This window comes from Plectropomus leopardus, chromosome 1 (genome assembly GCF_026936395.1).
Source record: "Plectropomus leopardus strain MGB_pleo_1.0 chromosome 1, ASM2693639v1, whole genome shotgun sequence".
NCBI lineage: Eukaryota > Metazoa > Chordata > Actinopteri > Perciformes > Serranidae > Plectropomus > Plectropomus leopardus.
Window position 1 is genome coordinate 29082215 of NC_142176.1, and position 72089 is coordinate 29154303.

General features: G+C 38.7%; 6 protein-coding genes across 10 annotated transcripts in view; 4 read left to right on the forward strand and 2 right to left on the reverse strand.

The window, feature by feature from the left end:
- Positions 1-29996: 29996 nt before the first annotated feature.
- On the forward strand, positions 29997-36575 carry styx (serine/threonine/tyrosine interacting protein). Its single transcript, XM_042509427.2, has 11 exons — positions 29997-30252; positions 31099-31131; positions 32188-32241; positions 32354-32451; positions 32560-32620; positions 32723-32759; positions 32844-32883; positions 33115-33165; positions 33520-33592; positions 34599-34692; positions 36006-36575. Exons 1-11 carry the CDS (start codon positions 30193-30195, stop codon positions 36077-36079), a joined length of 675 nt encoding a protein of 224 aa, XP_042365361.2. The 5' UTR covers positions 29997-30192; the 3' UTR covers positions 36080-36575.
- A 1356-nt stretch (positions 36576-37931) lies between these two features.
- On the reverse strand, positions 37932-42418 carry gnpnat1 (glucosamine-phosphate N-acetyltransferase 1). The gene is made up of 6 exons (XM_042509547.2): positions 42258-42418; positions 41061-41224; positions 40797-40859; positions 40444-40571; positions 40110-40171; positions 37932-39135 (listed from the first exon to the last, which is right to left on the reverse strand). Exons 2-6 carry the CDS (start codon positions 41212-41214, stop codon positions 38988-38990), a joined length of 555 nt encoding a protein of 184 aa, XP_042365481.1. The 5' UTR covers positions 41215-41224; positions 42258-42418; the 3' UTR covers positions 37932-38987.
- Positions 42419-43562: 1144 nt separating this feature from the next.
- On the reverse strand, positions 43563-55841 carry LOC121960035 (E3 ubiquitin-protein ligase AMFR-like). The gene is made up of 14 exons (XM_042509663.2): positions 55647-55841; positions 54749-55083; positions 54567-54659; positions 54270-54434; positions 51237-51389; positions 50662-50702; positions 49201-49333; positions 48958-49091; positions 48699-48809; positions 48184-48380; positions 47793-47896; positions 47243-47377; positions 46855-47045; positions 43563-45638 (listed from the first exon to the last, which is right to left on the reverse strand). Exons 2-14 carry the CDS (start codon positions 55001-55003, stop codon positions 45482-45484), a joined length of 1869 nt encoding a protein of 622 aa, XP_042365597.1. The 5' UTR covers positions 55004-55083; positions 55647-55841; the 3' UTR covers positions 43563-45481.
- A 5109-nt stretch (positions 55842-60950) lies between these two features.
- LOC121944160 (leukotriene B4 receptor 1-like) lies at positions 60951-62415 on the forward strand. The gene has a single exon (XM_042487866.2). The coding sequence runs from the start codon at positions 60951-60953 to the stop codon at positions 61986-61988; it is 1038 nt and encodes a 345-aa protein (XP_042343800.2). The 3' UTR covers positions 61989-62415.
- A 352-nt stretch (positions 62416-62767) lies between these two features.
- Positions 62768-65762, forward strand: LOC121945206 (leukotriene B4 receptor 1). Its single transcript, XM_042489273.2, has one exon. The coding sequence runs from the start codon at positions 62829-62831 to the stop codon at positions 63903-63905; it is 1077 nt and encodes a 358-aa protein (XP_042345207.1). The 5' UTR covers positions 62768-62828; the 3' UTR covers positions 63906-65762.
- A 2586-nt stretch (positions 65763-68348) lies between these two features.
- Positions 68349-72089, forward strand: part of esrp2 (epithelial splicing regulatory protein 2) — a 26191-nt gene continuing 22450 nt past the window's right edge. For 4 of the 5 annotated variants that reach the window (XR_015776909.1, XM_088079437.1, XM_088079441.1 and 1 more), the window contains exons 1-2: positions 68513-68827; positions 69288-69416. Coding sequence is in view for 4 of the 5 variants with exons in the window: in XM_088079437.1 (XP_087935563.1) it covers positions 68696-68827; positions 69288-69416 (261 nt within the window). In the remaining variant the exon portion in view is untranslated. The other variant, XM_088079438.1, reaches the window with a different exon arrangement.

Sequence of the window (72089 nt, forward strand, 5' to 3'; positions counted from 1 at the left end):
ACAGCATTATTTTTGTTTTTTGCTAGATTTGGGTACAAAATGGATCCAATGCAAGTATCATTTCACTGGAGAGGTTCTGATACTACGTGATACTGGGATATTTTGATTAATACCCTAAAGGTATCAATGCCAATATTCAGCCCAACTATATTTATATGTAAATTGTATTCCTATCCCATCATATTAAGACAGTGGTGTTTTACGAGCCATATTCTTCAATTATTCAAGCTGTCTTTGATCACACATGGGGGAAGTATCCTTCAGGGCTTTCTGCCAGGAAGTCAGGTGAAAAGTCAGGTTATGTAGTATAAAGAGCAACAAAGTCCACACATATAGACACTGTAGGACATTGTAGTGGATGAAAGGGTCAAGCACAGAACCTTCACCCAGGAGACTGGAGTTTGAGTTTCATATGACACAGTCTTTGTTAACTGTTTGTGTTAACATCGTATCGCAGCACCCAGGAAGAACGTCCAGCTGACAGCAAGTGACATCCCCATGACGGCACAATCTTCATTTTGGAACAAACCATAATGATGACATCTATGTTATCATTCAGACATTCAAACAACAGTCATTCAACGTGGAATCGCAGTGTTTGCTGGGTAATTGTCACCTGATTGTGGGGTATTGTAGCACCTTTCAACTCACTGCTTTTTGTTTTACAGTCTGTAACTTTACTGTTTTAGTTCACTCTCATAGCTGTCATCAGAGGTTTTTTTTTGTTAGACACAGCAGGTAGTTGTTTTAGATGTTAGTGACTAGTAGGTGAATATACTTTAGTAAAGCGTTAAGCAGCTAAAGGCGTATTTCCCTCAGGAGTTGATACAGACAACAAACATAGTTTAAGTTGAAGTGGAGGAGTGAATTGGACTACAGAGGTAGGTAGACAGACGCATGCCTTCAAATGGCTGCTAATGTTGCTCCATGTCTGCTCCATGTTTTTTCTCTAGCGTGTCCCTAATTTTGCAGGAACCCAGAGACACGCAACAAGTAGATATTCAATTATGACATAAATGTAATGCCATATTCATGTGTACAGTGGATGTGTACAGTGGAAACTATTTGCTAACACATTCACCATAAAAACTCCATTAAATGATAAAAAATGTCAGTGTTGCTATTACAGCTTCGTCTGGTGCCCTCCAGAAATGCAACGCAAATGGTAAAATGCAAACATTCACACACTTATACAAATCCAAGTCTCGGCCCAAGGTGATGGATGAGTCCAGGCATCTCAAAGCGAGTCGAGGCGTTCCACAACATTGACAGAGAGAGACAGAGATGGGCACTTTGTGTGTGAGAGAGGGGGCGAGTGACTGCAAGAGAAAGAGAAGAATGATTTTTGGGCGTGCGTGCGAATAAGAGAAAGACAGTGTGCATGCTTGTGTGTGTGTGTGTGTGCGTGTCCGTGCGTGCGTGTGCGTGTGTGTGGTGTTGATGACTGTTGTCCAGCGAAGTAGAGCGGCGGGTGACAGTGATGGAGAGGTTCAAGGGAGGAGGGGAGATGGAGATGAGTGGGGAGAGGAGAGTGGTGAGGAGGACAACTTAGTGCAGTCAGTGGTTGATGACTTGAGGAAAAAAGAGAAGAGGAGAGAGACGTCATCAGACAACAGGGAAAGAGAGCGAGAGAGAGGTCATGACTGGCGATAGAGGGAGAAAGATTCCATTACGAGAGAGAGGGAGTCGGTTGTCTTCTGCGTCCTCGAGGAACGCTTCAGAGCAGAAGCGGAGTCACAAGCTCACAGCCTGGAAAATTTGAGACCGGCTGGAAATAAATTAGATTTCAAAAAGAGAGCGCAGCCCAATGTGTCAACAGACATGGACAACACGTGGGGACACAACAGAAAGGCTATTTTGATCAACTATAATGTCACACTTGTCATTATGTCCATCTATGTCATCGATGCCCAGCTGGCCTAGCAGAGAAATCAAATTTTAGAGTTACACCAAAGTTAAATGAGCAAAGTTATTGTTACAAGGACGAAAAAAATATCTTTTAATGCACTTTTTGAGATAGAACAGGATAAAATTACACAGTCAGTTGGGAGTCCTTGATTACACAAAATATTTTCAGACTGTTACATAGATTTTGAAACGCTTTTTCCAGACAGAGCATTGAGTTTGGAGACTTTTGCAAAAGTCTGGATTCTTCATTTTCAACATTTAGTGCCAGTGGATTCTTTTTTATTTATTCACACATCACTGGGCTGAGCTTTTAACCCTCTCACTTATACTGACAGTGAAATTTGTTCTCACTGAAAGAGGAACAAGGACAGAATAAATAGGGTGCAGTATAATATGCTGCACAGTACAAAGGGCTTTTTTTTTTCTTTTTACGCCACTAACTTGTGCCAGTTAGCAGAAAAGAACCAGGAAATTTGAGAGACAATATTTCAAGCCAAGCAAAGAAAGACAATCCATGACTTGTGTATAATTCATTCTACTACCAGGACGGCGCCCCCAGCTGTAATCGACAATTTTTTCCCTCTATAATTTTGACCACATCATGTTTCAGAGGCCTAAGTAGAGATGGAGTTGTTTTGTTAATGAGATTTCACTTTCTAACACAAATCACTGACCACATAACACTTTGACTCTGTATCTGTGATTAGATCTATTTTTCCTTTACAATATTCCAATTAATGCTTGGGTGCAAATTAGGTTGGGAGCTGTAGTAAGCTTAATTATTTTCAGTTTGCCTGCAGCAGGCTTACATTAGAGGGCATAACTAAGAGCTTTATGTTGGTTTGTCTCTTGTTCCTAACAAGAGGTGAGTGCATCTTATGGATTTTTTTCTCTAGCGTGTCCCTAATTTTGCAGGAACCCAGAGACACGCAACGAGTAGATATTCAATTATGACATAAATGTAACGCCATATTCAGTGTCTGTGAGATCCAGAGATAGCAGAAAGATCTGAATGTTTACATGAACAGTAGTTTTCTGAAGCCCTTTTTTCACTAATACCTACTTACAAGGCTTGGGCAGTATGTAATTTTTCATACCTTCCTAAAGTGTCAACCGGATATATGGGATATGACGGTAAAAGTGTGCGGCGCTAACCACAAACACATGACACACCAGAAAAAAAAGGGGGGGGGATGCGTATTCGTCTACTGGCAAAATCCCACACATACGCGCTTATTTTGGTGGTAAAGGGGTATAACAATATCCAGATTGTGGCCAATTTTAGGTCCTCCTGTTTTGAGATCAAATCTCACCCACTGCCAAAATCACACCACTGTGACTTCACAATGACAGGTGTAATAGCTGTAAACACACAAAACCCTCCATTTATATTCAACAGGGGCACTTCAACCTCACCAACAGTGGCCTCTAAAGTGATCTGAATAAACACCTCACTGACACATTATTGCAGGGGTCTATTGCATTGGATTGAAACGGACTCTACACTTGATAAACTGATAACTCGGTTTACTCTGTACTACAGAACAAACTCCTGTCCCTGACAGTCCAGGTAAGCACTTTGTTATCAGCACAAAAAGTATCCCCTCCCCTGATGTCAGAACTTCACTGTAATGCAGAAAGATGAACACTTAGCAACCCTCAGCTTTCCTCGGTCTCTCATAAGTTGAGCAATTAACAATGCATTACATGTGTTAGGGTTTTATTTATGACTAACAAGCAGTTAACAAATCATGATTTCCTTCATGACTGAGTATAATGTCGGGTCTCAGTGGAAATTCCACTGAGTTACAGCAACTTGACAGCTGTATTTCATAACGACCCGGCCACGCAAGGCACAATAACACTGATTTAAGTCCCTGTCTGAACCAGCCAACGCACACGCTGCAGCGCCATATCACTTTATCACACCCTGTTTCCATCTCCCACAACAAAACAAGCTGCAGAATAAGCACAATACGAGTTAAGTGGTGCTAAAGTTAAAGAGATGTTGATTTGTTGCCCGGCAGGCACTTTGTGTCAAGGGAAGTAATAATGAATGAAAACAATAGGAATGAGAAGTTTAGGGGAGAGATAGGGAGAGAAACAGAGAGAGACAGTGGATAAATAGGGTTTTTTTAAGTACAGAGAGAGACATGAAACAAATAAAGTTTTTACAGAAGCAACAAGGAAGGAATAAAGTTTTTCTTGAAAGTACAGTGGAGTGCAAACACAAAATAACAATGAAAAAGTACAAAAGCAAAAACACAGACAGCAGAGGAGGAAAGCAGCAAACAGAGAATGCAAATGAGAGGGGAGAGTATCACGGAAATGATTGCCGCTATTACAATTATCATTAGCATGTGTTGTTGGCAATAAGTCGTCTCATTATGGTGGATCCTATCATCATGCTAATTGTGGAGGATGCCGTGTTTTAGCATGCAGGGGGGCTCTCTGTGAAGAGGGGGAGCGTTCACTACAAGAACACTCATGGTGAGCTCGACTAAATGGCTGACAGACACAAACAGACACTCTCCTGCTCATCGTTACAAATCACTTATTTGCAGGTATCTAAAGACTTCACCTGTAGGTCTCTGCAAATAAAGCTCTAAAGCTGCCAGTATGCTCCTTCAGAACTGCCTGCGCGATGGGCGAAAAGCTTCAGAAACTGCCGTACACCCACAGCTTTCCAATGTCAGATTTATGAAAACGACGATCCAACCTTCATAACCACTAGTTTTGTGTCAACTGCCTTTTTTGTTACTGTATTTTTCTCGTATGCCTCTGCCTCGAATCTCCTATTTAATTCTGCCTTAACTCTTGTCTGGCCTTTGTTCCGCGCTATTGACTAACTTCAATTGTTTTATTACCTTATTATTATCATAAAGTGGAGTTGAGGAAGGAGCCAGGGTTTGATTTTTTCTGTATGTTCTGCATTTCAACTGTCACAAGTTTGTTTGGAGCTAGAAGCGACCACATCTGGGCGAGAGTCTGGAGCTGTGGAGGAGCGAGGAGTAGAGCTTACGAAGAAGTCGAGGTCACTATTTGCAGACAGCTTGTCTCTCAAAGTAGGCTGCACTCAATTGATCATGTTTAAGAGTCCAATGACACATCATTTTTGACCTGTTTCATGGGCTGTGCGCAGAGCCTTAAAAAAAAAGCCTGGGTTAACAGAACAAATTGATAACCATCTTCAGTGCCTGTTATCTCTGACTACGGCTTTAGGGTTTGTCAAGCCAGCTAAGGTAAAGAAAGCCTGGCTCTGTTGAACTTGCTTCACATTACACCCCCCTGGTCAGGTCTGCGTGCTGTTAAAGTGAGGATGCATCTTTCTGATGCACAGCTACCGAACATCAGTTGTGATGATGCCGTCACTCTGTCTGTATGGCTTAAAACTGATAGTGTAAAGTGGGAAAGGATCCCTTAAAGTTTGTGAGTTAGCTTATAATAAAGTCAACATGTTTGGATAGGTCATACCTTCAACATTAACTACTCCCAGAATCCAGATGTCCTCTCGTTAGTTTATCCATTATGCTGCACTTTTGCAGTTGTTTAAAAGTTCAGTATCAGGTGTAAATTCTTCCAGGGTCCACAGGACATAAGAAGACAGAAGAATAAATTTCTTCAAAGTTTACTGTAGCTTGTATTCCTTTTAAAGTGCCATTAAGGAGCAGGTGAACTAACTAGCTTAGTGGTAAACTCAAACTGTAGGCTGCTGATAAAATGTTAGTCAAATATTTCTTTTAAATAGTGTTAGAAGTGCAGAGTTTCCCAATTCATCCACACATTTTGGTCACATCCCCCCCTGACTCTTGAATATTGATTCAAAACCTGCACACACATTGATGCCTACAAAAGGCAAATAAAAGTGAAAAGGTAAATTGTATATTTTCCTCTGTTATAAAAGCATAATAGGTTAACACTCTTGACCTGTAAAGTATCTAAAAGTTTTTGCTAAGTGTGGTGATTTTTTTTTTTTCCCCAAAAACGCCCTATGCCTGAATCTCAGTCATTTCCTTCTCTTCACACCTGAAAGGCAGCAGGGTTCAGTGAGAGGAAAGGAACTGGCCTAAAGCCTACATCTTACACACATACACACACATCCACATTTAGGCACGATTTATTTGCTGTCCTCTAAGGCAGTATGTAAAAACTGTTTGGAAACTTACTAATTTCAGCATTCTTGTTGGAGGCCTGAAAGTTCAGGAAGTAATTTGCCCGTACTATCTCCCCAAGGGAGTAACAGAGCGTACCTTAAGTGTTGAATTTTCCAGTAGAAGATACAGTAAATGCAAGCAACTCTCACCAAGGGAGCTCTGGATTTTACATCTTGATGAGTCTCAGCTCCTTAGCCTCTGGCTTCGGCTCAAAGTTGTTCGCGGTCATTAATATTAATTGGACAAATGTAGACCAAAGGAATAACACATACAATTTCTTAAATGCAGTGGTATTGAACATAAATTACTGCAACTTAGTAGTAGAATTTTTATCCTCTACATTTTCACTCTTTGCCAAAACCTCAAGAGCAAAAAAATGCAGCAAGTGCGAGACTGGAGACATCTGGAAAGGAGAAGCTCGTCTGAACAAACTACCTGATGTTGCGAGAGGCTCATTCAACTAAACTCATTGAGATCTCTGACATATCTTTTCACTGACTGCTTAGACTGTCTATTTTTACCTGACTAATCATGATGCAATATGTTTAAAGGGATGGTTTGACATTTTGGGGCACCTATTCACTTACTGCTGAGTTAGATGAGATGATTGATACCACTCTTATGCCTGTACGATAAAAATGTTGCTGGCGCCAGCAGCCGGTTAGCTTAGCTTAACACAAGTACTAGAAACAGAATAAGTAGCCTAGCTCTGTCCAAAGGCAAAAAATCTGCTCACCAGCTCTTCTGATCACTACAGTAATAATAAAAAGCTTCTTCTCAAAAACAGCTGCTAATCAACATGTTATACTTTGTTTTTTTAATCCGTACAAAAAGTGAGCTGTAATAATGACACTGTGGGTTTTTAAGTGCCTGAAAGATGACTCAAAATGGCCAGAAAAGCTGGCACAAGCCACTTTCCATTATATTATAGGGCTGGCACTCAATGAGTTAAATATGCTTAACTTTGGGCCTTCATAAAACCCCCCGTATAGTTGTTATGAATGCTGAAAGGCTGTCAGCATGTTTATTTGTTCTGTAAAGGTGCGATATTTTCTGTTTTGGAGCCAGCCTCAAGTGGCCACTCAAGGAACTGCAGTTTTTGGGCACTTCTGCACTGGCTTCATTTTTCAGCCTCAGAGGTGGCCGCTTAAATATAAGACATTTTGTGACATTTTTCTTCATTTAAAGACCTTAAAATTTTTGCTTACTCATGATTCTGATCACATGTTCAGATATAAAACTATGGTATCGACATTAATACTGCTCAGGACTTTATCGAACATCCAACTGAATAAAGTTAAAGCAAAACACTTCAAATTGGTAAAATATTCACAGTTAAAATGGGAGCTTGGAATACATCAACACCAACAGAGCCTGCAGAGATGAACATATTCAGTGTAGCAACTTTCCATCCAAACTTTGTTCAAATCTCAGCGACTATAATGGCCTCAAAGTTCAAGAATTGACTGTCTGAGCATTGTGGAGAGCTCTTCGTCGAACGACAAGACTGACAGTATGGGGGACAGCTACAGAGCTGCAGCGCCTCTTTGCCTCTGTAGCATTTTTACCTCCTTCACCAGGCCTATCAATCTTCTCTGCCTAAAGTTTTGACTCTCGAACAGCCTGTCTGGTGAGAGCGATCAATCAAGCTAACGACGCCTTGAATTGTTGTTCAAGAAGGGACATCTAAATCTCAGTTCCAGACAGGAAAAGTTAAGACTTAAGAATTCTCACTAAAATTTGCATCAGTACTAATTTAAGACCTTCAATTCATGCCATGTGACATATAAGTGACATTCTTTATGCTGCCCTGTCATACACAAAAAGAGTTTTTATGTGTTCTGCACAAATTTTTGATTGAAATGATTCTTGAGATAAGTTAAAATGTTAAACAACAGATGTTTAAATATATTGGGAGCACACTCGCATGATTAATCACAATATCAAACTGTTTCAGGGAATAAATTATTGCTTGTAAATGTATTATCGTCATATAACATCAGTAAAACTATGCAATCACAGTGACCCAGAGGGATAATAAATAAACAGCCTGCTCATTTCCTATAAGATATGCTGACATAACGCTTGACGATTGTTGCAGATACTCTGAAGAGGTCAATCAGTAAGATCACAGTAGTAAGCCAGATGCCACTATGGGGCCTCATTACAGAAACTTCCTACGTCTGAAATCCTATCTTATCTCAGTTTATGATGACATTTAGGAGTTTTGGTATAATAGGAACACGTTCCCTGACTGCATTGAGGAAAAAAAAATTCCATCTTACCATAGGAAAGAACTTTAGATGTTAAAGAACCATCTGAAATTACGGATTTCCCATGTCAGAGATCCTAAATAAGGTTAGAATAAACCCTGTCTTCAAATGTTTTTTTAAAAATGCCAAATTGGCAGCAGTACTGTTCTGTATTTCAATGACTCTAACGATGGGGAGCAACATGAGCACTGAAACACGCTGACTGAAAGACGACTGAATCTGTATGATGACGTTTTTAATGTCTCCTCCATGTATTAACTGGTATCGACTGTCAAGAGAATGAATTTTGAGTCAGTCGTGTGCATTCTTATCAAAAACATAGGCATTACAGTACAACTGAAGAATCAAATTTACAGTCATAGTCAGTATTATAAAAGGAATATAAAATAATAAGTCAGAGATGGGATAGGACACAACCATGAGTTTAGGAATTGTTTCAGGCAGGTTTTTTTTCTATATTCCTAGGACAAGCCCTTAGGAATTTGAAGTTTCTCTGTAATGAGACCCCTGTGTTTTTTATTGTAATATACTGGATGCACCCGTGGCTTGTTAACTCCTACTGTAAAGACAAACTGTATTCCTTTGACCACCTCATGTTTTGGAACCACTGGTGTGGACAGTGGTCTTGAACCATGTGATTTGAAGGTTTACACCAGTTGACCGCACTGATTGGCTCACTTTCAAGCAGAGAGAAGAAAATATGTATTGGAATTAGATGTCTCAATTACCTTAATCTTCACACTCTTCCAATCTTGACTTACTGACCCTAAATGTTGGCAGCTTCCTGCTGTTTTGTTTAGCAGCAATTTTACACCATCAAGAAAAATTTCACGGTTACAGGAAAGTGTCTTTGGCAACGGCTGTGACCATGTACCACCTGTTACATGAATCTAATATTGAAAAACTTCACAGTTTGGGTTCAGATGTTATCAGTAGGGGAGAGAAGTTGGAACGTATTAGTATATGCGCCAGGTGTTAGAAATGTACAGAAATGTGGGCAGGTGCTACATTACAGAGATACGAGTGCTTGTGTGTTTGTATGCATGTTGTATGGTTACATATTCATGTACAGTTTGTGTGTGAGTGGGCAGTTGGCATGTCTCCCTCCATTAGAGTTAAAACAACAATAAACAAAAACTCAGCAACATGCCTCCATGCCCCACGTTAGACAAGAGTCCTGTAGTGCAATTATACCTCTGATTACAACCACCAAGGTCATGCTGATGAGAGCACCGTCTCTGTAATCTGACGCACTGTGTAGCACATTCAGAAATTAACACAGACACATAGGCACGCAAAACCCAATGATAAACATGCAGAGATGCTTTGTGTGCTCTGAGAGTGCACTAGTGAATGCATATGCATAAATGGAAAAAAAAACACACACACACACAACAGAGATCACTGGCCTGTGGGGGGGGGTGAAATTATCTACAGCGAGCGGTGGCCAGCGGCTGATGTTGCAGTAATTAGTACACACACACACATAATAACTTGAGACAAATGGGAGTGTGTGTTTGTTTGTGTGTGCAGTACGTGTGTGTGAATGTATTTCTATTGTGTACACGCATATGATTATGCCTGTGTGTTTGTGTGTCCAGAGACCCCTCATCACTTTACAAACTCAAAATTACATCTCCCTGAAGTCCGTCAAAGGCCTTCACACTTTTCACTTTGTGTATGCATATATGTATGTGTGTAGCTGGTGGAGAAATACTTGCTGTGTGTGACAAAAATTACATTTCAAAGGCCCAGGGGTGAGGCGCATGCTACCAAGATGCCCTCATATCACAACACTAGCCTAATGAAAGCCAGGCAGTAATTGTGGGACTAAAGCCCCCTGCCCCCCTCCCTCTATACCTCATTTTCTTCTCCAGTCTCACTGTAATCAAGCAAATCTCAGGTGGCAGTAGACGGGTGGGCGCCTGTAAATATGGCACCTCTTCTAATTAAGTCTTCAGGTTCCCTGACTTTATTGTGCTGCTCGGACTGCGCAGTGCCAGCAGTAATCATTAAAGCCAAGCCCTCTTCTATGGATGTGTTTCATTCCCTGATTTAATTACCTTTATTAATGAGAGGAAAGATGTGGAAAAACTCTGAGAGTGGTGCCGCTTACTTATTTGTTTTTAGTTCACAGCTCTAGCGATATTGCATTCTGCTTTTGGTAGCATATTAGTGGATATGATAATAATGAATTATGAGATATTTCCAAAAGATAAACCATTATGCAGACACTTATTTAGAACTGGGGACCTTCTACAACACAATAAGAGCAGGGGAATAGACCATTAGCTGCTGGTGTTGGGAGGGAAGTGCTGGTGTTGCTGTAGTGAGGTCTTTCACGATCAATTACTTTTATTCCCTTTGAGAAAGAAAAAGCACAACAATGACAACAAACAAGACAACAATACCTGCAGAAGAACAGATAAGCTGAAACTGTGGACGATGTTTGAACAGGGTGCATGAAAGGAGCAGAGAGTCTTGCTGGGACACGCAGAGTGTGGGTTTGTGTTTGAAGGAGCCTCGCAGCTTGGAATTTCTTCGTTGCCTTCCTCCTCGCAAAACAAACAGGACCACACAGCTCACATCCAAGAAGGTATCAAACTCTTTTAGGGTTTAGACCTCTGTGGGTCATCTTTTTTTAATGCCACTCCAACTCCTAACAATTTCCAGGAAGAAGAACAGTGAAGCCAGTAACAGAGAAAAGACAGAGGCAACACGTGTGACCCTCGCACTCTGCTCTTCAATCAAACATCGGGAGCAAACGCTTGGAGGAAGCAGCCTGTCAAATCCTGTTAATTATTCCCCTCATCTCTACTTCTCCTTTTCTGCTGGCAGACTGACAACAGGCCAGACCAGGAGGAAACATATGTTCTGAAAAACCATAAGAGCGTGCAGCAGGGCTGGGCGATGAATCGGATTATAATTCGATTACGATTTTGGCTTCCCTGGATTCTCAAAACAAGGTTAATCAAGATAAAATGATTATGTGCAGCATGATGAGTCTAACAATGTTGCTCCCATTTTGTCTTTTTTTTATTTTGTAAATCAAGCGCACCCTTTCCTCGTGCTCCAAAGTCCAAACAGAAGTTTCAGCACGGGTTTAAAACAGAGCCACAGCACACTGCCTCTCTGGCTGTTTTGAAACGTCTCATTTCGGTTCCAGACAGCGAGAGAGAGAGCGCGAGTGACAGCGAGCATGAGCAGGGAGAGCAGACGTGTATGTGCCGGTGATGGTGGCAGTGATGCTGCAGCAGGACGAGCAGAGAGTATGATGTGAAACGCGGCTGTTAGACGTGTCAACAGTTGAGGCTGTTTGTCAGAGAATAAATGCTACAACTCTGAAAGACTCGAGACACGTTCCCATGTCTAGCTCGTTAGCTGCGGATTTAAGTGACAGAAGTTAGCCCCGAAGTTAGCAAGCTAAGTTAGGTTCCCACTTCAAACTGACCAGGCTCCCTTAAGGTGGACCCGCTTGTCTCATTGTGGTGACACTCACAGCTGTTTCTAAACAGATAATGTAATTTTAATGGGATTTATACTGCTGATAAGTTCAAAGAGCGCGCACATCCAAAAGTAGTGAAGACTAGGTGCTGGACAAAGCGAAAACAGATGCAATAGCCCTTTTTCAGACATGAAGTAGGGCCCGAAACGTCACACATGTGGAGGTAATTTAATAAACGTTCATTGGGGCACTCTCTTGTGTGTGGACGTTATTTGTTTTTTGGAATTTATACTGCTGATACCACTACGACTCAAAACCAAAGCAGAACTGTAACGCATTCACTGTGAGACTCACGCAACTGACACTTTTCACACGCTCTCACACCATACATCCATTTTCTTATGCCATGTATTAAACTGATACCCTCACGGGCAAAAAAAGGGATGTAAGGGAAATTCATTTATGTAAAAATGTTCCTATGACCATATACAATTTGAATTCACTGTATATAACTGTGGAGGGAAAGTCAGCTCAACTTATATTGTGAAACACTGAAAATGTCCTAATTTTTAAACTCTCATTAATTAAACTAATAAGTGTCTTGCTCTAAAGAATTGTTGAAATTTTCATTGTAGTCTTGTTAAGGATGACCCCAACTATAGTAATGTAATATTTAATTCTACTTTGCCGTGCAGTTGTTAAGGAAATTAAAAGGGAAAGTCAGCCCTAAATTATTAATAATTTCCTCATATTTGAATTCTCATTTAAAAAAATCCAAATGATTTCCTGAAAATCCTCGTCATGAAAAATCTTAATAGGTCTGCTGAAATTTTCAAGTGTCCTCTTCAGAATGACCCAAATATCGCCATGTCGATTTTCTGATGTTATTCTACTCTACAGGTTGTTTTTTTGTTTGTTTGTTTGTTTTTAAAGAAAATTAGAGGGAAATCACCATAAAATGTTTTCCTTCAGAGGTTTTCTTTTCAGTTCAGTCTTGCTCTGTATGATTCTGACTATGACCATGTAAAATCTGAAGTCATCCTTCTGTTTCACTCCAAACTGAACTGAAAAGTCAACAGCCCAGGATTTTGGATTTGATACATTATTTTGGTTGACAGTTCAGTGTGGTCTTGTCCAAACAGCTCTCGCTGATTAAACTGTGATTGTAATTCCTCCCAAATTCCTGAGAGCAGGAGTATACGAGTGATTGATAAAGCAATGTAAACTTTTAGGAAGACAGACACATATTGTTTTCTGTTGAGTTGTAGGACCAAACAAACACTAATATGCTGAATGTTTCACTTGTGATTTGACCCCTGGCAAGAATGGGATACTTTTGTACTGCCAACACGTTCCATCACACCTTGGACATTCATGAAACACAGATGGCACTAAACTCAGGTTAAAGGAATAGTTCAACATTTTTGGGATTACACTGATTTTTTTTCTTGCCAAGTAAGATGAGGTTCACGAGTCGTGATGTGTTAACATTTTCAGAAATGGCAGGGACCACAAAGGTTCATTTTTTGGCAAATGTTAAGTTAATATATTACAATTTTAGTCATACAGAGCATTTCTTCTGAATTATATAATATGTCAAAGCAAAATGCTGATATTCTCAACAGCCTCATCTTTTTCCTCTGTTTTTATGCCGTCGCATTTCCCGCAATCCATTACCCGCTCACTCACACACTGCTTAATTTGTTAGCCTCAGTGGCTTCTAGGTGGCAACAATCAGCATTGTCCAGCAGCTGTTTATTCGAATTAACCATTTGAACCCCAAGCATACGGTGTACAAGATTTCCTACAAGCTCAAAAGTTCCATTTGAAGGCAGCAATAAACAATCTGGCAAAAGCATGTGTCTGCACTTTATACACTGAGAGGCTGATTAGTAAATGAGGGGCAGCTGTGCTGGAAAGTGGCTGATAACAAGGGCATTAAAACAGGATCAACAAGGGTGACAAGACTGAGAACATAAAGTGCGCACACACACAATCCAGATGTGTAGTGGTCTCACTATTTTACACTTTCAGTGACGGTGGGACATTTGTCTGTCCCCCTGCATTCTATGTGGAATTTCGAACTTTCTCTATCAGTGAAAAGACTGGGAGCTTTCACTGTGATGTGGTACTGGGATACAAACTGCGACATATCTCTTTTTTGGATTGCTGCTGCCTGACAGCAGGTTGAATTAGCATGATAACTGATAAATGTTTGCTGTTGTCTGCTGATACCGGCTGCAGCATAACTGCACATTTAAGAATTTTTCAGCATTTTTTACTTCATGACTGGTTTGGATGTCTAATACTTCAATTCTGATGATTGAAAAAGCATGTTAAAGTAATTTTTAAATAAAAGCAGCCAGAAAACCTGATTTTGTTGGATGCCTGTACTGCTGAACATGTAAAATGTTGCTGTGAGCTTTGACCGAGAAAAAAATGATTTTGGTATTGTTTGGTATAAGTTTTTATGTTTTTCTTAAATCACGATTAATTGATTAATTGATTGTTCATGTAAAGAATAATCAATTAGCTACATACAAAGTATAATAAATGTAAATAAATATAAGAAATGCCCACTTTTTTAACCATTCTCTATTTTACTGGAATAGAGAAAAATAAATATAAAAATATAGCTGCCTGTATCAGCCAGAGTACAATATAATCACCATCTGTGTTGCGGTATCAGTACAATGTTCTGCAGTAGATAAAAAAGTAATGGGTTGAGGCCACCTGATGGATGACCTTCCTTTAAAGTGAACAATAATTGCACTTGTTTCATGCATGTATGACCTAAAATCAAAACCTATGGGGACTGAAGAGGAGCAAAGAGGCAAAGGAGGAAGAAGACAGCCAACTGCATTTTCTTAAGCCAGCGGTCTCTTGTCATTATATGTCGCCCTGAGGGACTGGAAAGACGTGTGACAGAGACTAAAAGAGTATGGCTGTTTTCCCCAGAGAGCTGAAAGACAGACTCAGCATGAAATACATCATGTAAGACATCTGTGCAAACACATAAGACACACCAGCCTGAAAAAATCAGACAGTGTGTCTTTTTACTTCTGTTTCTGTTCTGCACACAGCTGTGCATATTTTTGCGCATTTGCATATGTGTAAATGAGCACATGTGAGTGTATGCTTGTGCGTGCATGTCAGTATGTTTGCATGTATATGCAGCCGTTACATGTGTGAATATGATAACTATTTGAAACCACAGCACACTTTACAAGCAGAAACCACCGTATTCCCATGTCAGATCTGTACAGAGACCAGAATCAGGCCAAACCCGAGATAAACTGATGGCTTATTAATGCACAGGGACCTGGTATGTACCCGACACACTCAGATTGTGCATTTAGCTTTTTGCCCCATTACGGGCAATATTAAGCCGTAGGGTGCAGGGCCCATTTCCAAAGAGCCGGCCTGTAATGAGAGATCAGAGGCAAAGTTTTATCATAGGCAATAAAACATGAGAACTGCGTGTCTGTTAATAAGCCCCCGAGAGGATTGGAGAGGGGGGTGAAAGGCGTGGGATCCTCGCATCAAAGACATGTCGGAGAGGAGAGGAGAGGAGAGGAGAGGAGAGGAGAGGAGAGGAGCAACGGACAAAAGGACGTGGAATGAACTGAAGCCGGATACAAGGAGAAAAATCACAAAAAATATATTATTAAAAAGAATCTATTTCCACTCGCTCCTCCGTTACTGTGTTTTATTCTTTTAATAAGCTTCTCTTTTCTCTTCTAGCCGTATAGTGGTCAGCTTAATACTGTATATGTGCTGCCTCTATTTCCATTTTTGCCTTATTGTTATTCTTGTCTTCTATAGTATAAAACAATACAAACACTTAAGATGCAATTCAACAACACCACTATGCCCACATAAATTACCAGACTACACCTTTTAACACAACGTGAACAAAAGCTATTATTATTGTGTGTATCGTGTATTGTGTTTGACGGACTGTAAAATGTTGTAACGGTGAAATGATATTTTTATAATTTCACAATATTTAATATATATTTTACCAAAGCAAAAACTGCGACTCATATCAGGACAAACTGTGGGTCGCGTAACTCTTAATTGCCTCCCTCCATTGGTTGCCAGTTACCTTTAAGAACTATTTTAAGTTTCTTTTAATGGCATTTAAGGCTCAACATGGTTTGGCCTCCAAAGCTTTTGACTATGTGCTCCAGGACCTGAGATCCTTAAGCCTGCTGTTGCTGGTCGCCCTAGGCTAGTAACCAAAGTTGACCAGGCTTCTGCCATCAGCGCCCCTATGATCTGGATTTTTTATTTATAGGAAACCTTTTCCTTTTAACGCCTCATTTTTAACTTTGTCCTTCCACACACTGTTTTTCTCAGCACTTAAAATTGTTTTTAATTATTGTAACTGTATTTGTGTGTTTTCAAGCACTTTGTGAAACACTAACTTTTTTAGATAAGTTATTATAATTACTATTATTATTATTATTATCATTATTATTATTATTGTTGTTGTTGTTGTTGTTGTTTTTGTTGTTGTTGTTGTTGTTGTTATTGTAAAAAGTAAAGTAGCAACATGACAATGTAAAATACCCCAAATTAAAGTCTTCATTCAAATTGCTAATTCATATAGAGTCAATAAGTATAAGCTGTAAAATGTAGGCCCATTATGGTATCAAAAGTAAAAGTACTCATCGTGCATAAAAATGACTCTTGTTAGGATTATTATCTACATATTAGCTATATTATTAGTAGAGATGTATTAACATTATGTAAGCAGCTTTTTTTGTTGCAGCTGGTTTAAGGAGACTTCATTTAATTTGACATTTGGTTGATAAACTATAACATAAATAGCACTGTGTGTAATTAACTCAAAGATTTTGCATACTTGATCTGCTAAGTAACAAGGCTACCCCCCATGTAGACAGTGACTCATCTGTTATTTCAAACACATCCGTGGCTGTATTTTCCCCGTATCAAATACTACATGTACAACATAGGTCCACAAATAGATGCAGTGCCAATTATGTGAGTGGAAGTCCAGTATAAAGTCCTTTTTCATGTCTCTACAGGGAGGTCAGAAATGTAAACATGACTGTGGAGCAGCTGCACTTGATGTGACAGGAGCCTTTCCAATTTATTTTGATTGGCCGTGCTTTATGCAAGCTTCGGGTATATTTCCCATGGGCAACTATGCATTCTCCCTAAGACTGGGAAATTCCGAAATGTGTGACACCCACAAGCAGAAACTAGAGATGAATACGAAAGTATCATAAAAGCGAACATGTCTATTATGTTTCAGTCACTGTGTGTTTTTGAGGGCCAAGACTGATATCTTTGTTTCTGGCTGCTGATGTCAATTTAATCATCGGATTTTAAGAACAATGAGGCTTCAAAGCAATCAAAACTTACTAAGTAATCAATAGGCCATGTAAACCATTTAATAAAGTTGACTCCATGAATGCAGTATATATAATGACGTGAAGGAATCTCCACAGCAGCCAGATAAATCTAGCCGACTCTAACCAGAGTGAAAATGATTCCTTTTGCAACAGCTGTTAGATTTTCAGTGCTTGTTTTAAAATGGAGAGCAATTAGCCTGGTGAGCACTTAATGCAAGATCTTACAAATTCTCCAGCTAAAGCTCATTCAGACATTTACGTGGGGTAATGACTCAGACTGCTTTGATAATTGACTTAAGCCCTCGCGATATACGTTGCGTGGCGGTGTGGACCTCAGTGTGATCCTCATCTGCTGTCTCAACGCTACCTCGCCGTGTTGGGCATTACTGGTTTTATTGGATGGCATCGACACAAAAAAGGAAAAACCTTCTCATCAGTACAGACCATACATAGACGTGAACATATAATTAACTGCCAGTAAAATCTGGTTTCCATGACAACCCTGATCATCTTTAAGTTTAACACATTTCCATGGTTTATGATTTCTTACCAGCGACTTTAATCAAATACCAGACTGAAGATATAGAGTAGATATTAGATGTATAAATAGTTCTGTGCATTCCCGGTCAAATATTAAGTATTCACTTTCCAAAAGGGAGCTTGCAGATTCAGAACAAAAAAAATCCTCATAATAATCTTATGAGAGAAGACTTGACACTGAAGGTCCAGGATAGCCACATGATTTAAGAAAGCACTCTGCTACCAGAAGACGACATAAATCCAAACTAATGCCCTGACATTTTCACTGAAATGGACATGAGAGTACTAAATGCATGCTTTCTAGAATAAACATAACTGCAGCTATGTTATGTAGGATTTTCTTGAAAACAATATATAGACTCACTCAGAAGTAAGGGAAACGAAATCCTGGCATTGAAAGAAAGGTGTGTTGAATTTAATGTCACGTAGAGGAGCTGGTCAGTGCAAATGTTTACTTTTTAAAAAAATTAATGAGACGTGCAGAATGAAGTCATTTTTAAGTCAGAAGCTTTTGACTCACATAATATGTTCAAGGACAGTGGGAAATTTGAAAATCTAACAGTAAATTCTTTTTTTACAGTTTCTGGCCATGATATATTATGTGATTTTGGTGATTTTTTAAGGAAAAAATGTCTTTCAAACCCACCAACACAATTTGGAGTTGAGACAGTATTTAAAATAAATATAAAATACAACTATCTGAAGCTGTATGTGCCTCCTCAAAGTCAAAATAGCAAACATAAGTCGCACCTGAGTGCTCAAAAAATTATTTGAAATGCAATTTGCCCTTTATAAAAACAAAAAACAAACAATAACTTTTTTTTTCTTATTATTATCTTTACTCGACACATTTGTGGGTGTGTAGCCCCACAGGGCTCAGGTAAGGTCAGGTCTTTATAAAAAGGTTGCATCAGGTGCCGATCCATAAGCAGCAGGCATCCAAGAGACACAGTGCCGAAATAAATACTCAAACTCCAAACCAGAGTGGATCTGTGGTGGGCTTTTACTTTCACATTCATTAAGAAGCGTGTTTGGTAACCGTAACAGACAATCCTGCATATTACAGCTTTAAAAAAAGCAACCACACTTATACTGATGGATTATACATAATCCATGCTATGGGTGTCAATAGCACATACAAAGTCATGGACTTCTTTGGTAACAAGTTTTTTTAACTAAATTGTACTTAATAAACATAGTTGCGTTTCAGGAGGTTTGAATACTGTGATGGGACAAGCATCCATCCTGGATTAGCTACATTTTTAATACTTTATTTTGCAATAGTTGACAGTGTTGGTATCTATTATGGGAGGGTCGATGTCACAAGTAGTCTCCACTAGCCTCCATACTGATAACAGAATAGCAGTGGAGGAGGATGGCTCCCAAAAGAAACCTGGATATTTAGTCCATTTTAGATACCAGAATGTGCGCTGTTAACAAAAAAAAGGCAATGAATCAGCCAAGAAGTTATGATCTCTTGCTTTTCTACTTGCACTTCGAGTCAGTGGGAATTTGAAATTCATTAACAGGACTGACTTCTCTGCCCACGTCGAGCTGGAAGGCAAACTCTGTGTTCTTCTCACTCCCTATCCTGTGTGTCCTTAATGAAGCAGGATTGATAGCACGCCAGCGGAAACACGGCTCACCTCATCAGCGACCAGCCAGGGGAGGGTCGCTCTCCAATAAATAGTGCAGTAAACACACAATTAAGGGCCCACATATCACCGTTCCGTTATTACATCCTTCCAATTAAGCATCAGGGGCAACCTCCTCATTTATATCGCTTTACATCTGTAATCAGTAATTTAGTAATGATGTGCTGAGTCTCCACCACAGACTCAATAACCAGTGAGAGGGTGAAAGTGGGCGGAGGCGATGGCGGAGTGTCTGTCTACATGTGCTGTAAAATTTGTAGGGTGAAGAGTTTAGGCCGTTGCTATGATGAGCCAGGTTTCTAGAAAAAAAACTGTGTTAATGGAAAAATTGCATAAGATAACATGCATTTTTTTGTTCTAATTATGTAAAGCCTTTCTATTAAACAGCCATGAGTTAACAATACATTTAACTGATGTTCTGCTATATAGGCCAACAAAAGCCAGCAGAGACAGTCTGCTAATCTGCTTTAATATTGATAATGTTTCAAGCTCTAGGCCAATTTTCATCAAGCCAAACTCAAGAGCCCTTGGGCTGACGGCAGTGTCAAAATGAAAGGTGCGCAAGAGCGAGCGCATTCATGAACTGTTTTTAGCACCATGTGTCGAACAAAGAGATGTGCATAATCACTAAAAACAAACCTTTATTGACACCTGAAGTTTCCATCCATGGACATGCCAAACACCGGCTGCTCTCAGTGCTCCTTGTGGCTTTGGAATGCTAATGTTTGACTGCCATCTAGTGTAAGAGATCTGCAAGGGCTAATGCTCAAACAGAGAATCAAACATGCCGTTTTCTTAGAGTAACACCAACGCTTTGAGATGAAGACATAAAATTGGTTCTTTGAGCACATCAGTCATTATAGTACCTTTTGAGTGATTTTTACAATAGCCTTCATTTTAGTAAAGTGAGTCATCCTTGTAAAGGACAGCTCTGATGGACCAGAATTGATATTCCATTCTGATACTGATACATATCCTTACTGTCTCGATCCATTCATGGCCATCATGTATTCCCAAGGGCATGATGGGAAATTCTAGGTAACTAATGTCAGAGGTGGGAGCAAGTCGTTGTTTTGCAAGTACCGAGTCAGATCCTAAGTCAAGACTAACAAGTCCAAAGTCAAGTTCCAAGTGTCAAACTTTGAGTTTCATGTCCTTTACAAGTCATAATGCACTCTTCAACAAATGTATTCCCAATGTGAAGTGTGCAAAAATCATGAACGCTTCTTAAAATTTGCATTTATTGCAGGGATGCACGATAATATCAACATGTCATCTATATCTGTGAATTTAAAATGAAATATTGGAATCAGCCAACATGCTGATTTCTGCCAGTACCGCAAACCAACTTTTTTTTAATTATTATTACTAACAATGTGAAAATGTACAAAACATCAACCCAAAGCTGAACTATTTTTCTTATTTTGCAAAATAAATGAATATAACATTATTATAACATTATAACAATATAACAATATAACAGTATGCATAATATGATGTTAATTCCACTACAGAAGAGACTTGATGATCGTTGAAATTAGGTGGGGGGGAAAGTGGATGTATCGATATCGATTTCAGTCATCATCATCAGCCAAATAAGTTGTTTTTATATCAGCATATCATATATCGGCAAAAGATTCAATATCATGCATCACTGATTTATTCGTTACAAGTTTTTTTAAAAGTTCCTTAGCTGCTGAGCTAACATTAGCTAAGCATTAGATCACTAACCATGTTAATATTAGCTTTGACTTACTGTTTTTTTCTGAAAGTTCAAATGTTGAACAAAGCTGAAACTTGTTGCATCTTCATGTGTAATTTTAGACAAGCACATTTTGCATACTGCAGTTCATCTTTTGTTGACCGCTGCATATTTTGTGTACGTAAACCAAATTATCTTTGGTATCATTATTTCCAACTGCGCTAAGTAAAACCATGTTAGTTCCTTATGTTTCTCTCCTGCAGCTTGACTGGATGCGGTTGGGTTGGTTCAAACAACGTGAATCTGGGAAATTAGGTGTCGACTTGCTGGGAATAAATAGCATTAATATTTCTTATTCAGGAAATGGAGGAAAAAACATACTCATTCATCTTTGGGCTTAGGGGAAGGTAAAAAGTATTCTCAAGTCTGAAGGCTGAAGACCAAGTGAAGACATGAGTTACTGGTGTTTCAGTCCAAGTTAAGTTGCAAGTCTTTGTTAATTTAATCAAGTTGAGTCTTAGGTCATTAAATTTGGAGTCCTTACCTATGACTAATGCACCCTATCATAGTGCTAGAATCATCCAAGAGGGACCTGAAAAACTTTTAGATAACAGTATGCTCTGCCACTGCAATCCCCGGACCCCAACCCTCTTGAGTACCTTTGGGATCAACTACACAGCAGCATTCAAAGAATCACCCACCCATACACCTTAAGCAACTGCACTAATGAATGCATGATCAGCTTCAACACCGGGACAGTACAATTTCCCCAAGTTTTCACTAACGCTGACGGCATTTAATAGTTGGAGGTTTCAAAGTTTTTGTAAGAAGGCAGGAGGAGTTTATTATTCTCCATAGAGATTTGAATTTTCCTCCCTAAGTGATATCATGGGCCATGAATATGACTTATGGAAAATAATGCCACTCCATACTGGCCCCTTTGGGCGCAATGTGCAAAGTTTGAGACGGATATTTAGTTTGTCCTCTACCTTACTCTCACCAAATTGCTGTAATGTTTTTACTGCCTCTGTTAGCTCCATTCATCATGTACAGTAGCTGCTGTATCGCTGTCAGTATTATTGACTGTAAAATCATGATTCAGTGGATCTACCTTTGTAGATATGGGCAAATAATAAAGGTACCATTGTTTCCCTGTTTGTACTAAAAGTATTTTACCATTTTCATTAGTTTTTCATCTTATAGTTACGAAAAAACAATCAACTTTTGATCGATTGCTTTGTAATGCTGTCAGCTCGTCTTTGGTTTTGTTTATCAATTGTTATTCTTTAGTTCCTGGAAGATAAAATAAATAAACATCAGCTAAAAAGTTCCTCAAAGAGGCTTAATATACTCTGTATTTCTGTTCCGTATTTCACTTTCACCTCCCTACCTTCATTTAAATCATAAAAACATCTGCTCCTATTAAGTTACAATGCTTTCATTTTTAAGCACTCCTTAAATGTTGACAAAATTTGAAAAAAAGTGGATCTCTTCATTTCACAAAGCAACATGCATTTGTAATCTGTAATATGATTATATTTTTTTAAATAAGGGAGATCAGTGGCCATCTGTTTCTTTTTGCTGGAGTACATGAGTTAAGATCTCCTTTTTCAAAGAAGACCCTGGGGGCATTTTCACAGTATGCCTGCTGAGAAATACAAGTGTTTTACCACAACAAAACATAATTTAATAGGCTAATTTTGTCATCACACATCCACTGTGTAGCAGACAGGGCTCAGGGGAATACAACCGCACATAATGTCTGACTGTCATCAGGTACATGGATGAATAATTTGAAAAATGAAGAACATCAGTAAAGTGCCAGAATGAGAGCCCCAGTTAACAATTAACTAAGAAGATGAAAATCACTGAGATGTATATGAAATCATGAATAACACATGAAGGCCATCCCTGTCAGATTACATGTCTCCAATCTTGTTAATTATGAGTCCATGATAAAGAAAAGAAGCTACCTTGTTAATATTGTAAAACCAAGTAGTTCTTTTTGCTTTGGTGAATGTGTCAGATGTAATTGGCCTGATTTGTTATTTATTTTGCCCTATATTTAAATCATCCCTACGCAGCTTAGCAGCATTATTGAGGGACCTCGATGGGATAGAAGTGACCCTTCAGGTGCTGCTTGACACAGATGAAGGTTTGTAGATAAACAACATCTGGTAGACGTACAGCAGATTGGGTAGAAGAGGACTGAGTATGTAAGTTGTGAGTTGTTGTTATTCTGAATGGGTTGCTCATTTTACAGCCATCATCCCAAGAAAGTTGTTTTTTAAAAAATGATGTATGATTTACTTCTCTGAAGTGGAGGAGTGGGATGTTGTGTTGTCATGAATGCCAATCTCTTTGAGGTGAGAGCGCTGGTCATCTGTGAGAATGAAAAGTTTTTCTGTTTGTGATGTTTGTGCAAAGGGATAGTTTCTTCAGAGTTCTCACAGATCAAAGACTTATCACCAAATATAATCGTAATTCACCATAATTAATTGTAAACACCTTACAAACATTAATGGGTCAATGGATTTGAATCAGTATCATCAAAATGTATCAATTTACTTCCATAGACATCTGCTCTGATATTTGATTAAAGTAGAAAGTCAAAAATAACCATAATGCAACGTGAAAGACTTTCCTCAATAATTCATCCAGACTAAAGAGATGAGGATACTGCTGAGAATAAGGAGCCTAACTTCAGTCCACTGTGATTTCTACAGTGGTCGACAACCGCTAACGTGCCTCAACTGCCTAAAACATTTCCATCAGAGACAATGCCAATTCGTAAAACACATAAGAAATATCCGAAACAAATACATAAACGATAACATGCCATGAATGAAAAACCAACTCGCAGAAATTCGAAAACAAATACATCAACAGCAAACATGCTGCAAATACAAAAATGATGCACAGTGAATAACACACAAATCCAAAAACACTAATGCACCAGAAAAACACTAGGAGGAGCACAAAGTGAGCAGCTTGATTTTCAACCCAAAAGAGAGACCAGAAAAGGTGTTTTTTTTTTTTATAATATTGCAATATTTCCTAAAGGGCATGTTTTGGTTCACTGCAGTGTGTTTTCCCTTGTTAGACAAAGTAATTTTCCCATGTCAGAAACAAATTAAACTTAATGGAAACCAGAGTTAATGATTCAGTTGTGTTGCATTTGTTAATACATTGGATGCACAGTATTGTGCGTATACATACACACTTTGTTGTGTTGCCCAGAACCTGTCAGAAGATAGACCCTAACACGTGTCTAAAATCAAGAGCAAGACAAGAAAACTGTAGATGCACACCAGTGAGAAACATTACTGTGGTAATGTACTGAGAAAACCACATGTAATGCACATAAGATGCTCTCCTAAGCTTTTATGTGCATTTGTTGTTTGAGATTTAACCTTCAAGTGACCGGTTGGGTTCCAATGTGGCAGCTGTAATTTACTGTGCCTGTCGTTACTTGAGATTTAAGGAAATTTATGCGATATTCTCAACTCCCTCTTAATTGATTGGTAAATCCTGTCATATTTTACCCTAATTTCGTCTTCAGATGATGATGATGGGACATCTTTTTAAATGACTGAGGTCGAAAGCGACGAATTCTCCATGAACAGTTTGACCTGATTAAAAATAATACTGTTAAGAGTCTCACTTTCTGTGAGACTTATTAGTTGCACGCATACAGTATATTTTAGTTTAAATAACTCACCAGCACATGCTGTCTAACGTCAACTGATCCTCCACCCTAAAAACTCAATACCTGCAGAGGTTTTGAATTTTCTTTTTGTCATACACCCCATAACACGCTCTGGTGATTAAAATGCAGTCTATGCATCTCAGTGTTTCAGCCATTAAAAGGGACACTGAGTTTTGTTTAACACAGGTCAACTTCTCTTCTCTCTGCTGCAGGTTTTATGACCCATAGACCGTGTGGATTCTCAGATGACCCCAGGTTGAGTATATCTTGTGGTTTTCATTTGTGAAATAAGATGACACTTTAACAGGCTCAAAAGAGATATACTCATACAATAAAGAAATGATGGTATTCTGTTGTTAATGAAATCCCATTAACTTGTATTGTCACCACTAGGATGTGCAACAACATAGGCAGATGTTTGTTGACGATTCCCTCTGAAATGTCAAACATTAAAAATAGACAGGGAAGTTTTATTCCACAGGGCTATGAGCTGAGTTTTAAAAGTTCAACCCCATCAACCTCACCGCAGATATATTGTTGTCATTCAACTCTACAGGACATTACTTTTACTACTAGTGTTTTATTTTTATTACTTAGTGTTTTGCTTGTTCATTGTACTGATTTTCCTTAAAACTGTGTTAACCCTAAGTGCTATCAAATGTTTTGAAATCTTTTAACACACAGTCACTATCAACAGATGTTATTTCAGATATTTCAGATGAGACAGGTGAGATGGCTGTCAAATTTAAGACCACTGCAGGCCGCTGTTCAGCAATTCCAGGGCTGATTATGGCACCAAAACCAGGTATTTTATGCCAAAACATGATATTTTCCTAAGCATAACCAAGGCATTTTGTGCCTATCTGCACACTGACCTCAGTGGATATGTCGAAACAAAAAGTTTAATGTATCAAGTTTCAATATATCTGCCGCATAATAACATGCATATGTTACATATCTGTGGTTTGCAGAAATGTATAATGCCAACATTTACTATGGAAATTGGATTAAAGTGGGAATAACAGCATCTTAACGTTTTAGCTTTACTTTGACTTGTCTCTGATACAGACAGACAAATGAATTATGTTAACCTATCTTTTAACCATAAAAGGACGAAGGGTTGGTATCATGGGTTTTTATTTTTTTATATGTGTGTTGATGTACTGCAGCAGTAAGGGATTTTAATGCCTTTTGTGCATGGTTTACAGCGATATTAATGGATTTTTAATGTGAAAAGACCCTTTTAATTTATCCAAAGCCCATTAAATGACCCTTTACTGATTACCTTAAGGCACCCAGTTTAATTTTGTATATTAAATAAATTAATCTAATTAAAGGTAATCAATTTTTTTTAAAAATCCCAAGTAGCAAATGCCACAAGGCATTAAAGGGAATTCAGCTGCAGATCCCTTTCCCACTACCAACAAATCCCATGAACAGACCAAGTCCAACAATGACATGTCCTACTATCAAGTATCGTCTTAGCTAAAGCCTGATTTACAGTATTTCACTCCATCATGTCACAGAGCTCTGTTGTTGTCCAAATACAATCAAAAAGAGCCTCACGGCTGCACTGTGTCACATGTATCTTCATTACAATGAATACTAGCGCTGTTTATTTTGAGTGAGCTTCACATTCACCATCCTTTTACCTTCAAATACTCTTTAGCCAAACAAATCTGCAGCTGAAAATAGACCCAGGCATATGCACAACTGTTGACTAAACATTTGCTAAAATCTACAGTGCCCAGGTGTTACTTGGAGTTAAGATGCTGATCACATAATTGTTGTGTTCAAGTCTAGCGAGGGATCTTTGTTACTTGTCATTCCACATTCCCTTTCAACTGTCTGCTGCCCTCCATATCATGAAGGCAAAACATGGATAAAGACAAATGCACTTGGTGTTTTAAAAAGATGAAATATCAGTGACTCTTTGTCAAAAATGTATAGTACTCAATATTATTTGTTGTTATGACATATGTTCTCAGTCAAATGGCCTTTCTGTTCCTCGTGTGCCTTCCCACTGTAATATATTCAGCAGAAAACTACAAACAACTAATTTGCCCTATAACATACTAAAGAAAAGAAAATCACAATATTTTTCTGAGAAGCTAAGTGAACTGCTTTGTGTGACTGCAGAATATTATGCGACACCTGCTACTGTAATGGCAATCTAGTATTTTAAGTGCAGTAGACACATACAAACACACATAGTCATGGTTGTCTGTGTTTTTGCTTATCCTCTCCCTCCATCATTTTTATTTACTCACTCATGCTCTGCTTTCCCCCCTCATCTCTTGCCATGACATTTCTGCCAAAGAAATCTGGCATGGATGCTAATTTCTGATTCGTGCTGGAACAACACAATATCAAAAAGCATTCACTACAGGGAAACCATCTCACAGGGAGAAAATAATTCAGGGATTTATTTTAAGCAGCAAGATAACGATTTGTATGGAGGATATAAAGTTGAAAGAAGATACACTTGCAATCTTAGAAACTGTTTCAAATTAAAGTGCATGTATTGACATTCTTCAAAACCTTATTTTCAAGGTGTGTGTGATTTTGGAAGAGCAGCAGTAGAGGATGTATCTGCCCCTGCGACTGATAAGAAATGATTTTAGTGACTCGTCGCATGCTGACCAGTAGAGCTGCAAAGCTATGAGATGTTACTCACAAACATATGCACTCACAAGAAAACACACATGCAAGCTTTAGCCGACTGGAGCAGTTCTGCTGTGAGATAACATCTCCCTCTGATCTGCGGAAAAAGTGCCATCCCCTCCCACGGGCCAGACGGTAAACAAAAATCAGAAAATGCTACACTGCCACACAACAACAAACAGACAACGTGTCTGAGGGACCAAACAAGCATCTAGAAATTATTCATGCGCTCTGTTTTAGATCAGGGATTTTTCTTCTCTTGTAATCAGTCATTGTTGAAGTGATTATTGAGCAGGGATGGATGCAAGAGAGGGGTGAGAGCATAAAAAATAAAAGACTGGAAGACTGGACAGAGATTAGAAGAAAGAGATAGAGATGATGATAAGAGGAAAAAAGAGGAGAAAAAAGAGAGTTCAGTGAGAGTGTGTAGGCTGATAATGAATGTAATCTGCATTTAGATGATATCAGGCTGTGTGGTCATCCCTGCTGTGAATTTACTAGCTCTGATTACAGACAATAGTGACATTTACACTAGGGGTGTGTGCGTGAGGAGGGTCTATACAGCATAGTATTGTGCATTTGAAAAAAGGGTAATATGATGCAATTTGTTGGCAAATAACTTAGCATGTCACAAAACATCTAAAAATGCCAATAATATTGTATCATGACCTAAGCATCATGATAATATAATTTTGTGTGTGCCTGTGTATTAGGCTTGCAACATTATACTAGTTTCAAGGTATACAGTGGAATGAAAATTGACTGTTATCCTGTAGATTATCATGTACATTTGCTTTTGTACCATGCTGAAAAAAATGTGTATTAATAATTCTGTAATAACTTGATACCGTGACAAAGCAATATTTTCTGAGATGGTTATCCCAAGTGTGTGTGTGTGTGTGTGTGTGTGTGTGTGTGTAGATAGATAAATAGATAACCAAGATACATCGGTACTATGATTGTGCTTAACAACCCACGCGTTGATGGCACAAATTTGCTGACCACTCCAACCTGAACAGAAAAAACTCTGAACCATGCGCATCACAGCGCAGCACCAACATTTCCCAAAGCAAACTTACTCAGCAAAAGAAAGAATGTTTCTGAAGCGTAGTCTGATTAATCACACCAAAATGACACAGAATGACTCACAAGACTGCGCTTATAACCGCAACTGCCAACTCTGATGCTTTTGAGCAGCGAACATCAACACTGGACTCACCGAAAGCTGCGGGCGACGCGTCCCGGTGCGGACCCTCCTGAGGCCGCTGTACCTCCATTCAGTCAGGCAGTCCGCGTGTAGGTCCGTACGTATATGGTGCGTCGACGTTGGTTCAAGATGACACTCCTCAATATAGAGAGAGATACTTTGTTCTCACTTCAAGGATCATCTGGAGGCTGAAGCTGCGGTAACAAACGATCCCTCAGCTGCGGAGCTCCAGCCGCAAGGCTAATGTTAGCTTGTTAGCTTAGCATTGTTATCGGGATTTCGTGCCGTCCTCCTCTCCTCAATGTCTCTTTCTTCAAATTCCAAGCTAGACGTGTCCTATTTTTGCTGGTTGAATTTCCATTTACCATGTTTTTCTACCCATTACTATGTGCTAATGCTAGCCACGGGTGTGATGCTAGCTCCCGAAGTGCTTCTGGTGCTTTCGGTGCGTTTAACCCTTGACCTCGTGTGTCATTCTCGCAGCTATGTGCGAGATTTGATTTTTTAATTAAAAAAAAACAAATGAAAACAGTACGTTAAAATGTATAAATGAAAATAATGAGATAATTAGGTAAAAAAATAAATAATAAAATAAAAATTAAAAAAATAAAATAAAATAAAATAGACACAAGTATGAACACACACACTATACAATAAAGTTGTAATGTTTGCATAAATTAATAGTTTTGGTAAGTTTAGTTTTATTGCATATTGATTTTGATGTTGTTTTAAGATATGTAGGCCTATCTAGATCAGATTTTTTGAAAAACAAAATAATTATTTAATTGTAAAATTTGGTTAAAATAATGAGCAAATTAATTATATAGCCTACCGTTCATTCATGGAGAAATTTAGATTTTTGTATATTATTAATATATATATTTTCTGTAACAAATAGGGACACTGCAAACAAAACATAAGAAAAACTAACAAACAAAACAAAGTCAAAACCATGCTAGACAAACTATATACCACTATTTACATATGCATACATAGGGATATCGACCAAAGTTTCAATCAAAAATGTTTAATGAATTAAAAAGCCCACTGTTCTCTCAGCTTTGCCGTCTTTCAGTCCGTGTAATGTTGGGTTGTAATGTTCTATTTCTATTTTTTTCTTGTATTTTGGGTTTCTTTTGATACCATCTACATTTATGAATGTAATATTTCCAATAAAAAAATGAATAATTTCAAAATATGTTAAATTATTATATTTTTCAATTCAATTTTTATCCTACAAAAATATTATATATCTTTTTTTTTTTCTTTTTTTTAATTGAACCCTTCAACTAGTCAGCGTTTTTAAGAAATGGCATCGGCTATGTGCTCTCCCTAAATCAACCGCGGGACGTCGCCGTTGCCCCCCTTCTGTCCAGGAGCCCTGTTTGCCATCTGCCGAGCGGTCACGTGACACATCTGTCAGGGGACAGCATGGCGGACATGCATGTGGAGCCTCAAAACAAATTGCATCGATTGTCCAGCTAACCACGCCGCAAGAAACATCGATATCGGGCGTGAAGCCGGGCCGGCGGTGCCCGAACGGACAGCAGGATGGACGAGGACAACAAACTTCAGTTTCCGTCTCTGCCCGCGACCAAGGAGGAGCTTCTGGTGAGAGCAGTAACCGTCTGCGTTAGCCGAGCTGCTCACTGTGTCTGTGAGGCTAACCTCAGCTAACCTCCACTCCTGCATCATAGTCTGACAGCTAAAACATACGCAGGGAAATATGTGTGTTTTTGAGTCCAACGCATTGTCGTGGGTCTGTGAAACGTACTCGGGTCTTTCTTTGAACATGTCTGTGTCGGTATCTCCTCTGAGCTCACTAACGTTACTGTTCACTGTGGAAACACTGTCTCCAAACATTAGCCACGTATGTACACAAAGTAAACCGGTGTTGTATTAAAGACCGTTTCTCCGTCGATGTGAGCTAACTCTACATGAACCTGATGCAAATCCTCGAAGGGACTGTACTTTATTCATCAGAGGCTGGGGTGTGACTGTATTGTTTTTTTCATGAGCCTCTCTATAAATCATTATCCAAATCAGTCACCCTCCTTTCACCACATTTCACTAAGTAGCACACAGTGAGGGCGTTAGACCAAAACAAGCATCTAATTTCTTAACCTTAACAAAGAAAATATGCCTTTTGAATCCGCAGTTCAGAGGTTTGTGAAAATAAATACATTATAGTACCTTATAAAGTTGTATGTCCCTCATCTACCCCCAACTGCTATTTTTTAACCCATACCTTCTCATAAATAACAAACAGTCCCTAACCCTAACCCTAACCAGAGAGGGAGGGGCGTGCATTAACAGGTGGGAAACATTATTCTGTGGGGGAACATGCTTCAGTGCAACACCGGTACTATTTTCTCTCTCTGTGCGGGGGCTGAAACACCTTCAGAAACTGTCACATCATCATCTTCTAACCTTGCTTTTAAATTCCCCTTTTTATAGGACTGGGCTTATCCAATGAGACGAGACATGCAGGTATGTAAAATGAGTCTGTGTAGGGAAGAATAATGCTTGGCAGCGGTTCACTATGCACCAAATCTGTGGATTCCCAGGGTTTTTTCCACACATTTGATGGCGATCTCTGAAAGAAAACTGGTGAAAGTATCTGTGATATCACAATCTCTGCCAGCAATAATGTCATTCAGTTTCAGACAAATATATAAAAACGTGTGTTAGAATAAAAAATATCACATTTCTATTTGAGGTTGTGGCCACAGTTTAATAATGAACGTTTAATACCAACCTATTGATATTAGGGCTGGGAAATATATCAACATTGTGATATTTGACTAGATATCGTCTTAGAGTCTGGATATTGAAATAACATAAGTGTTGTGTTTTCCTGGTTTTATACAGCAACATCATGTACTTTTCTGATCTTACCAGACTGTTGTAGCTGTTTTATTTGCCTTTACACATGTAGTCGATATATCCACATTGCTGGTGATTATTTATCAAAAATCGAATCTTTTGATAAAGTGCCAATAGTCAACCCTACAATATCATTGCAATGCCGATTTTAAAAAACTGCTATTAGATTTTCTCCATATTGCCAAGCGCTAGTTTGTACGGTGATGTGATCAGGGTGTGCCATTTATTTCACAAAATTCTGTTATCCAAAGTATGTTTTGAGTTATTGATGTTGGTGTGTGACATAAAGAAGAGTTTTGTTTGATTGAAAGCGTGACAGTCGAGTACAGCTGACGGTTGTTTACTGGTTAGAGACATTTTTGAAAAATAAAAAATTCCAAATGTCTCTTACACACAATTTTTTTTAGATAGTGTTTAACCTCATTGATTAAATTGTTGTCAGTTTTAACTATTTTAGTGTTATCTTACTTATAGTCTAGTCAACTACAGTTTGAACATCAGGGAAATTAGTGAGGAACATCTCTAATATTAAGAGGCTCCAATTATACTGAATGTCATTGTCTTTAAAATAGATATACTAGCTGTGTGCTTGTACTGTAGGTTTGGGTAATTCTCACTGCCGGTGTTGTTAGTGATGTCTGGCTCTGTCTTTATTTACAGGAGATATTACCGGGACTGTTTTTAGGTCCCTACTCTGCTGCAATGAAAAGCAAGGTAATTTTTTTTTGACAGAATTCAACCACAGACACTCAGAGGCGATGACGCAGAGAAAATAATCTATTATTTGCTCATCTTCATATTACTTCTTTCTTTTCTCTTTGTCTAGCTGCCAATCCTCGAGAGACAGGGCATAACACATGTTGTTTGTGTCCGCCAAGACATTGAAGCCAATTTTATCAAACCTAATTTCCCTCATACATTTAGGTAAGTGAGAACTCACACTGCATTTTTGTGTGCAATGTTGGGGGAAACAAAGTGTTGTTTGATCAGGTGCTTTCTTGCAATTAACTAAATGTTGTTGTATCTTTGCAGATACCTTGTGTTAGATATTGCTGACAATCCAGTGGAAAACATAATACGATTTTTCCCCTCAGTGAGTTGCAAAGTGGGCTTTATGCATGCTTCTTATCAAGCTTTTCATTTAAAGTGGCATTTACATTATTGCTGATACACTGTTTCATTTTCCTCCTGACAGACTAAAGAATTTATTGACGGCTGCTTAGCAACAGGAGGTAAGGATGCATGCAGTTTCCATTTTTCTTATTCAGAGTGTCGAGTAGAAAAAAGGCTTTTATCAACAATCTTTTGTCTTTTAGGAAAGGTACTTGTTCATGGTAATGCAGGGATATCAAGAAGGTGAGGTTTGTTTTGTGTTTAGATATCACGGATTTTCACAATATAGTTTCACAGACATTTTACCTCATTATGCACTGAATTTCTGCATTATATATAACTGCTCAAGTTTTCTAAATATCCTTGGATATTGTATTCATAATTTTCCTTGACTACACTATGAGGCTAGAGCAGCAGAGCCCAAATTACATCTGCCAATGTAAAACTGTGTCTGTCCTTTGTGTACTCTTTCAGTGCTGCCTTAGTGATTGCATACCTTATGGAAACATTTGGAATGAAATACAGGTGAGGGATTTTGTTTTCTAACATCAAATTACAGCTTTTGATTTTATCCTATTAGAATAAAAGTCTAACTTCTACAATAAACGTGTGATTTTGTGTCTACTTTTAGCATAAATATGGAAAACAGCATAAAAGACACCGTGTAATAGTGTGTACGCATCCTGCAGCATAATGGTTAGAATATACACATTAACACATAGAGGCACAATTATGTCTAGCATTTATTACAGTTGTATTGATAACATACAAGTGGATATTATCAGTATTTTTTTTCTAGGTTTTGCTGTTTGCATTTGCATATCTAGGTGCTTCAGTAGCTGTAGTTGTAAAAAAACAATTGCAATATTTTCTCTACAGGGATGCATTCAGCCACGTTCAGGAGAGGAGGTTCTGCATCAATCCCAATGTGGGCTTTGTGCATCAGTTACAGGTAAGTCTTTACTCCAATACAGGGCTTTAGATTTATTAAAGTGCAGTCCAATCAGTTCCTTCTGTATTACTAGAAGTAAATGCACAACTAACTCAAGGGTTCCCACAGTCATGGAAAACCTGGAAAAGTCATGGAGTTTCACAATCACGTTTTCACAGCCTGGAAAATTCATGGAATTTTGTTGTGTAATGGAATTGTTACATTAATCTTTTGTGGATCACCTTACACGTAATGTAACATTACTGCAAATGTATTATCAGTAATTGCAAACAACATGTAGCTCTGTTTCTTTGTATAACGTTACATCTACCATGACACTAGTTTCTACATTTTCTGCCTGCGTTACATGTCTCTTGTTCTCTCATCCCTCAATGAATGCCAGCTAGCTGAAATTATGTTTGAATCTGATATGTCTGAAAAAACACCAGATAAGTGTGGCAAGAAAAAAAAATCATTATAGGTCTTAAAAAGTCACGGTAAAGTTTAATGATTTTTTTTACTAATGAAATGTACTGCAATGAGCTCCTTGATTTTTCAAAAGGTGTGTCAGGCTGCTATCTTACAGAATGTGCTTTTATTCTGAGCGTGACACTGCAGAAATTATATTCCTGTCTGTAAGTACCCATAAAGCATTTCTGCAGTCTTCTATTAGTCAGCATTTGTTGGCCACATTTAGTGAGCCACTTAGTATTTGGACATCTGGCTCGCAAGCAACATTGGGATGAGTCGTCTCTTTCTGAGTCATTTAAATTATTACAAGCATGTGTTTGTGCACATACGAAGGCACATGTTTTATATAGAAATTAATATAAATTTTCTATTTTAAAGGTGGTGGAGGTGAGTGCTGTATCTTGTTCACAATGTCAGAGGTTCTTTAAGTACTTGAAGATGAGACTGTCACCTTCACTGTTGAAAACACAACATTAAAACATACAATATGTTTCTGCCTGTACTCACACTGATAATAATTACTCAGTGTGTTATAATAATGATTTTTTTGTCTTAGGAATACGAGGCGATCTACCTAGCCAAATTGACCATCAAAATGATGTCACCAATGCAGTTGGGCAGGTCCTTCTCGTTACAAGCTGGGATGCCAGGTTAGTGCATGATTCACTCGGTCCTGCTCAGCCACTCCTGTCTCCTCCAGTTATTTTTGTCTTTTTGTTTCTCAGCTAGACTTATTCCACAAAAGAAAAAACAGGGTTGACTGGCACCGTGTCATTTAGGCACAGAGAAGCATTATGCTGGCTTTACACCAAACAACTTTTCAGGCACTGTTGAGGACAATTTTTTAAATGTTGGGATAAAATCACGAGTTTTACCTCAGTTGGTGGGGAAGCTCCTGTGATCGTAATCATCTAGTGTAAGGTGGTTATAAGTCTATAAATCTCAGTCTTTTTTATGCCCGTATAAAATCAGACATGTTCAATATTTTCATAAAAGTTTTTTGTCTTGGCTCGTTCAAATGATGTGAACGTTGTCAACACCAAATAGCTGCACTCTCTCCAGCACCAAACAGGAAGCAGCACAGTAAAAATGGAGGGGACTCCAGGGAGGCACAGGAACATGAACAAGTCTCAGCTGTCTTTTACTGTGAAAATGGAGCGGAAAGTGGTGGATTTGTGGCATAAGCAAGAGTCTGTGTTTAATCCGGCTTCTATCTGATCCACCAACCAGCACTTATTTTTGTGAGAAATCGTACTTTTTTGAAACGGTTCTCCTCCCATTCTCATGATTTTCTCTCACTAAAATAGTACAGCAAACCAACACAGGCTGGTAGCAAGTGAAGGCAACAAAATCCAAAATGTAAAGTTTGTTTGCAGATACAGCTCATAGATTATATTGATGCTGAACTTACAAAAATATCATCAACATGTAACACCTTTTATCTCGAGTTTCTAGAGTTCTGTGTTTAGCAGACACATAAGGAATTGTTAATATGTCGTACTTTTCAAAGGGTGGCTGACATAATGTAACAGTACACCACCGTTTAGTGTAGATGTTCGAGAGGTGGGTTGCACATTTGTACAAAGCAGTTAGTAGTAGTTGGCAGTTTTTCTTTGAATCCACAATGGAGTCATTCACTGGAAAATCAGCAAATGAAAGCCAGATCAGTTGTGGGTGATTTCATAATTCAGTTTTCATCTTCACTCAATGTCATGAACTTTTCATTTACAAGACATAAACAGATGCCAACATTCAAACACTGGGAGCCCTCGAGAGCTTAGAATATTCCTGTAAGCTGTTTTTGTTCTCCCTGAATGGTGGCGACTTCATGCAGTAAAGACCATAAGGTGTTTAGGCTCTGAGAAGTTCTTTGATCCAGGGGGGTTTACAGTTATTAAACTGTGTGTGTTGACGTTTGCAGTTTGTTCAGTTAGTCTTCTTTGTCTCCACATTTCTGTAACAGGAAGCCGTAAGCGCAGCCTGGAGGAAGACGAGGACTTTGGAGCGATGCAGGTCACAGCAGCACAGAACGGATGAGCTTTGCTGATATTTAGCTGTGTGGCACAGTGCACTCAATTTTTTTTCCACATTTTCAATGGGATTAAAAATGTAAATATTTGAACTTTTTCTAAGGGGAAGGGATTGGGGTGGGAGGGGGACGGCTCATGTCTGAGACATGGAGTACTGATGGGGATCGGGCCAATTTGATAAGTCCTTTTTTTTTTTCTCAAGCTGTATGCACTGATGGGAGATTTTTTGCAGTTTTATAGTATTTAAAGCATTTTTGCATTTGCAGCGGGACAGTATTGCAATAATGCACTTTCGATACTTGAATTTGTGTAGATGACCAGAATGGAGCAGTCAGCAAAAGGGAAAGTAGCCAGGATGTCGCCTAGTGGAGAACAGGAGAAGAGGAAGAGCTAATGCCTTTATTTTGAGAGTAATAGGATTATGGACTAATATTAGGTCTAATGTGGGATAGTAAGGAATGGAAAATAACAACTTACTGCTTAATAAAAACAAGTCTGACTGAGTCCTGTTCAGCTGTGTTTTTATAACATGTTATTCTGTGCCACAATTTTACACATTTTCTTACTAGTATTTTGTTCATAAATACTATTATTGAATGTTATTCTTTAGTCACATTTTACAGTTACACAAATTATACCTTTTTTTTAAAAAAAAAAAACCTCCTGGAGACATTGTTGTGTATACCAGTAACTAACAGTAAATAACAGTGACTAACATGAGTTTTTATTAGTTTGCTCTCCTGTGTATTGTGTTACGAGCTCTGGTGGCAGAATGCTTTACCAAAAAGGCTGAAATCTATAAGAATTTATTTTTAAACAAATTTGCATTGACAACACTCACATGATAGCTTATGGAAATTAAGTTACGTTAGAAATGATATAAAAATATGGAAGATTTGGTCATGTTTTCTGAAATCCTTTTTACTGTAAAGGCAGGGTACAACATTAAGGATTGCCAGTGGTAAGTAGTATGTCACATGGGGCTAGTTAATCTAGCAACTTACTTGACCAATCAGGCAAGTAGTAAAAAAATAAATACTTTGATTCCAGAGCTGATGATGGAAGTAGTAAAAGACTGAGTGGTCTCGCTTTCCTCTCGACTTTGGGAGATGCACCTTCACAGTAGCCTGCAGGCACTTGCGAGAAAATGACAGCAGGTAAAGACAAAGTTTATGAGAAGATGCTCAAGATAGCATTTCATCTGATCTGGAGACAGTTGAGTCAAATTTTGGCTGAGTGGCATTAGAGGATGTGGGTGAAACTCCAAACTTTGGATTTTTCAGTTTGCAGCAATTTTGAGACCAAGGGGAATCAAACGGCCGTTTTTCATGACTTTTAACTAGTATTTGCTATTTGATAACCACCAATAAATAAAATTATTTAAAGGGCAAAGGGAAAAAAAATACATTCGACAAGTAGTTTCCTGACCCACTTACCTGACAAGACGTGAAAAAAAAAAAAAAACGAAACAATGGTGAACTAACTGAATGGCCAACTCACATTCTGGAGGCATATGAATCCTGCTAAATAATCCATTTGAACTGTGGATTGAAAGTGTTTGCTGCAGTCATGATCAGTAGATAAGCCCATACTGTAGCTGATTGGTCCAAAAAATGTTCAAACTCTATGGCAGGAGCTATTTTTGCTATAGTAGTCTGAGATTTGGCATGAAGGTCAAGTGAAAGGACATCTGATAAACTGCTCCTGCCAACTGGCAAAAAAAGGGGGGATGCATGGACTAACGTGGTCACAGCTGTTGCAAATTTGCATTTGTTAAGTTAAAACATGAATTAAAATTGTAATACACATTTCACGCATTTGTTTTAACAACTAAAAATATGAGCAGAAAACCCACAGTAGATTGTTGAATATTTTATGACCACTACATATTTGGAAATAAATTGCATTAAATATGTTCCCCTGTTCTCCAGAATAACAGCATTATTATAAAAGTTAAATAAGAGTTCATTTACAAAAGTCATTTCAATCATTATCACAGCTATGATCAAATTTCAAATATCGACCAAATACAAAACTCTAAATCCTTTAAGTTCTCACCACTGCCTCGCAAAATATATACCTTTTTGTTCACTAGAAATATTATACATTATAACAGTCTTGACTTGATAGTAATGCTTCAAATCGTGTAGTATTCATCTTCATTCTAGTTATACAGCTACACTGCTGTCAACTAAAAAAAGCCTGCTGATAGAGTTCTTTGTACCAAGGAGGACATATAAGAAAAAAGAAACCCCAACAAAATCCATAGTAAAAATAACTACAATAATCACATTAAAAGAAACAAAACTGCTTTTCTTTGGTGACTTGCCATTGATGATCAATGCAACACATCTGTGAGACCAAGTTTGGATCATGATCTAAATAATTCCTTCCAGCATACTTGGTTTTGTGGTTAACTTGAAAAGCTGCTGTAAATAATTTATTTATAAATTTTGTAGTTGCTTCGGAAATATAACTTAATTTGGTACCATCTTGATTTCTCAAGCAATTGTATTTACTTACAGTCGCATATATAACTTCTATTTTCTCTGTTTAGTACACAACAAATTAATTGTGTGAAACAATCAGAAACATTACATTTACAGTAACGGATATTCTTCTCCGGATGGTGGGGGGAAGACGATGATAGAGCTCCACCCTGGTGAGGTAGCAGTGGTTACCAAAAGGGCGGAGGATGATTTTGGACTGAGTGGAGGGCTTCGACATACATTTATGTTTACTCAAGTGTGATGAAATCAGGACAAGCATTCAGAAACAACTTAGAACCACACCCTCATTCTCGGAAACCTGTCTCAATTCTTAAGACGATTCGTCAATGCCATGCTCTGATGTCAGCGGGTGTAAAAAGGTGTGGTCCATGCCGCCAAAAAGGAGGTTTAAAGCTGCCGTTGTCCTCAGTCAGAAAATCGACACTGCATGTAAGTCTCGTGCGAGGCAGTGTATCCAAACTTTTGGTAGAAAGCCACATTGTTGGGTGCACATTCCAGTGTGATTTTATAGCAGTTCAGTTTTTTGCTGAGAAGAGTGAGAGCTGAAACTAACCTACAGCGATAGGAAGAGAGAGAGAGAGGAAGAGGAAAATAAATCAGGCCCAATAAAAAGATAGTTCCTCAATAAGTCTCATGTGATTATTTTTTGTGTTGTTTAATTTGTAGGAAAAATGCAGGCTCTTAAAGGTGCAGTCTGTGATTCTAATACCATACGCTTTTTGTCAAGTTCAGCAAAAAATCTCCTAACTGTCTGCTCAGTGTGTGTGTGTTAAAAAAACCCTGATATTCATTAGGGGTGGGCATCACTTTAGGTCACACAATACGATTTTATTACAATACTTAAATCACGATACAATAATATTGCGATTTTAAACACGCCATATGCAGAGTAATTCAATACAATAAATTACGATATATTGTATTTTTCTATGTTTTTCGACTACAAATTATTGACAAAGAAAACCTTTGTCAGAATCTGTTTGAAGTAATAGGAGAAGAAAGTCTGTTAATTAATTATTAATGATTTTAATTGGAACAAAATATATCTAGTGGACTGAAAAAGCAATTTATTTTGCTATTCTAGTTGACTACCAAAATTTAAATCATATTTCAATCTTCAGAATTAATATTATTCAAATTTCGATACTTGGCATCAATGTATTGATACAATTTTGCCACGCAAAATATTGCAATACTATACTGCATTGATTTTTTTCCCCACAACCTAATGTTCATACACAGCCTCAGCTCTGTAAAAAGGAATCAAAAAAGTGGCTCAGATGGAGCTACACAACACTACACCATGTCCTTGCTGACAAGGGACGGAGCTACACCATAATAATAATGAAACATAAAAAAGCATCTAAACATTACCAGAGCCTCTGAAGGAGCACAGACAGGAGAGGTATATTTACTTAGGTGTTAAGTTAAAATATCAAGAACCTTTCTCCAAAATCACAGACTCCACCTTTAAACATAAAAAAAATAACCCAAAACAAAAAGTCTTTGTGTCACAGGTCTACTCACAGTTTGCCCAGCTGTTTCCCTCTGCACTCGTTACTGACTACTACCTCCTCTACCCGACCTCTCTACAAACACAACAGATTAGGGAGGGTCATAATTACAATCATATTTAACATCAATAAAAATCCATGTTTACACATAAATATAAACGTAGCTGTAATTTGTTTTCGGTTTATGGTGGTAAATGTAATTAAATAATTATTCCCCCCATTTTTAATAACCAGCACATTAATAAGTAACTTTTTTAAGAGATTGGTCTTCAGGAAAAATGCATGGTGAAATACCAGTTGTATCCATTGTTAAATATATGCAAATCGCTTGCCGGGATGTAATTTACCTTAGCACAGGAGTGGATGAATTTGTGCTCTGTGATCAATGTGGCCGTGGCAACAATCTGTCCCTGAATTGTGTCCTCCACCACAACAACATAGTAGTCTCCTGTCCTCTTCATGTGCTCGAACTTTTCTGAAACCCAACAAACAACATATGTGTTTTATAAAATCTTATGATATTTGATTACACTGGTTGGCATTTTATGTGTTTTGTAGAATTGGGGTTCTTTCTCTTCTCAAATGCTTTGTAAAAAAGTCTGTTTAGAAATATGGCGGCACTGTAATTAAAAGTAAAACTGTTAACGTAAATGTTCTGATCAAAATAATAACTTCTGACCTATATAAAAGAAGCACTTACTCATGAACTGTTCTGCTGTGAAATCGCCCGTCTGAGTGAGTTGAGCTAAAACCTTGCAGAATCCTAGAGCATAAAAACAAAACAAAAGAAGGTGAACATGTCTGGGGGAACTCTCACTCCATTGTGAAGTCTTTATTTATGTTACTTTTATGACAGCAAAGAACAAAAATGTCCTTTTCACATGATTTTTCTCAAGGTGGTCATGTTCTTCATATTCTAAGACACGTACTGGTCTGGAATGTGTTTACCCAGTCTCAGACTTACCCCTGTTGTAGTCTGCCATACAGAGTGGCCTGAGCACCAGGCCTTCCCCTGGGCTGGACGGGGAGATGGGAGGACAGAAGGAGACAGTGTTGCTACTCCAGTCTAGCTCCTGGAGCAGGGCGGGCTCAAAAAGTGGAGTCTCGTCTAGCAGCATTCCGCAATCTCTTTTTAGGAAACACACACACAATGACCAGTAAGTCCACAGAAACTCACACATCCTTAAATGTGCGTATGCAAAATGCATTAATTATGACATATTTCAATAGAATGGCCTTTTCTAATCAATTTAAGATACTGTATGAGCACAATGAGTTAACCTGGTCATACTGTCAGACAGGTTTGGAAATATGTTTGCTTTAAGCCACACAGAACTTTGACCTGACAAATACCGCTTCACCTGGTAAAAAGTTCTCATTACTTAATAAACCAGCTGGCATAAAAATGGGCACACCAAGATCTAAAATTGAAACTAACATCTTCTTACAATATACCTTAGGGTGATCTGCATTCATTCATGATTTCATGTCCAGGATCTGATCCAGGATAGGTAATATGAGAGGGGCCCATCCTACAAAAGCCCATTCACATAGGTAGGCCAACAGGTAACATTATTAGTGCTGCTGGTGGTGGCTTTAACTGAAAGAGATCTGATTCTCCTGGTAGATAGTTAGTAGTGAAATCCCTAGCTTAAACCAAATGAACATAGCTAGAGTTACATGCGTCATGATTGTAGTTCCCATGGCAGCAAAACACAATTACTCTTTAGATGCGTCATGATTTCCTTATCACCAAACAACGCTAATAAGAATGAGGCTGTGTTTATGGCCTTTTTATGTACCAATACGGCAAAGTACTTCCTTATAGTACACTGTGCCACCTTTGACTAACCTGCCCCTGTTAAATAAGTTCATCAAATAATATTACAACAGTGTTTCTGACTAACGAGGCAACACATTATTAAAGTCAGTAAATAGCTGCCATGTATGAAGTTAGCGTTAATTAAATAACGTTAGCAATCGTTAGCTATATAAAGTCACATATTAAGCGTGCTAGTTTTCTCGTGTGTCCTGTCAAATAGCTACATGACGCCACTCAAGCAAACTATCCAGCCCCAGCTAGCGCCACAGCCATAACTTCACACACATCCCACGTTAGCACTTCATGCTAAGCAGCTAGCTACGTGGTTTAGCGGCTTACCAGTAAAAAACACAGCAGGAGAGATGGTCCAGTTGATTCCCCAGACAGCGTACAGCGAAAACCCGGTTAACTCTACTAGTAATGTAGTAGGAGGTTGGGCTACATCATTGAGCTGAACAGCATGGGTGTTTTCAGCTGCTGTCTCCGCCTGGCATGAGCCCTTCTATATGACGTGGCGGAGATGCAGGAGGTAAGGGGCGCTCCCTAATGACGTCAACGGATCGCTAAAAGTAAACATCCCACAATGATTTTAACATGACAGAAAACATTTCCTATTTATTTACATCATATAATGTATGACACCAAGTCATCGTCCAGATCAGTTGTTGTCACTGTTAAATGTTGGTTTAAACCTTGTCAGCAGATAAATACTATTTGCTTATGGCACAGGTCAGTGCGCGCGCGCACACACACACACACACACACACACACACACACACACACACACACACACACACACTCAATACTCACCTATTTATTGGACTAATAAACTCAAAAGTACAACCAGTGCATTGGATACTGACCATACACACTGGGGCAAGCTTCACTGTGCTTGTTGCATTTTAAATACTATACTCTTAATATAAGCAGGTCTGTGGCAGTCTGTGTTAACCCTTCGAAACCTGAGCAAATTGGCTTGATTTCTGTCAAAAACATGGGAAGAAGGCAATGAGCGGCTAAAGAATTGACCCAAAATTAGATAGATAGATTGAATGAATAAATGCAATAAAATAAACAGTACAACAAAAATACCTGAAAATTGTCTTTTAAAAAAATTAAAGCAAAAAAAAACAAAAAACAATTAAGTGACCTGGTTAACATACTGAAAATTATAATTCTGTAACATTTTAAATATTTAATTGATAAATGATAACCTAAAATATTGCTTTTCCCTTGCTTTTCTCTTTTTCCCCTTGCTTTTTTTTAACAATACTTTTCCAAATCTTGTAATATTTAGCATAATACAACAGTTTTAACTCTGCATGTATCACTCTGCTCCACAGCTGTTAAGAATCTGTTAATTAGTGTAAGAGTGAAAGTGAGATATGGTTATAGCATGGTTTAAGCCCAGGTTCAAACAGCTTCTTGGCACTGTTCACATAGCTGTCAGTGAGAGAGAGAGAGGAGTCTGGGCCTATTTTCATATTTTTGAAAGAAATAATACCAATTTGCTCAGAATTCAAAGCTGTAAATACTCGTGGAAGCCGTCTGGAAGAAAAAATGATGCCGCTCCAGGTTTCAAAGGGTTAATAGAGGGTGGGGGGGGTCAGAGATTGGCTCAAGAAAAAGGATCAAGTGACGATGTTTTGTTAAAAAGCTGTAGAAGCTCTGTTTATTGAGTCTTTTGTATTAACATATTTTACAAAAACTAGATTTACAGAAATTATCCATAACTGAACCATTCTTGATGTAGGCACAAAAATACAGGAAAGCTCAGTCCAAAACAGCATTTCACTTCTGATTAAATAAGTAATGGTTATGAAAGATAACCCATGATTAGGAAAATATATCATGGAAATTAAGAGCTGTTAAATAACTGAATGGAAAAAAAAACTGAAAGTGAAAACTGTCATCTCATTTTTACATTTTGACTAATTTAAATCTGAAAACTAAATCCTATAATGTATCGTTGTACAACACCTCAAGAACAGAGTTTGAGCCCTAAAATAAACACAAAATGAAGATCACAACACTCCAGCTTTTAGTGGAAGTTTGTGGGCTGCTCTTTGGGATAAAGTGGAAGGAAACAAAAGCACTTTAGTCTAGACTCATGCATCTCACCCAAAACTGTTCTTGCATTTTAATAACAAGAAATCAAACACCTATAATACACACAGTCTTCATCTTTGTGTCCATTGATATGTCTCAACCAGCTACTACTCAGTGAAATTTGACAATGTGGAGAGTGTTTCAAAAGCCCAGTCCATGTTAAACATTATTGAAATCAGATCTTTGAGTAGAGGATGATTATGTTCCTCACAATTCTGATTTTTTAAAATTAGCACTCCTCAATGTGAGCAGACAAAGGTCGCACAAATAAAACACCCTGTAAATGTGTTCTGAAAGATTCTTTGTGTCATTTAATATCTAGAAGTGTTCAGTCAAAAGGCAGCTGGATTTGTTAAGTCTTAAGAGTGTTTTGTTGCTGCTCATTTTTACTGCCGAAGCCGAGTGGCAAAACATCCACAAGACAGTGCAGAAAGTACGGCTGTCGCAGACTTAACAACTTCTACATATCCTAAATTTCAACATGATGGACACAGATAACCATAGACACCATTGATATATTCAGTAGAAAATAATATTTTCTTATTCAGAGAGAACTGCTCATTATCAGAGGAGAATTTAAGAAAGACCGGAGGATGATGCCCATTGTACTTGTACAAAATGTAACACATCCCCTTTGTTGCCTATGCTTCTCAAGGGAATGGTATTAGAAAAACTAAGATGTACATGCACTCCTCCTTGTTAAATAACAAACCTGTCTGCAATGGGTGACATTACACACTAAATACAGAATAACCCATGTGGGTCAAAAACACTTTGTTTGCAGCATTACTTTTGATAGGAACATTCATATTTGACAGAAAAAGGCTGAACAATACTAAAGTGACATTCTCTTACTCCAAGGTAAGACATAAAAACATGTTGTTATTTTGCCTACACTTAGTTCACAGTTGAAACTCATAAAATAATTACACACAACTACATCAGATGAGTTTCTCCATTCAGAATACGTAGCTTTCCACCATGAGCAGAACAAGCGAAAATAAAGTCTGATAAAAGGAAAACGCATAAAAGACCCAAATAGCTTTTATCTAGCAAAGACATGTCCAAACCCTTCTCCAAAAAGACTCTTCTGAACGCAAAGCATGCTCGTTTTTGTCAGCCAGTCCCAATCATGGCAGAAAGTGAGTTCCTACTGAAGCTGGTGGTTGCAATGTGTGGCACGTGAATAAAGGGCAATGCAACCTTGCACCAATCAATTTATATAATGCTCCAAATACTCTGGAATCAGTGATGCAGAGGCCATTCACATTAGTCCCACCTTGTTTAGGCAGCCCAAAACAGTCCAAAGGCCATGTTTGAAATGCTTTTTAATTATCGTTAGAATCGGTGGTGACCACTGAATGTACACCAAATAGGGGAGGTTTGAAATGGCTCTTTCTGTGCCTCTTGGGATGATGATGTGGTCGAATCTTCTGCTGACGCCAACCTGTATATCAGGGCGCAGGGTCTTGTTGATTTTGCATGCGTCTCTCTGCAGCTGCCGCCATGGTTCTACGTCTCATCACAGTCATATGCATTTCTGGAACAGTGTCCTCCTCCAGTCCAGGCAAATCCTCATCTTGCTCCTCTGGACTCTTATTCAGATATCTCCTACAGAGAATTAATGAACAACATATGATCATGGGAACAGAAAATGCAAGGTAATGTGCAAAAGGCAACCAAGAACGCAACTGTGCTTTTCAGCTAGTCTGGTAGCTGAGTAAAGAAGCCCTTTCATTGTATTTTGTCCTGCCTTAGTTTACAGACCGAGACAAACTTGTCTCACAAGGATCTATTTTCACAAAACACTTATTGTACATCTGAGCGACAAAGCAAAATCTAGTGTGGTCGCACACCCGACCTCAGAAACTTTGTGTTTTTATTTTGTTTTTGAATATAAAACATGTTGGTACCACGTATACGTAGGGATGTCCCGATCAAATGTCAAACATCGAATTGGGGGCCAATCAATGCATTTTTTGACTGATCGGGAATATTTAGCTTACAGAGCATCCGATCCTTTGTTTTATGTCAGCTGTCACACAGACAGCTTTTCACTTTCATGCAGATCAACGAGGAGCGCCGCCATTAACACTCCTCCACTCAGCTGTCTGTCTCTCTTCTCTGCTGAACTAAAGGGCAGCGCCTGAGCAGCGACTGAGACTCACCAGCAGCGAAACACCACACACCATCAACAAAAACGCACTCTGAGAATGTTTATTTACATTTTTTACCTTTGTTTTGAGAGTCTCACATTTGGCCTTTTGCTGTTGCAAAAGCTCAGAGGAAACACAGACAGCCGTGCTGAGTTCACTACAACCTCACTCACCACTCGTATGTGAGCTCTGCGAGCCAAAAGCCAACACAGCTTATTTATTAATAAAGTGTATTCAGCCAAAAAGATGTGCAGTCGACAAAAACAAACAGCAGAATTCAGATCATTCAGGTTATTGAGACACAGGCTGCATCGCAGCAACAATAGCTGGATTCTTAAAAGCACAGAGACGTTTCATCAAGTCAGCGAGGCCGACAAGATTAATAGGAAGAGTTTGTCTTTTTTTATACTTTATTTTGTAAAATATATAAATAATAATAGGCTAAAAAATAACAAGTATCAAGAAACAGCTTGGATGCAGAAATTTTTAATAACTTTTAAGAAGCCTGCTTAAAATTTGCACTGTGCAGCTGTATAATCTAAGAAAACAAATATATCGGATCAGGACTCGGTATCGGCAGATACTCAATATTAAATGACTCAGATCAGGATCAGGACGACAAAACAGTACATCTCTAATTTTTTGAGGTCAAAAACCTGCAGTGTACCAACCTGCGTGCCTGTTGAAGCATCTCTTCTTTCCTTTGCTTTAACATCTTCTGCCTCTCCTCGGCCGACTTAGAGAAGCGACCTCCTCTGACTTCCATGTTGTCTGACTCACTGAGGCTCTGCTCAGCTGCTCCACTGGAACCGTCCTGCTCATCTGACACAGTGTTCACCTGTGCAGGAGCACGCTCTATGGCCTGACGAAAGAACACAGACAAAGTATGTCACAGACTGTTGCATTCTGCCTTTTAAGTAAACCACAGGAATGTAATCAACAAGAAGCAGAGGCAAGAAGGACTGACAGGGAGGAACCAGGAGACCACTGTGTTATTAGAACAATGACATTATGTAAAAAAATAAGCTGCTATTAACATTTCACCCCATGGTGACTGACCTGTGTTGGAAAAGGCACCTGGATGCGTCCCTCCAGGATGTTGTCGGTGGTGACTTCCACAGAGCGGGTCAACTGCAGATCCTGCATCACCAGGTAGGAGGGCACCTGAGGGAACATCTCCTGAACCTGATGGGCCTGGTGACCAGAGGGTTCATCAAAACGGAGAGATAGAGCGATAGAGAAATAATAAAAAGGAAGATTATTGCTGGAAGACCCGAACATAACAGGTGAACATACAAAACTAGATTTAACTAAAACGTAAGACAAAATACTTTATGTAAAAAACTTAGCATACAGTTTTAATGATTTACATGAAAAAAACTGTTGAAAATACACAAAATCTTTTGGGTTTTAACATATTTTCGAACAGTTCATGTTAAATCTGTTGGTTAAATAAAGATGTTATCACTATATCAAAACGCATTTGCGTTAACATAAACTTTCGACAGCGGTCTGGGGAAAAAAAATCAATACCTGACCTCAAATTGTTAGCTGTATCATCGTTTATGAAATTCAAAATAATTTCTACTAACTGTGAACATGAACTCACCATAGCCAGAAGCTGGGAGTTGTTGGCCTGAGCAATGCCCAAGATATTGGTGGTGTGCATTACTTCCACTGAGAAACTGGGCAACCAACTGGCAATGCGAGATCCTGAAAGAGAATGTATGGGTTTTAAAAGTCATTGTAACACCCAGCCTATCTGAAGTGAGGTCATTCTTGCCTGCAGACAAGATTGTTAACTTGTTACATACTGTTTACTTCCTCAGTCTGACATAAATCTAACCGATTTATGAAGAGGAGGGGGATTAGCTTTTTCGTAACCAATCACTCAAGACCAAGATGTTATGCCGACATAACATCAGGTGATACTGAGATATTGAAAGAGAATCTCCAAAACCAAAATCATCCTTGGATGAATTTGTGTCTGACCAACTTACCATCAAAGTGGAAGAAGTGATTGTGTTGGTTGATATGTGGTCTGGCATCTGGAGCAGCTCCTACGGGGCCAATATTGTCTTCCAAACCCCCGCCCTGCGGCGGGCTCCTCGCCTGGCCGCCATCTCCGTTAATGTTCAGCGATGTCCGACATGTTGGACACGAGGTGTCCTGCTCGAGCCATGAGCGCAAACAAGAGCTGCGAAACATACGCACTCAACTTACAAATGTTCTTACAGAATTTCTCAGTATAAAAAACTCGACATTAGTCTTCTGTAGCTAAACATCAGGATCTTTGTGTGCAAGACTTTGGGAAGTAGCCAAATCAAGGATACTACATTCCAGGCTGGTATGTTACATCTGGTTGCTTAGTATTCTTACAGTTTCTCCTTAAACCATCTTTATTCTGCAAGAAACTTTTTCTAGGCTATGGAGCCACAGGTCGGTGGTAACAATATAACAATGGACTGCTAAATATTGTCCATGGAGGGATATCTGATTAGAAAAAACACTTTACTTGTGGAAGAGATGGCCACAGGGTAGTTTGCGTGCTGTCAACATGGTGTCCCAGCAGATGGCACAATCATCATCATTAGCAGCCAGCTCCTCTGCAGTAGCAACTGCAAATCTGCACACCAAGTCCAGAGTACATACAAATAAAGATGAAACAAGTAATGATAAATGGATCCATTAGAAATGCTTTAATTAAACAAACAAAGAACCACAAAAGTATACGTCAAAAAGAGATAAACAATTAAATGAATACATATCATCACCTGGCCTCCATGTTGTTGATGACACGAAGGTAATTCTTGTGTCGGCGGACACGACGCTGGACCTCATGGAAAAGATATCGCAGCTGCATGAAGATAACCAAGCTGGCCATAGACAGCCATATGTTTCCAAAAAGCTAATGAGAGACAAATTGACAAATTGATTAAAGATCAGGAGAGAAGGAAAAATACACGGGGGCATTTCCATATCACTATATGCCGACATCTGTTCCCTCTGTGTCTTACCAGCATATGGATATGGTGCATGAGGTCCAGGAAGAGCATAGCCAGCTCCATGATGAAGTCTGTGTAGTAGACATATGTCCCCTTACTCTCCCAGGTCCCTGGATGGTTCAGATCCCACAGATGAATAGAGTATCTGAGGGGACATGTACAACTCCATCAGGCCATGAAACACAGCTGATTTTTAGGCAGTGTGGTGGATGACTCAGTCCTTATCTTAGATGGAGATTGGAAATCCATAATGCATGAAAACAAGATGGTGTGAAAGCATTACAGTACATAAAAAAGGTAGTGTTGCCACCAGAGGCAAAACATTGACAAATTAGGTCAGAGAAGAAAAAGAGAAAATTAGAGTGAAAGAGTGTATAATATTCCTGTGTATAATAGCTCTAAACTCCCTGTCTGAGCATTCTTTAATCCTTAAAAACTCATGCCTTCATGCTTTATGGCTTAGATGTAACTCTTCAGCTTTGCCTCGTTTAGTATGCACAGATTTATGAGTAGCAAAGAAGTGCCACCCTGCAGCCGCTTGCCTTTACGTGATACCCAAGCTTATTTGATCTAGCTCTAGGCACGCTTTAGTATTTTCAAGTGTACTATGGGGCTTTGTGCATTGTGTATGAGTATGGTTTAGCACAATAGTTTCAGAACAGGATCACTGTTTAACCACACTATATGAAAGTTGTTGTGTATACATGTTTTTGTCTAAATAAACCTTGTTCCTCACTGCAAGCTCTGACAAGTTGAAGCAAAAGTGCGACTTAATTTGCAAAATACAGATATGTAGCAACTCCTGACTTCTCCTGATACCCTTCGTTTCACCAGTGCTGTGAAAAGCTGCAGCCCGCAACATGACGGATTGGTTTCTTAGTGTTGTGACGTAACAAACCCATTAAGTCTGAATCTGCGTCCTTATGACTGTCATTAGTACACTGTAGTTCCAAGGGAGAAATGCTCAGCCATGGTGTTGATTGCTTATTTTGCAGATAGTATAGAAAAAAACACCCTATGGACATTTTAACAAGGTTCAAATATGCAATATTACTAGAGGGGGTCTTTAATGCAATATGCTTGGTTGAAAAAAGAAGTGGAAGTAGTCCAATGTTGATAAACTCCTAATCTACTGTGAGCAGCATCACAAATTAAACACAAACAAATGAAAGAACAGACAACCTTTTTTAATAAAGTTAATTGTTTTTGCTTTGTACCAGGCCACAGCAATGTACCTGACAACAGTTTACACTTTCCAATGTTAGACTGATATCTTTGAGTATATGAGTGCTTTGGCTGATTAGAGTTGTTTCTGCTGCTAGTATAATCCTGACCACTCTCTTGGGGACAAAAAAGCCTTTCACACTGTGTAACAGAGCCAGAGAAAAACAAATGGTGTAACTAACATTAGCTCCTGACTCTAAATCTGCACAGGCTATGTCATCTGCACCAGGAGGATTTAAGTGGACTTACCGCATGATGACATGCCCAGTGCGTACAGTCACTAGCAGGCACTGAAGAAGAAAAGACACAGATATGAATGTGATGTAATTCTTGTAGTCCATACAGTACAATCCGAGATCTGACATTTCAGTTGTGACAAAAAAACTGTCTGAGGCAAATGAGAAGTGTTTTGTGCTAAAAATGGCCCAGTGACAGTTTGTGTTTATTAGCCTAAACCTCTCTTTAGAAATACATCCCCTGAGGGAGACTTATGTACCTAATAAATAAGCCTTTTTCTGCAGTGGACATTTTGACTTGTCAGAGCAAAAAAGCACAGTTGTTATTGATTGTGCTTTTCCGGCTTTGATGTCCAACTGTCTGCCATAAAGAGGCCTTTTAGTTTATTTTTTTTTGATATGGCACATGAAACACATGACAGTTTTATCCCGCCCCATTTAAGACATACAAATCAAATAAACGGATGAATCTTTAAGAAATATAAGGGCCTAACCAAAAGCCTCAATGATAGAAAGAGTCCATAATCATCATTCCTTTGTCAACATATGGCCCCCATTTTTTAGAAAGATGTGGCTCAAGGTTCTCACCTCTGCTGCCATAAAGGAGAGTGTGTGCATGCCATGGGAAGCTCCCAGCAAACCACAGACCACAGCCAGACCACAGCAGTCCAGCAGCAGGGAGACCAGCAGACAAATCACTCGAACATGGCTGTTCATGGGCGTGGAGGGCGAGAAAGACAGCTGCAGGGAAGAAAATGTGAATTATGAGTGGACTGTGTCTCTCTTAGAGATGTTCCCTTTCGTTATGCCCTAGGGTTACTGGGGAGCTTTTTCTTGTCTATTGAGATATCTTGTGATGGTTTGGGAAGTTCATGTGGGTCTGTTCAGCCCTCGTAGACATTTTATTTGATAGCGGTGCTATGCAAATAAAGTTACGAATTCAAAGTAGACTTCACTCGGCCAAGATTCCTACAGCCTAAAGCAATTTATATTCAAGACTATTTAATGCCACTGAGAATATAATTTTACAATAACCAAAACAAAAACAAACAAAACATTCTTAGAACATGACTTTTTTGGTGACATTCATGCAAGGGGAATTCAGCAAATCTTATATATCAGTGCCGGTCGGTGTTATCAGTTATTTTGAAATTTTACAATGCAACACCAGAAAAATCAGAAAATGCTACTTTCCTGTTTCTGAGCCTTTTCAAGACTTCTGAAAGATTGATTTAAGACACTGTAATACAAATTAAGGCCCTATTTGTTAGATTTGTTAATTCAATGCCTTTTAAGGCTTCTTAAGGATCAGCAGCAACAGGAAGGATTCAGACTATGTGTTTTGTTTAAATGCTCACAATCTCATACGAGTACAGATTATTCTGGCATTTAAAGAATACATATAATCATCAAACAATACAAAACCTGCTTGTGTTCATTAAATTGACAGCTGTTGATGGGAAACAGCTCAATAATAGAACAATACATCTGAAAGGGGAATATTCCTAAATCAAAATAATTTAATCAGCCACCATAGACCATATATTTTTTCTAAGCCTGCTCACACACATGCATGACATGTTTTTATATTGTGCTCAGTGCAACACTCAAACGACATTTCTACTGTATTGGCTGAGAGGAAACGTGAACTTTTCCCTTCAAAATAAATACAACCTATTTAAATCAATAGACTCCTCACACACGACCTCCCCAAACATATGTATTTTGCAAAACATATTCTAAGACTTTAAACTGAAAGATGACATTGTCGACAGTGAAAGGAATACAATTCAGGACCTCATTGCAATCATTAAAAAAGCTGAGCTGAGAAATAAAACAGGTCCCATCAATTTTGTAAAGCTGTAATGCCACAAGGTTTCCCCTGCACATCGACAACATGATATACCCATCATCTTTAGCAGTTAACCCTACATGCGCCATCTTCACCCCAAAGTTCAAACCACAGAACAGGGAAACAGGAAGGAAGACAGCTGGGCTAACACTCCTGACAAACCTCAACCTAAAATGAACATGCCACAACTTCAGATATACAGCTAAAGCTGTGACACAAAAAATAAAACTAGTTGACAGTCACACACAACATGTGCACATACAAAACTGATACATTTTTACAGCTCAGCAGGCAGAAATTACTCTCTGGTACACTAAGCCACTCAGCACTTGATCACAGGCAACATATCAACTTAATGCCCACTGTCAATGTCATTACTTGTAAGGAAAGGAGGCCAGTTAAACCTGATATTTTGTTTTCCCCAACATGCAGAGCACAATCTGATACAGGGACATGTCAATCAGCAGCCTCACATGCCAGTACAAGAAACTATTAATAGATCCAGAGTTGAGAAGGGCAAGTTACTCTCAGACTCATGGGGGACACTCAGGACACCTTTTAAAAAGACCTCTCTATTAAGTTTGGAAATGCATGCAGGTGTCTTCAAATGGCAGTCTTCTGTCTGGCTACCTCACACTCACTCACTGTCCTTATGAGTAACACGACAGCCATATAAAATGGAAGTATGTCTATCGGGTTTACTGTGTAGCATAAACAGGAAAACAGGTTCATACAGGAACATGCAGGCTTATCAATTATATCATATAAAATCTCTCACACACACACATACTTTTGTGAATGAGCTCTAAAGTTTTTTGTGTTAACTGTGCAGATTCCTATAAAACATTTCAAACTCGACAACAAAGCCATTCTATAAGGGTTTCTTTGTATTTCCTGTTGGAATATTTTGCAGTGTTTTGGAATGACATCAGCAGACAGGAAGTGAACATGGACCCAAGCTGTTGTCTAGCTATTCCCAATGCCTGCTGATACCTGTGTGCAACAATGGTAATGTGTCATTTTACAATTTGTGCACTGTTTCTAGCTGACATTTCTAACAGAAGAATAAATTGTGGCCAGAATAAATTGGTGAACTTGAGATAAGTCAACTTTGTCCTAAAGATCTATGTGTGCCCTGCTTTTTTACCTTTGGGTGTTCAATATTGGAACTATATGAACTTTGGTTTAGCACCACAAACAAATACTGGGAGGGTGCATCCTCTCAAAGACCTGCTTATTTCTGTAGGAATGTTGTGTCTTGTCCGAACAAACATGAGCTCTGTAGCAATACAAACAAAAAAAACAACCTCCAGGTACCTGTGACAACAGTGGCCTTCACTAAGACAAATCTTCTTCAGATGTGTTTGCTTTAAAATCAGAAGGGAAAGATTTTTATAATAGTCTCATAAGCTTGCGATAAAATTACCCAGCAAGTATGAAAAATATATATATATTTTGTGGCCCATCCAAAAAATATCAAGTGTTGGCTTATTTCTGATATGTTTGTGCTGATAAGCCTTACATATTGGGTCAAAGCTGACTGGCCGGTTGAGCATATAGTTTACTATCAGTAGTTGTCGTAGCTATCCTCAGTTGAATTAGATTGGACAATTGTGAATAGAGTGTATTTGTAATGATAACAGATTCACAATGTCATTTTTTTTAATGTTTTATTGTCCTTCCCTGGATTACCATGCAGGACGGTCACAAACCATGGTTGGGGGCACAGGAATGAGTAACGAAGAAAAGAGAGAGAATAGCATACTTACATATTCAAATCTGTCTTTGCAGAGCTGCACCATGAGGTGGAGAAAGACCAGAGCGGAGAACCACAAACACCACATGACCACCTCCTCCACTGTCTGTACGTTTAACACTCCAAAGATGAAAATGAACTTGTAGAAGATAAAGTTCCAGAACTTGTCTTTCAGGTGCTGAGGAATAAACACAAAGCAAATGAGGTGCATTTTTTTCTGAGAGATCTACGCTCAAGTAGAGCTGCTTATTACCCCAGGCATGAAAGCTGCGGCATGACTTATTTAATACTGATCTAAACACAGACTCACCTGCTTCTCACTGACCCTCAATGGGCCAAACACCACATACTGAATCATTTTAGCAATTAACATCAAAGAGCAGCAGAATGTGTTGACCAAAACCTACAGGAGCACAGAAGATAAAGTGACAATCAGTTTTTGTTTCATCATCTTAATAAGCAATGCAAAGTCCAAACCTGGACGACACTCACCCATACAAAGAGGCTGTCAGTGACAAGATACCACAGGACAGTGGTTGCCAATTCTGTGTTGCTAATATCATTGTTCAGATGTTCAAGATCCACTTCAGGGGGGGCTGGTGTTTCATCAGTTTCCAAGACCCCAAAACCCGGATCCGTCACAGTGGTGTAGGCACTAAAGATGCTGCCAGCAAGCAAAGCCACACTCAGCGCTGTGTAGGTCTGCAGGCTGGGCCATGGAAACCTCTCCAAAAACAGCAGAGGCATTGCAGTGTTTACGGTCCAGTCCTCAATTTGGGGAAAATTGTGTTCGCCCCGATCCAAGAATTGATCTGGGAAGAAAAAACCTGTGAGGGTAGACGCGAGTTACCTAACGTTAGCCAAAAGTTGCGTAAACATTAGCTTTGTTAAATACATTCAAAAGTGTTCGCACGGGATCGTTGCTAATGCGCGTCAACACGTCGCCCATTATTTAGTAATGTTTTGAAACAGGCAGTTGGAAACACACGTACAAGATATTCTTGTTTGTTTTCTAATTAGTTAGAAGATTCACGTTAGCTAGCCAGCGGATATGTTAGCTTACGTAGCTTCTCCCTAAGCAAGGCTAACTTCACGCTAGCTCATTGCAGTTTGTAAAGGGTACAAATTTCTCGAGTTGGGCTGTCTTTGGTCAAATGTAAAAGGTTAAATCAGCCAAACAAAATGAAAACATTTAATCAGCGATTTAACTGGCTAACCTTCACATTAATACCTTAGTAGCGGTAGAGATAAAGTTAAATTCACGCCCCCAATATTAGCTATTTACCTGGCTAACGTTAGCTAATACTAGCTTATTTGTTAGCTGACATTAGCTACGTAGCTAGCTTCTGTTAATCACTGGTAAACAAGCTCGCATTAAATCGTCACTTACAGCTTGTCACAAAATTAGTTAAACGCAATATCCAGCGTCCCTCGTTGTATACAGTGGCGTACTGTTAGTGCAGATGCACTTAGAAAATCGTAGTTGTCAACATCGTCATGTTTATTTCATCGTGAAGGCAGCTGGCTCTGAGAGAAGCCTCCTCCTCCTCCTTCCGCTTCTTCTTCTGTGAGGTTTTACGGCAGCGGACCTCTGTGGTGCTGAATTACTGCCATCTTCTGCAGTGAGCTAACTCCTACAGCAGTCAAACTCAACTTCCTCCCTGCGGGCCAAATCTGGGCCCCAACCTTTTTCTAATTCACAATAAAAAATAGTGATTCAAACTGAAACATGTTTTTGTACCTTTCGTATACATAGGAGCATCCTCCACATCCCATGGACAGAGGTTGTAGCTCAGCCCCTTATGTCCTGAAATTATAGAAATGTCCTAACATCCAAAAAATGCCCTAAAATCTGAAAAAAAAGCTTATTTCTAAATTCTTGTAACGTCCTGAAATACTAGAAACATCGTCAAATCTGAAAAATGGCCCCCAAAAAAACTGAGAAATGTGCTAAAACAAAATACAAAAAAAACAAAACAAGAAACATCGTAAAATACAACAAACACCTTTGAAAAATTCAGTGTCCTAAAATCCCCAAAATTCCCCCAAAAACTGAGAAATGTGCTAAAATAAAATACAAAAAAATTACAAGAAACATCGTAAAATACAAGAGACGTCTTCAAAAAATTCAATGTCCTAAAATCTGAAAAATGGCCAAAAAATTAGAAATGTGCTAAAATCTGAGAAAGACCCAAAAATTCAAGAAATATCATTCAAGTAATATGCTCAAATCCGAGAAATGTCCTAAAATCCTGGAAAAATCCTAAAATTCGAGAATCAATCTGAGATATAAAATAAAATCACAGAAATACCCTAAAATCCAAGAAACATCCTAAAAATCCTAGAAACATCCTAAAAACCTGGAAATATGTATGGGGCTGCTGCAACTGGCCCCTGACCTCTTGCTATTTTGCAAAAGTGGCCCCCAAGTTATGTCCCACAGTGTCAGATTTTTGCCATCAGCTTTGTTCTCCCTATAAGCTTACCAGACATTTTATACCTTGTCCACTTCCATCTTACTCCAGTGTGCTCTTTAATCCAGATCTTGTTAGCTCTAATGTTTTAATTTCCTTTTCATGTCCTATCTTTTTTATGTAGAGGCTATTTCCTGCAACTAAGGCACTGCTCTGAAGAACTACTATTTATCACAGTAGGGGGTGGCTTCGGGTGCGACTTTGTTGTTGTCTTTTTTGTTTGTTTGTTTTTGTTTTTGTTTTTGTTTTAATATTATGACCTTCCATGCATGGTGCTACAAATAGGCTACTTTCCTTAAGCCTCCCCGAGTGACTGGGGCAAAATGCATGACCTACATATACACAATAAATAACTTCATCATTTCTGTGTGATGAATGGTGTGATTTTTGACATTTTTAAAGACAACATGCCTGTGAAACCCACTTGCTGAGAGTATTTCATAAACTGTGGCCATTTGATTTTGAATGTTATTTGAAGTGCCTCCCCCATTCTCAACTTTGTGGCTGTGGAACTGCAATTGCTGTATACCTGCTATTTGATTTTTCGATTCATCAGTAAAAACCTACACAGTCTTTACATTTACTTTAAATATCTAACTTTTTTCCTCTTTCTTTATTGAGAACTTGGTAATTACAGACAAACAAGGCATGTTCATCAAATAGCTTCTCTCTCAGGTTTAGCAAGAACGACAACAATTAATACAAATAAAACACAAACATAAAATACAAACAAAAACATATGTTATAATGAAATCAACTTAAGAACTTTCCTTTCTTTAACACATTTCAGTGACTTACTTAAGAGTTTAAGTTCTTTCCTCAAATGGTGTAAACTGGGTTTATTCTTGAAGTATCTACACTTATGTATATAAAAAAATTATCCCCAATAACAAGACAACATCAAGAACAACATCCATGTTCTTAATGTTAATACAAACGCTTTATTTGTCAGTCTTTATTGCCAATGGTGAGGGCTAAATCTCCCTGCAGCCAGCACTGCATATCACAAAGAGTACATGGTAGAAACGCACATTCCAAACTTTCAATTTCACTTTCACAATACGTATAAGTATTCACACAAAAATTTCATCTCAGTCTAAAGAATTCATTTGTTGGCTAAATCTCTTTTAAAGTTTTGAAGTTCACCTCTTAGGTGAAAGTGGTAATGAATTATATATTTTACTTTAATTGTTAAACTGTCCAAATTGAATTCCCTGAGAATATAATTTTGTTTTACTGGGTTGGGGAAACATACCTCTAATATAAAGTTTCTAATAACTCCATTGGTACATTTATTATCAAAAAAACGTCAAACCCTTCAATGGGAAGCACAAGAGAGACCTTAGGGTACAGAGTGTATTATTTAACCATACATCTCAGAGAAAATGGTTTAGCTTTTATCAGTCTATAGTCCTAATATAACTAGAAAACTCATTGACTAAATCAGTATATTTATGCCTTGCCCTAATTGAAAGCAATTCCATATTCCCTGGTTTATTGTCAAGTTGGTTTTCACATTGCAGTATGAGGATTGGTGCTTATCATAAAAATGAGGGAAAATAACATTACAATAACAGAAAGTATAGCAAAAACCAAAAAAAGAAGAAAAGTGCAATACAAATATTTTTAAAATGTTCCAAAAAATATGTTATGTTTATCTGAATAGAAATGAAGGTGCTGTGTAGTTTTTAAAAGTGGAAACAGAAGCAATCAATATTGATTTATACTTTCAATTTTACATCAAAATTATGTTTGTAAATCATGACAAGGTCAGTTTTCAACCACACACACCTTCAAGAGGAATTCATAAATACATTGAATGAGCAAGATGGAGCACTAACATTAATTTATTTAAACCATAAGCTGTTATAGCAGAGCGCCTTCCATTTTAAAGTGGGTCATAGATTACTTAAAGAGAAACTGAAAGTATTGTCAACTTCTGTAGCTCTAGTCTATACTGTAAGATGGATAGGGAAACACTGATCTTCAAATCAAAGTCGTATAAATGGAACAAGCCTATAAGCAAATGACCGATACTTCAGGCTTGACTACATACAGAACACACAGTAACTGTGATAAACAATGGAGGGTATGGAATACTGCAGACTGTGTCCTGTACTCAGATAACGTCTGAATGTATCAGTGAAACGGCAAGTGATGGTAATAATTAACTGTTCAGATGCTTGCAATTCCAACCACAAATGGAGTTGACAGAGCATCCAGAGTTAAGGTGTGTTGTTACAGATGTAAATGCAAAGGTTGAGCAAATTGACTTGACTTTAAAAAAAAAAACACTGGAAGAGGGCAGTCAACAACTTATCCCAAAAATTAGAAATAAATCAGTAAAACATATACATATGCAACATAAACAACATACAAGAAAATCACCTGAAAATCAGTAAAAAGGGAAATAAAAAATGTTTTAAAAAACAAAACACCCAAACAACAAGGAAATTACCTGAAAAAAAGTGCTTTAAAAAGATTATTATGTTACATAACCTTAAATATGTAATTATAATAATTATAATTAAAGTTTTCTGGAAAACTTCCCCTAGCTTTTTAAAAATAATTTCCTAAATGTACCAATTTCTTGCAATTTGTGAAACATTTCATGGATTTGCTCATTGCCTTTTTGCCAGTGTTTGTGAAAGACATAGCACCTATTTGCTCAGGGTTCAAAGGTTTAAAGTTGCCTCAAAGCAGCACAAAAAAACGTGATGTCGATCCCAACTTTAAAGGTTTATTGTGTATCACGTCATGGATGACTGCAGAGAGGCATATAGCTATTGTTCATCAGCTAGTCTCTTCCTGGGAAATTGGATACATTTTTTAGGTAGCAATGTAATAAATACAGAAGCTACAATCTTCTTTATGAGGGCCACAAGCCAGTTGTCCAAGAAACTCTTACCTTGCTTCCACAGAAGAGAAACAGAAAGTTCTTTGATACAGAAACTTATTATGATTAAATATAGATAATGCAGTTACTTAACAAACCATGAACACAGAAGAGAAACAGAAGAGGTGGAAACTCCAGCAACACGTGTAGTATGTTGACTAAAGAAACATGTTTCGATTTGTGACCTCCATTATGAGGGCCACAAGCCAAGTTATGCAAGAAACTCTTACCTTACTTCCACAGAAGAGAGACAGAAAGTTCTTCAAAATTAAGGATTCATTTTTTTCTTTCCCCTCTACTGCATCTCAGTTGTAGGTGAAGTTGTGCCAGCAAGTCTCATTTTGCTTTGACAGAAGAGAGACAGACAGCCTTTCCCAGCTCGCAATGTACACCCTGGGCAGGAAGCCAAGTTATCAAAGGGCTGACACACAGAGACAGACAGCCAGTCACACTGACGGGCAATTAAAAGTTACCAAATAACCCAAGGTGCATGTCTTTGGACTGTGAGAGGAAGCCAGAGAAAACCCATGCTGACACGGGTCGGTTTGAACCTGGAACACTCTTGCTGTGAGGTGACCAACCACAGCACCACCTTGCTGCCCAGAGATCGTGCCAATATTTTTTAATTGTCCCACTGACCACACCATACTGAACTGATTAGTTTGTGTCTTCGGACAAACAGCAACCCAAGCTAAGTATGCATTGTACTGCCCCATTTCCACCAAGCAGTCAGTGGATGGTACCAGTAGAACCATCTCTTTCTGTTTTTTGTCACCCCTCTGTTGGGTACCTAGAGCCACATTTGCACCATAAACTTTCAATATGGTACCTTTAGAACCAAAAGTAACCCCTTGGACATGGAACCTTTTGAATGCAGCTTGAATGCAGTTGTAACTGTTAACATGTAGGTAGAGTAGGTTTTATTTACCCATTATTAATTATTTTCACTTGTGGACTAATACTGTATACTTAATTAAAATTAAAAATGGTTTGCATGGGTTTTATTTACCACCCCCCAAAACGTATTTTTTTACAGCATGCACCTTGCTAGTAGGTGAAGTTTTGCCGGAAATCCTCCCCCTGCTTCCACAGAAGAGAAACAAAAAATGATTTGGAGTGACAGTAAATCATCTGTCTTTTAATTAAACACCTCCAGAAACTTGTCCTTTCCATGACACAATATCACATCCGTAAGTCCCAAAATGGTCCTGTGGCAAACCTCCCTCCTGTTCAATTTGTCCATAAAGGGAAGTAAAGCCTTTTTTTTTACAGCACTTAGTTTGTCTTTTCATGCAGACGGCACAGTTGCACACATACTTAAAGCATGAACCACTCAGCTGAGCTGTTGCCTTCAGAGGAAATGGCACCTAAGGAGTTTGACGATGGGACAGTGGTGGTGGCGGCTTGCGTGATCCTGGGCCTGTCCTTCCTGGTAGGAGCTCCTGGAAACCTGCTGGTGATATGGACGATCCTTAGACATGTCAAGAAGCGTTCCCACACTGTGGTGCTCATCTTAAACCTGGCTGCTGCAGACCTGCTGGTCCTCATCACCCTGCCTATGTGGATCTACTCTCTGGTGCACACCTGGGTGTTTGGAGGGGCTGTCTGTATGGCTTTGATGTACATCATCCGTGTGTGCATGTTCGGCAGTATCTTCTTCATTACCCTCATGAGTGTGGAACGCTATTTAGCCATCTGTCATCCCTTTGTGATGATGGGCTTGAAAACCAAGAGCGTGATGAAAAGTTGTCTTGTAGTACTTTTGTGGCTCCTTGCTTTGCTTCTAGGATTGCCTGCTGTACTGACTGAATCTTTGGATGAAAGCTATGGCAATCAGCAGTGTTTTATCAAGGAATTTAACTCTAACACTCAAGAAATCATCTTGTCATGTCTGGATATTATGGGGGGCTTTATAGTTCCTTTCATTATTGTTAGTATGTGCTACTGCCTGGTAGCAGCCAAGCTCAGGAAAAAGACTTTCAACTCCAAACAGAAATCTATAGCTCTTGTGGGGGCTGTGGTGATAGCCTTCTCACTGTGCTGGTTGCCTCATCATATCATTAACATAATTAATGTGGTTTGTATCATAGAATTGGAACACGAATGTGTGCCACAGAGTGTTGTCTACAGCTCCGGTGCCCTTGTTTTCATCAGCAGTTCAGTGAATCCTGTATTATACACCTTCTTTGCAAGAAACTTACGTGGGAATCTGGCAAAGTCGCGGCTGGTTTGTCTCTTCCAGGAAAAGGTGGCTCACACCAACAAACTCAGGGATCTGGTAGTGCAGCCGCATACTGGCCAGAGGGCAGCAAATACAACGGAAGAGCTGATCTCTGACTCTGAAAAAAAACTGAATCCCTGAAACTGTGATGATGAGAAGCGTGACGTTTGTCTTCTGCAATTAATTAAGAGACTATGCTTTTTTTCTTTTTTTTTATAAAGGCCTATATGTGGGATCTCAGCCAAAATAATGCTGTCAATGGTGACATGTTGTCATTTTTATCATTAATCTTTATTATCTTGTCTTTGTTTCACTTTTACCTTTGGATGTCATTGCAAGCTAACATATGATCATAGTCGTTTTGTGTTTCTCAGTTTTGTTGATAACTATTGCTGTATAGTAGAAAAATGAAATATGTCCCTGTGTTGTGTAATGTGTTTTGTGTCATACAAGAGCTGACATGGAAAATTTAAGAAGAATTACTTTTAGGTCAGTGCTCTTGTAAAACTGCTACAAAAATGTATTTATCTTTTTTTTTAAATTAAAATGTATTTAATATTATTTTATCATTTTGATTTAACACAAAACAACTTATTGCCTCTTTGGAGAAAATATATATATAGTAATAGCTGTTAGTTTTTTTGGAAAAAGGCCAAAAGAAAATGTCCATAGTATAAAATGTATTCACAATTCTTTCCAAACAAAACTATAATATTTTAAACTGAATGTGGAGAAGTTATTCCCCATAACCAATATTCACCCTCTGAGACCCATCATAGACCCATCATTTTTTGATCATTGACCTGAGGTGAAAAATGGACCACTGACGCATGCATGAATCACCTCTCTGGGTCTCAAATAGCCCTGTGAGGAAACCCCTTTCCTGTGCTGTCTATTTGTAAGGGGAAGTGAAGACTTGCTTGTGCAGCACTTTGTTTTTCTTTTCATGCAGACGCCACTGTCAGCACATACACTTGCAGCATGAACCTCTCAGCTGAGCTGTCTCCTTCAGAGGAAATGGCCCCTGAGGAGTTTGACGGCGGAACAGCAGTGGCTTGTGTGATCCTGGGCCTGTCTTTCCTTGTAGGAGCACCAGGGAACCTGCTAGTGATCTGGACGATCCTGAGACACGTGAAGCAGCGTTCCCACACTGTGGTGCTCATCTTACACTTGGCTGTCGCAGACCTTCTGGTCCTCATCACCCTGCCTGTATGGATCTACTCTCTGGCCCGCCACTGGGTGTTTGGGGAAGCCTCCTGCAAAGCCATGGTGTTCATGATAAACGGCTGTATGTATAGCAGTGTTTTCCTCATCACCCTCATGAGTGTGGAGCGCTTTGTGGCTGTTCGATATCCCTTTGCCTCAGCTGGCTGGAAGAGGAAAAAAGCTTTGAATAAAGTTCTGCTGGCTCTGTGGACGGCAGCTTTCTTGTTCAGCATACCCGTCATCCCAACTCAGGTTGTAGGGATGGAGTCTGGTGAGGAGCACTGTCGCTACCGCCTCTACACTTCTGTGATCCAGGAGCTGGTGTGTGTGCTGCTCGAGACACTGGTGGGCTACATATTACCCTTCTCCATCCTCGTGGTTTGCTATGGCTGCCTGTGTAGCCGCATTACTCAGATGACCTTCAAGTCCAAGCGCAAGTCCACAGTCCTGATTGCCAGTGTTGTGGTTGTGTTTGCCATTTGCTGGACGCCTCATCACATGGGAAATGTCCTCTCTATCATCATCCTGGCCACTGAACCTGACACTGCAGATAATCTGGAGAGCATCAGGAGCACCATGACCTTCATTGCTGGAGCCATGGTCTTCATCAGCAGCACTGCTAACCCCATTCTCTACATGTTTGCGGCTCGCTCCTTCAGGAGCTCCCTGCGTGACACGGGCATCCAGAAGCTTTTCCGCCATATCTCCAGCACCTCCCCAGGTGAGGGCAATAAAGAGTTGTCCTTTGTGTCCAAGAGACAGAGCAATCAGACCAACAGTTCTCAGTGTCTAAATGAGTCAAAAGACCAAATGGACATATTAATAAAAATGTGTGAAAATAATTCATCATGATATAGAAAATGCATGGAGTGTATAGATTTACATGTGCATATTGTATACTATGTTTCTTAATGCCTGAAATGAAGCTCATTTTATATGAAATTAGGACACAGATAAACAGGAAGTTTCAGAGTTCATCCGTGCAATACTTGTGCAACTTTGTAAATGACCTGTTTTACATGTTTCTTTTTTAAATAGTGAACATATATTTATAAATGTCTTATATTTTATGTATTCCATATAGTATTCATAAATAGTACAATAAATAATTATATATGCATGAAACGTGTCTCAATGTAAAGCTTTTGTAAACAAACTTTTTTATTTTTATCATTATCTGGTTGATTCCAAAAAAGGGAAAAGGGAAAGATTTTAATTATGTAATTGATTTGGGTCAAGATTTTCTTTTTTTATTGCCTGTAAGTGTGGGAACATGATGAGACAGAGCACAGTAGGTTTGCATCTGGTAATCCTGTGGTTGTGTCTACCACTTCTTAATTTTTTGCTGTTGTCACAAAGATGTATTTCACTTTAGCTTTTGCTGTTTTCATGAAGTTAGGGACTGTACTTTATTAGAGTAGGGGACTGGCTGGGGTGTAACTTCATCGTTTATTTATTTTTTTAATATCTTGACCTTTACCGGAACTACAAACATTTTTCCTTGAGCTTCCCCAAGTGACTGGGGATAAATGCATGATGCACCCTCTATATTTCACAGTTTGTGGCAATGATAAAAGATGTGATTTTGGAGAGTATCAAAGAAAGTATACTTTTCAAATCCCACTTGTAGGTTTTAAGGTTATGAGGGTATTAAAAATAAATACAAAATGCAACCATTTAAAGTTGAATGTCCCTCCCCTACGCAAAATCCAAAAACATAATTCCCTCCTCAGTGTTTAAAAAGTATCTGAAGTTCCTCCCCTATTTTGCACCACCTGCTTCACTCTCAAAAATAATTAAAATTCCCCTAAGACTTTAAGTATTTCTAAATCTTGCCGTTTCATTCTGTGCTGGAAACTATAACATCTCTGATACAGTCTGATAGTGAATTAATTTAACAAAACTGGTGTTTCTGTGTTGATATCATCTAATGCATTTTCTTTATAATAGAATCCATAGTGTACTGCTATTGTAAAAATGTCTTACACTCATGACAAATTAGCTAGCAATTGTCCTGGTGTCCCACTACAGACAACAGTCATGCGTTCGACTTCCTCTCAATGAAACGATTGCAAAATGAAAAACTGCATGTTCCCTTTGTCAAGCAGCAAAAAGCGGAATCATGTCTTAATGTTTGTCACAGTACTATAAAACTCAAACTCGCACTTTTAAATGAGAGATTTCAGCGTCAGCTTATTTTCTGATATTTTTAAACATGTACGTCAGTCAGAGGTTTTTAATTTACCCTTACCATATTGGGTTTGTGTGTTGCCATGATTACACAATACTGCTCTCATCAACTGGCACAACCAGTAGATGGCAGTGGCAGTGGGTTTTTAATAACGGAGTTTTGACATCATTTCAGTGTGGTTTTATAAGAATATTTTTAGGTATGTATATGTTTTCTATCCAAGTGAAGGTCATGATGAGATTCTTAGTTTGCTGCCTTGCTTCATACACTTCACAACATTTATAGCCTTTGTATTGACACAGTGGAAAGTGAAAAGACCCATTTTCATATATTTTATGTGTGTAGAAATGTAGGAATTCCACCCTGCATCTGACTCGGCAATATCAGTTTCACTTTGACTGGATGTTATTCCATACTAATGATTTTCCCACGGGTGTTATTTGTATGCTGTGTTAATACAATGAGATGGATCATTGTGAAAATGATTTGAGCTGACTTCAATAAACCCACTGACAGTGCTCAACGTCACCTTGATTGCTTTAAATACTAATGAATCAGGATTACTTTAAATGTGACGGTGGAAAATTACAAAGGGCAAAGGGTGTGACACAAAAATATGTGTCAAACGAAGTCACACAAGAAAGCGTAGCTGACTGAGACACGCTGGATCTTTTCTCACAGAATGAGGAAGCAACATGTATGAGATAACATCAGCAGTGTGTATGTGTACCTGCTGCCTTTTATTATGAATATATTCCTAAATATGAACTGCACTTTTTAATGTCATCAGCACTTTTTTATCATCTGAATTATTATTTTTTTAGTTTTTTTTAAATAAAATATTATTGCATACAAGGGTGAAAAATAATGCAGACACACGTACCCCTGGTATAAAACATACTGTAAAAGATCACCTTTTTCCTTTAAAATCAACCTCATATGAGCATTTACATTATCTTGTAACCAGATAACTGTTGTCTTTGTCAATGTAACCCATACTACCCCAAGCTACAAGTACACCACAGGACAGGGCCTGCCAAAGGGATAACTGAGCCATGAATCTTGGCTATCCCCAAAGTTCACTCTTTTTGTCACTGGCTGGTTAGAAGAGCTGCAGACGCTTCACACCACGTGATACTACAGTGAATACCAAAGCAAAGTTATTCTCTGGGTACACTAGCGGCTCTTATATTGCCTTCTCAATTGTACAACTCTTTTTTTCACAAGTTCCACCTGCTGAAACAAAGACTTAACATGACATTTTGGTGCCACAGAGGGACAACTGTTATGCAGTCTATGTGATGTCATGAAGATAAATGCTCTTTGCTGTTGTCGTGGGAGAATACCTTTATGTGTCTAAGATTTCAGCTGAAGATTTTCCACATCAACCGATCTGACTGGTTTAGCTGGAAAGACAGATTCCTCATGAGGAAGGAGACATTGGGAATTACTCAGATGGATGGTTTAAACAAGTAAAAAGGAGGTGAAGAGACAAAAAGCCTTGCATTCATAAAAGTCTGTTGGCCCATAGCAAGCAGAGGTGGGAATGTCAGGAGCAACAAAACATGGCATTCTGGGAACAGGGCCAAAGACTGGTAAAAACTCAGGCAGGCCAGTAAGGACCCGTGAAGCTATTGAAAACTAGATTTGTTGCTCTTTGAAGGTGCCAGGTTTTATTTCAATATGAAAGCTGCTCAGACACGCAAAAGAGTGTGAGACTTCATATATGTGACCAGTCAATAATGTACAGTGACAGCTGGTTATAGCCCATATCACAGCGTGAGTGTGAAGCAGCACTGCAGCATGATGTTTTTCCATCATAATGGACACTTTCCATTATGTACAGGCTGATTCATACTGTTATATGTCCCTTTTGTCTCTCTGTCTGCACACGTTTGTTTCTTTTCTTTTGTTTCTTTCTTTCAATTCTTTACTTTCTTATCCTCTGTCCTTCCTTCATTCACTTCTACCTTTTACTAATACTGCCTTACCATAAACAAACAAAGACTAAGTAAATGGAAATCAAGGCAAATGACAATGATAGCACTACAGCATTCACAACCTTTCAACAACTTTACACATGTGGTTTACATTAGCCTGATATGTGCCAATGGATTACTGAATGTGGCCACCAGGCAGAGGCCCAGGGGCCCAAAGTGTCAGGGCCCCCCTGGCCTTCATCTGCAAAATGTCACTCATATTACAATTCATGGAGAGACACAAAAAGACTGCAAAGTGAAAGAAAAAGACAACAAAAAGATGCAAACGAACTGCAATGAGACATAAAATAGCCTAACCCTGCAAAAATGGGCAAAACAATCACAACGAGACACAAAACGACTACAAAGAGACACAACACAACCTACAAAGAGATGCGAACAAACTGTATGGGACCACAAATGCACTACAAAAATGGACAAACAACTGCAAAGAGACAAAAAATGACTCGAAAGAGGCACACAATGACCAAAATTAGACACAAAAGTACCTCAAAGAAACACAAAACCACAAAACATTTCATACCCCAAAACAACCCAAAGTGCTTTACAGATTAATCAAGTCAAAGTTCATTATAGCCCAGTCACAAAGCATGCCCCAACAGGCTGAACACATAGTAATTTCAATTTAATTTTAATTTGATCTATAATGTCCAGTATCACAAATCATAATTCAGCTTCAGAAGGCTGTATGTACACACAACATATGACAGCCCTCTGTCCTTAGACCATCACAGCAGATACGGAAAAACTCCCCAATTGGAAAATATATATTATATATCAAAGTATTAAATATATTTAATATTGTTTATTATTTTTGATGGAAAATAATAAACACATTAACCCTCTCAAAAAATTCTAAAGTTGTCCAATGTCTACAGATGTATCTTGAGGTTGTTTTGCATTTAGTTGCACTCTCTAACATCAATGTGAAACATAAGTAGGTTATGTGCCTCATGGAGATATTACAGCCCTGTTTTGCCAGACTACTTCCTGATTCAAAACATCTGACCAATGAGATTACAGCACTCGCCCCAGCGTCCCGCCCTCACCTTTCCAAACCAGCCAATAGACGACGCGTCTGCAACTCTCCTCGCGCAGAGGCCGAGCCACACAGGTAACTCGGGAAAAAAAATAGAAAGGAGAGGAGGAGAAAAGACTCCAGGGCTTGTTATGGAGTTCGTGTGAAAGAAACACGGATTTCCACCCTTCTTTACCAGTTAAACCAGTATCTCTGGATAGAACACACTCAAGTACTTCAACAGGTAGAGTCTCTGACCGCAAAACTCTTTCGTGGCTCCTCTGAAAATAATCTCCCCCCTTTTCTCTCTCCGTTTCAATTGAGTTTCCAGCCCTTTTGTTCGCTCTTCTTATCACTTGGAAAAAGGTGAACCCTCGTGTTATTTTTATTTTAATCTTTGCTTTAATTGTAGTTTTTACCCTTGTGGTCCCTGATGGCTTCGCACAGTGATACTCTGGTGGTGTTCTTTGGGGCAACAGCTGGTGCAAATGGGGGTAAACTGGGTTCGGATGAGAGGGAAATAATTCTCTTGGTGTGGCAAATTGTGGATCTACATGAGAAAAAGGTACGGACCTTCCTGACCTGTTCGTTCGTTGTACGGTTTCTTATGTACCCAGAGTGTTTGTGGCATAGTGTCTACCTGTAGTACAACAGTATGTTTGACATTTAAATCAACATGGTGTGCTCTCCGAAACCGTCCGTCGCCCGCTTTTCTCCAATGCTAGCTAACGCTAATATCAGTGCAGACGCCTCACCTTTTTACAGGTGTGCGACCGAAATTTAACAAGCAGGTGAGGAGTGTTGTTTCACCTCATGGAGAAAGCACACTATTTTGGTTTGGCATGTCAGCTTCTTGATATGAAAAACGCTTTATTGACAATTAAGTGCTTTTTGCAACTACATTGTCAATTGTTTGTTTGACTTTTGTAATTTCCTGAATGTGGGGGGTTAGAGTCTATAATCTGGCATAATGTTGTTTTTTTCACGCTGTTTTATGCGCCATGAACCGCTAAATGCCTTCACAGGTTGGGGAGCTTCATAGATGTCTTGTCAAGCCAGACACTTTGGAGCTGACAGACCAGTGTAAAGAAGAGACAGGTCTTACTGTGGACGACATCATTAAAGCTGAGCCCCTGGACAAAGTGCTGCAACAGGTGAGTCTCACTGGTCACTGAAATATCATGGTGCATTTCTCCATAAGGAATATTTAAAAATTCCCTCCTTATAAAATAGTCCTAAAAACTCCTGGTGCTCAGTTATGCACCATGTTTGCATAAATTGGCAATTTTAATTTGAAATCACCCATTTATGTAGGCTATTGAATGTAAGTTAAGTAAGTAAGTGAAGCTTTGTTTATAAAGCACTTTTTAAAACACACAGTAACAAAGTGCTTCACACACACACACACACACACACACACACACACACACACACACAGACACACACACACACACACACACACACACAGACACACCTAAAATAAATGAGTGAATTAATTCATTGATCAAGTGGCAATAGATTACATTATCAAAACACACCACAATAAGTGACAGACTAAAACAAACAAATAACAACATCACACATGGTTATATACATAGTTGCTCTATAGAAAGACTTGCCTAAAAAGGTTTTAGAAGATGCTTAAAAACAAGCATTCAGCAAATCTGATGGATTGAAAGGTTATTCCAGAGGGCAGGGGCTAAAACAACATATGCACCATCACCTTTTCTTTTTGCAGCCTGATCAGGGGATCAATAAAAGGCTAAGATTTTAGGATCAAGAAGTACAATAAGGAACACGGTGATTAGAAATATAACTGGGGGTGACATCATGCAATGCCTTGTATGTTATCAACAGAATCTTGTAGTTTATTCTGAATTTTACAGGAAGCCAGTGGAGGGATGCAAGAATGGGTGTTATGTGGGACAGACAGCCCGTTCTAGTGAATAGCCTTGCAGCTGGACTTTAATGCATACACTATAAAAACTGCAGCAACAACTCATAAAATATATTTGCCATGACAAATTCATGAGCTAATTAAACTGAGACAACTCTCATCTGACAGTTAATGCCCAGAGCGAGATGAGACGTGACAAGCCTGACTTGAGCTGTAAGTGAATTTGAGGAGTGTCAAATTTCCCTGATGACCTTTAGAAAAATGGTCTTCCACCTGGTTGAGATATGTCATTGGTTTGGTCCTGACAGTTAAACTCTGCTGACAGTTTGTAAAAGCTCCGGGGCTAGGACAGGCAGAGCCCGAGGCATGTGCAGATAAGGAGGAGTCGCAGGTCTAGTCATGTCTCGGCCTGATGTGTGCTGCAGACATCTGGAAGGCGGAATGTTTACCTGGGACCGCACCTCTGTTTTAGGCTCCAAGACAGACAGGAGGGGATGCTTTCAGATCCTAGGCTTCATCCTCAACATAACACTTTTTATGACCTAAGACGCAAATTTGCTTTCTGGTTCCTCCCTGTTAGGAGGTATGTTTCGACAAAAGCGCTTATGTTGCCAAACATGTTTTTCAGCCACCTTTGCAAGAGTATTTGCTTGCACTGACTGCACCTTTCCCACCCCTTCAGTGTGTCATAGTTGAGAAACCTCTCATTATCAGTGCATTATTAGTGCTGCTGTGGTCTCAATACCAGGCATGCACAAGCAGGTAGCTTTGAGTTATCAGCTGAGAATTGGGGTGTTTTCTTTAATTCTTTTTGGGACTTTATAGCATTGATGTTGCTGGACACTGTACACATAGCTTAAAATGGTTAAAATCTCATAGGAGTTTGGTCTAAATGCTGAAGTCATTTGTGCTGCACACAGACTTGGAGATACTTCAGCTCCACTGTAGGTTAGTTTGTGTGCTGAACCTTCAAATATTAACCCAAGCAATCAGTTTGTTCTTTTCATACCTTTGTCTCACTGGTTACTTTCTCTCACTATAGGTCACTCTAAGATTAGTTTTATCCTTGCTGGTACAGGGAGGTAAAGGAAATGGACACTTTTCCACACAGTTTGAAGCATTGGAAATTAGAAAAATGTCTTTTCTTTATGTGTGTTTTCTCTGTCATTGAATTCATTTAATGATAGAGAGATACGAGCAGTGACCTCCTATTGGTGGGCTTGTTGTATTGACCTGTGTGGTCAGAGCCCCCAAGGTCGTCTGTCACTTCTCCTTGGTGAAAGATTTATTAAAAGAGAGAAGGCTGAAGAGATTAGCAGGGCAGCCCAACACTTGGCGTCCATATAGTCTGCCAACTAAATTTCCTACTGAACTCTTTTGTGGTTGTGAATTAATTTCATGAGTGTTTGTCCCACATGCACTTGGATCTATGTTTGCCTTTGTCAGTTGTCCCACAGACATGTTTAAGATAGATAATGCTGTTCCCTTACACACAAACTGATCAACAATAAAATTAGTCAAGTGTACCCACTGCATATTTAAAAAAAATACTTAATTGAGTAGGGCTGCATCTAGCATTTATTGATTTCATTGTTGATTAATCTGTCCATTATTTTCTCATCTAATTGACTTGTTGTTTGGTCTATAAAATGTCAGAAAATGTTGATTTCCCAAAGCCCAAAATGATGTCTTCTTTTGTCCACAACCAAAAGTTATACAGATTACTTTCTTAGAAGAATTAAGAAACCAGAAACTCAGCAGTTAAATGTTTTACTACCAATGTTTTCTGAAACCAATATTTTACAGTTGAATGGACTCAAGAAGAAATTTAAAAAAGATTTATATTAAAGAACTACATATGAACACTTAATGGTGTGAGTGAGTGAGTGTGTGAGTGTGTGAGTGAGTGAGTGAGTGTGTGTGTGTGTGT

Coding starts and splice junctions, on each gene's coding strand:
- styx (XM_042509427.2), top strand. CDS start 30,193: ATGGACGAGGACAACAAACTTCAGTTTCCGTCTCTGCCCGCGACCAAG. Junction 31,132..32,187: donor CAATGAGACGAGACATGCAG/GTATGTAAAATG, acceptor CTTTATTTACAG/GAGATATTACCGGGACTGTT. Junction 32,760..32,843: donor CGGCTGCTTAGCAACAGGAG/GTAAGGATGCAT, acceptor TTTGTCTTTTAG/GAAAGGTACTTGTTCATGGT.
- gnpnat1 (XM_042509547.2), bottom strand. CDS start 41,214: ATGCTGCTAGACGAGACTCCACTTTTTGAGCCCGCCCTGCTCCAGGAG. Junction 40,572..40,796: donor CACAGCAGAACAGTTCATGA/GTAAGTGCTTCT, acceptor GTTGGGTTTCAG/AAAAGTTCGAGCACATGAAG. Junction 40,172..40,443: donor TCATCCACTCCTGTGCTAAG/GTAAATTACATC, acceptor TTGTGTTTGTAG/AGAGGTCGGGTAGAGGAGGT.
- LOC121960035 (XM_042509663.2), bottom strand. CDS start 55,003: ATGCCTCTGCTGTTTTTGGAGAGGTTTCCATGGCCCAGCCTGCAGACC. Junction 54,435..54,566: donor TGAGGGTCAGTGAGAAGCAG/GTGAGTCTGTGT, acceptor TTTATTCCTCAG/CACCTGAAAGACAAGTTCTG. Junction 47,897..48,183: donor TCACTTCTTCCACTTTGATG/GTAAGTTGGTCA, acceptor ATTCTCTTTCAG/GATCTCGCATTGCCAGTTGG.
- LOC121944160 (XM_042487866.2), top strand. CDS start 60,951: ATGAACCACTCAGCTGAGCTGTTGCCTTCAGAGGAAATGGCACCTAAG.
- LOC121945206 (XM_042489273.2), top strand. CDS start 62,829: ATGAACCTCTCAGCTGAGCTGTCTCCTTCAGAGGAAATGGCCCCTGAG.